The 60,948-nt window shown below is 39.1% G+C and overlaps 1 protein-coding gene across 13 annotated transcripts; it reads left to right on the top strand.

Annotated features, from left to right (window-relative positions):
* The first annotated feature begins 388 nt into the window (after positions 1 to 388).
* Positions 389 to 47,490, top strand: EPSTI1 (epithelial stromal interaction 1). Of its 13 annotated transcripts, XR_014948609.1 has the most exons (15): positions 582 to 740; positions 988 to 1,106; positions 9,148 to 9,287; positions 11,489 to 11,547; positions 13,268 to 13,351; positions 16,999 to 17,072; positions 17,829 to 17,912; positions 22,471 to 22,544; positions 33,097 to 33,190; positions 36,688 to 36,771; positions 39,331 to 39,404; positions 40,524 to 40,629; positions 42,890 to 43,063; positions 45,588 to 45,628; positions 46,882 to 47,490. XR_014948609.1 is itself a non-coding variant. In XM_085554390.1 (14 exons), the coding sequence occupies exons 6-13, from the start codon at positions 17,040 to 17,042 to the stop codon at positions 45,606 to 45,608; spliced, it is 570 nt and encodes a 189-aa protein (XP_085410516.1). In that variant the 5' UTR covers positions 515 to 740; positions 988 to 1,106; positions 9,148 to 9,287; positions 11,489 to 11,547; positions 13,268 to 13,351; positions 16,999 to 17,039; the 3' UTR covers positions 45,609 to 45,628; positions 46,882 to 47,490. The 13 variants fall into 13 exon arrangements, 5 of the variants coding, with proteins under 5 accessions (XP_085410520.1, XP_085410496.1, XP_085410516.1 ...); XR_014948604.1 differs by lacking the exon at positions 9,148 to 9,287 and having other exon boundaries at positions 515 to 740; XM_085554390.1 differs by lacking the exon at positions 42,890 to 43,063 and having other exon boundaries at positions 515 to 740.
* The last annotated feature ends 13,458 nt before the right edge of the window (positions 47,491 to 60,948 follow it).

Here is a 60,948-nt window from a genome sequence, read left to right as displayed (position 1 = left end):
GTAAGTATGTGTAACCTGTAAGACCTTGACTGTTTGGCCAGTCAGAAAACCTGGTCACAGAACCGTTTTTTTTTCAGTGTTCTAATGGGATCTGCATCTATGCATAAGATTGTATATTTATTCTTATTTCATGTTTAGAATTAGGAAGACAGAAGTAGAAACTTCTGACTAAGCAGAACTGAAAGACAGCAATGCAGTTTTGTACGATCATTGCCTTAGGTTTTATCAGTTAGTTTTTAGTTTCACTTTCATCTTCCTACATAAACTCCTGCAAGGTTTAAGTCAACAAAAAACCTAGAGTTGTTCATCCCCTCTCATAGAGAATTTGAAGTGCTAGTGTAAAAAATTTGCTGTGAATATGGCTACCAGTGAGATTTCCCCTTACTTATGATGAATCAGTCTATTCAGAGATTGCACAAAATCTTGTCTGTTTTATTTGCACAAATCAGCTTTCCAGTCAGCCAATGACTCTGCCTCTAGACATACACAGTACTGTGGTTTAGATGATCCAGTCGATGTTCTGCTGGAGGATTATGCACAAAGTCCATCTAGGGGTGGGACTTAAAAGGAATTGAAACTGAAATAAAGGAACTTAGTTCAGAGCTTTTCCCTAGCCTTAGCTGCAGTCCTCCTTTCTGACAAGTATGTCTGGAGTCAGAGGGTGGAGGGAAGGCAGTTCATATGGGATGGCAGGAGGTACAGGACAGCGGCCACTTCCAGCTCCCCATTTAGGACAAAAGGTAATGGTCTTAAATTGCAGAGGAGATTAAAGTTTAAAATTTGAAAAAATTTCTTCTCAGAAAGAGGTATTGGAACAGGTTGACCAGGGAGGTGGTGGAGTCAGCATCTCTGGGAGTGTTCAAGAAACATGTAGATGTGGCACTGAGAGACATGGTTTAGTGGGCATGGAGATGATGGATTGATAGTTAGACTTGGTGATCTTAGTAGTCTTTTCCAACGTTCATGATTCTATGGTTTCGCCCTCAGGGTTACCTCGGGGATAATAGCAATCAAACAGAGGAGGCTGGAAATTCCCAGCAGCTGATGAAGTCTGGAGAAGAGAAAAGGAATCAACCATCAACTTACCAACAACAGCAAGAGCAGCAGTAAGTAGAAAGGAGCTTCACTGATACAGAGGTGTTGTTTGCATTGGGTGCCTGTTCTCCACCTTACTCAAAGTGTACACCCATAAATGTAGAAATTCTTTATAGAGAGACTGTGAAAGGGACTGAGCACATAAGCAACACGTTCTCCTGCTCTTGGAGAAGCCCACCTATGAGCAGTGCTTTCTAAATGGGACCTGAGGTCTTTTAACAGGTTTTGTGATAGTATGGTTTACCCCTGGGGCTGCTTGAATGTGGTGTGTGTTCTGATAGCATTGGCAGTGCACACAACAACAGCATCTGGTTCTGTACTTTCGATATTGCTGTACACAGCATCTGTTTCTTGGAATCTTTTTCTAACCAGAATTTCAAATCACCTCCCTGTTTTCTCTCTACTAATATTTCATCCTGAGAAGTCTCAAAATACTTCCTTTTGGCTGAGGAGATGGATGTAGGCTCTGTTCCAGCACTGATCTGAATGCAATCCAGAACACAGAACAGCTTCTATTCTAACAACTTCATGCTGACAAAAGTAAAACCAAAGCTTCCTATCATTTTAAGTTTTATTGGCATCTATGTACTGTCCGTCTCTTTTCTGTGTGTGTGTGTGTGACAATCTCTTATACCTAGTATAAGCTCTAGCTTACAGTTATAGTACAGAATAGAAATTGTCAGTAGCATGTGTACTTTGTGAACATGTGCTTAGTCGACTAAAGGTAATTATTTACAGTTCTTTTTCCCCAAATAGCTTTTTCTAAGCTGTTAGTAACGCTGCATGTAGTGCTATTATTATACACTGAGTTTGCTTAGCTTGCTTTTTCCCCCAGTCTTTCAGAGTGCAGCTGACAGAAACTGGCCCCGCCTTCTAAAAGCTATTTCAGTTTCCTTTCCTATCTTTCTCTAAGAAGAAGGTGGAACCACTCTTTGCAAGAACTGTCTGCCCGCTGATCATAAGCTTCAATCAGGAGCTTACCATGGTAACCCATGGTGGTCTACTAGGTAGTAATGATACATAGACTGCTAAGAGCTAAGCTGCTGTGAAATCCGTGGATATTTTAACACCTTACTTTCAGCAAAGCAAACCACCATTCCTGAATTAAAGCCTGTATTTATTTTGTGCCACTTCCAAGCATGAAAATTCCTGTCTTGCTTTCCTCCACACTGCTGTATATCCACAGTACAGTGAGAACACCTTAGCTACTAGTCCTATGTTTTCTTTCTTTCCTTATTTCTTCCTTTTTCTCTCCCTCCCTTCCTCTCCTTTCTTTCCTACCTTTCCATCCTTTCCTTTCTTCCTTCCTTCCTGTCCTCCTTTTTGTCTTTCTTTTTCCTGGGGGTGGTGAGTGGAACTTTTCCCGTGGGTGTAACTGTTTTTGCCCAAAATTTGATCTGGGGTTCAACCCTGTGGTAAAAGATAGGTATGTGCTTAATTATTTGGTTAGACTGAGCTCCAAATATATTCATATAGATTGTGACCAAATGATTGACTCCTCTGTAAAACCAAATAAACTCTTGGGGAAGAATAATTAAAAGCCTTGTTTCCTGTTTTGTCTTTATATAATGCTTGCAAAGAGAAAACTGATACATATTTACTACAAGGATTGAACAAATATTTTTCACTGTATGATATGAAGGATTCTATGTGTCTTCATAAGATGAAAGAAAGAATTCATTCTGAAACAGGAGTGTACAAATTAAAGTCTCCAGTAGTTTGAAGGTAATGAGAAAGAGGATGGGAAAAAAAGGTGGGATCAAAGAGCAACCACTCAATACAAGAGGTAAACAAGCACTTAAAAAAGTGAACAACACTAGGGTTTCTTATCTACTCGAGGAAAAGAGCAGCAAAGTGAGTAAAGGGACAAGAAAATAAGACCTACAAGGAGCAGCTGTGGAGACTATTTAGTCCCGAGAAGAAGAGACTGAGGGGAGACCCCATCAATCTCTACAGCTACCTGAAAGGAGGTAGCAGCAAGAAGGCCTTTGGTCTCTGTTTTCAAGTAACAAGTGACAGGACACAAGGTAGTGTCCTCGAGTTGAGACAGAGGAGGTTTAGATTGAAAGTCAGGAAGAATGTTTTCATGGAGAGGGTGGTTAGGCATTGGAATAGGCTGCACAAGGATGTGGTGCAACCCCTAAAACTGTGTGTATTAAAGAGTCATGAATGCGGCAGTAAGGGACATATATAGCTTAGTAGTGGGATTTGGTAGGTCAAACAGATGGTTAGGTTTGATCTTAGAGGTCTTTTTGAACCTACATGATTCTACAATTCTGTGAATGGGATGAAGATGGATTAAATTAGTAGAAGGTATTAGAAATGCTGAAGCTGACAAGGAGAGACCTCTATTCTTGAAACAAAAACTATAACATTCATTTTTATTTTTTTGCTATTGCTAAACTAAGTTACAAACATGCTCTCAAAATAGCCCAAGATTTTAGGCTTTGGGATAGCAAAGAGTTGAACAGAGAAGTTTCAGAGCTCGTGTTGTAGGTTGTCAGAAGAAGAAAAGATGAACCTTGAAGGCTTTCTGATATGTGCGCTGTACAGGAAACATGATGGGCACAAGAAAGATAATTATTTGCCAAGAAGTGGCTCTATTCCAACTGATGTGTTGCTCACTATTTTCTGGAAACAGCCAGGATCTGGTTTTGCTGACAGAAAGGAATCTGAGCCTCTGTTGAAGCTTGTGAATGAGTAGATTAGGTGTGTTGTTTTCCGAGATGTCTTGGGCAGTGCTTTGGAGTGCCTGGAAGTGAGAAAACGCCTTAGTAGTGTTTTAGTGTGGGATTAGGTGATGTTTCATGCCACTTGGACTCGCAAAATACATGTGGGACATGAAATGTTATAGCCTCACCCAGGAGCTGAGATTCAAATTCAACTCATTCAAAAAAAGTGCAAGATGGGCAACTGGTATTAGATGGTAATTCTTCTCTTGCTTTAGAAAAGCCCTTGTATAATAAGCCCTTGTATATGGCTGAAAAGTGATAATAAAGTGGTTCTAATTAAGTTATGAAAAATACTTGTTCAAATGAAAAATTGAAATTAAACTTTGCATATTGTTCCCTCCAGTTCTGTGCAAGATATGGCTTCAGGCTATAGAGAAAAAAACCTACCACGATGACAAGTGCTTGAATCTGCTTGCATTTAAGTTACTTCACTTTGTCTGCTAAGTACCATGAAATTAACTTGCAGAAAGTGATTTCCCAAGTTGTCCCTGTTCATATCTATTCAGAAACAAATGTCTGTACTAAAGAAAAGGTGGAGAAAATTGGACAAATTAGAGGCTGAACAATAGCTGGCATCTGAAAAAAAAATAAATAAAATAAAATTGTGATTGTCCATCTCCCCATTCAGGAGCATCATCCTGTCCTTGGCATCTTTAAACCTGGAAATGATATCAGTTCTGTTAAAATATATTTATTAATAAAAAAATTGAATTCAAAGTAATACAATGTGAAGATATACCATCATACTGCTGCTAATAGCCCCTTATCCACCAATGTGAAAGGAGAACTGTTACTGGAATGCTTGACTTGAATAATTTTGTTCTTTGACTGCAGAAGCCAAATATATCGTGGCTTTCTTTCCTTCTTTTTCTGATCTTCACAGTGAATTTAAAAAAAAATAATAAAATCTGTAATGTAGTTCCTCTGTAGCTCACAGAGTGTCTGTCCTTAGCATTTCTTTTGAAATCTTTCATTTTCTTTTACAATATGGAATTTCTTCTTGTTATAGCTCCAAATTAGCCTACTAAACTGGTGGAGAATCCTTCTCAAAGTTCTCCTTTTGCCCACTGGTGGGAGTTGTAGATGTATAATCTGAATTAGAAACAATTTGTTTAGAATTCATCACTGTATATGCTGCATGGAAAAGAAGTCTCCTATTTCTGTATCTTTCCAGGTAAAGTACTAGTCATTGCAGCCCAGCAAGGCAATTCAGAGATGCCTGACTTTGGTGTCTCAGGTAGCCGGCCTTACCTCCAGCCAAACGTTCAAGGCTGAGACCAAGTAGGAGAATAACTGCGCAGTGAGATTTAGAGATTGCTGTGCACATCATGTGTGTAGGGGTGTGAGGAAGGAAGTTCTTCTAACTTTATATTAGAAGACATTCTAGGCAGAGCTTAATTTGTGTCAGATTTGACGTGCATCTCTTTTCTCTCAGAGAGTGGTCAGGCACTGGAATGGCCTGCCCAGGGAGGTGGTGGAGTCGCCATTCCTGGCAGAGTTCAAGAGGCGTCTGGATAGGGAGCTAGGAGATATGGGTTAGTGGTTTTCTGTAGATATGGTAAAGGGAGAAGAGTTGGACTAGATGATCTTATAGGTCCTTTCCAACCTTGTGATTCTATGATTCTATGAAGAGCTGTGGTAAGAAAACTAATACATGATCAGGGGCAATAAGAGGACAAGTACAGTACTGAAGGGTGAGAGGAAGAGGAAGCATATTATTCTCTGAATATTGTTGAAAAAGAAGTGGCAGAAGTGGGGGTGAACATTCCACTGGCTTAGCTCTTAATCTTCCTGTGGTAGTCTGATCTGCTCAGCTCTCCAGGCACGCTGGCTAACACAAGAAGTGGCACATGGACACCTCTGCTGTGGTTTACTCTTCTCAGTGTTGATGCTGCCAAGCCCAATGTCTGGCTTGTTTTAGTAGGGATACTCAGTGTTTTGGATTTCCAGGTGTTCCAGCTGGTTCTGGCGTGCTTGCCACATTCCTGGCACTGCACTGCATTAAGGCAACTGAACAGATTTGGGATCTGCAGATGGTATAAACAGAATCCAACTTCATGAACCTTTTGGGCTCCAGTGCTTTCTTTCTATTTATGTGGGTTGAAAAAAGACTTTCAAGATTCCCAGGTCCAACCGTCAGCCTGACCTACTGAATCCCATTACTAAGCCACATCCCTTGCTGTCCTGTACACACACCTCTTAAATACATCCAGGGATAGAGCTGCACCACCTCCCTCAGCAGCCTGTTCTCATGTTTGACCATTCTCTCAGAGAAGAAATTCTTCCTGGTGTTCAATCTAAGCCACCTCTGGGGCAATATGATGCTGTTACCTCATGTTCTATAACTTGTTATCTGAGAACAGGGACCAACAGCCTCTTCACTGCCAGCTCCTTTCAGGTAACTGTAGAAAGCGATGAGATCTTACTTCAGCTTCCTCCAGACTAAATATATTTATTTTCCTCAGCTTCTCCTCATAGATCTTGTTTCCTAGTTTTCTCACCCAATTCGTTTTTCAGCCTCACAGTCACAACAGACTATCTCTGTTGTTTTAATCTGCCCACAAGTGTATGCACACAACAAAGCTGTGCTGCAAGCCGAGTCTAGGCTGTGAGCTACCCTTTGGCTGCTGGTTTGATCCATTGCTGTGACAATTTCCTTGCAGCTTTTGAAGGTGGCTGAGATCGTCTTGCAGCACTCATGGATTTACTGCACCAAATGGGTTGATGGGTGAAGCACCTGCCGTTCTTCCCGAGCTGCTGTCATATACCAAGCCCAAAGCAAGCTGCTGAGTCTAAGCTCTATCTTAACTCTTAGAAATTCAGTTCTGAGTTTTGGTTTTACTCTTTGGACCAGTTTTTAATTTCAAGAAGTTCTCAGCTTTTGTGTATTAGAGTTGATATTCACGTGCATGTCTGTAGTTTTAGTGCTTATTTCTGACTCAAGCCTTCTCTTTAATCTTCCCCTGCTGCTTTTTTCCTTCTCACTTATTCCCAGTACAGGTTAACTTCTTCAGGGTATAGCATTTTGCTTTATCCTTAGGCCTTACTATGTCAAAAATGTTGGTGTTTTAATGAAAGCTTTAGCTAAACAGAGGGACCAGATACAGAACTAAGTTATCCTAATTCTCTGAGTTTCCAGACGTCAGCTGAGCTGCAGCAATAAAGTGCATTCCTAGCCTGTAGCAACCACAGGACCAAACTCATGGACACAGATTTTTGTGATAAACATTTTTTGCTAAAGCAGTTTATTTTCAGTCTCTCATGTTAAGAGTGCTAGCATTATTCAGGCAGCATATAATGTTAAGCATCAGTAATTCACTTTTGCTTCTGAGCTGTGAACTGGTAAGATGCTGTTGCTCATAAAAATGGAAAGCCAGAACCCCAAACCAACACATGAGAACTGTACACCTCCTGGGCACCAAGGATGTTGCACAACAAATCTGTTGCTAGGGCTGCTGGTTATTGTTAGCATCTGGCTGCCCATGTACAGCAAATCACAAATACCAACAGTACAGTTTCTGTCTGCTCAATGGGGTTTGGAGTCCTGTAGCCTACTGATTTGGCAGCTTCCACGGTGCTTAGCAGAATATGGCTGTTCCATGAGGTGTAGCACCAGAATAGGCTCTCCAGTAAGGTGGTTGAGTCACCATCCCTGGATGTGTTTAAAAACCATTTGGACGTGGTGCTCAGGGACATGATTTAGCAGGGGGTTGATAGAGTCAGGGTAGTATGTTGGACTTGATCTTTATGGTCATTTCCAACCTGAGCAATTCTATGTTTCCATGATTCTATAGGAGCATCGGTGAGAATAATAGTTTGTGGTGACACTGACTTCACTGTTCCTAATACTCAGATGCAGAGTTCACTGTGGCTTGTATTTGACGAAGAATGTGATTGTCCTTGGGCAGTTTGTTCCTTTTTTTTCCCTCTTAAAGTCAGTAGTTAATATATTATTTAATGCAGTATTTCATCTGTATCTTTCCCATAATAAGTTAAGCATACATATAAAGCACGTGTTGCGGAAAGAGGAAAAGATTTTCTCAGACATGCCCATACAACATGTGTGAGTACATGTCTACATGCCTGTGTATTTTTCCCTTGTGATTCTCTCTTCACTGACTACTGAATATAAAGGATCCTTTTCCTTTCAGTGGTTCATATGCAGATGATTGCGCTGGCTCCCTTGAGTCCTTCCTCTGGGCTGAACTTGCCCATTTTTTCCCCAGGCTTTAGTCATTTGTGTTGCTCTCCCTTACATGCTCCTTGGTTTCTGGCTCTTATTGGATGCAGGCAGTGCATTGCACAGCAGAGCAAAATATTTAGTTTTCAACTTTGTGGTATTCATGTACTGATGTGCCAGCAGTGTAAAACGCGGTGGAACTGGAAAGAGTTTATAACAGCCATTACTTTTGTAACTCTTTAAACTATTTCACACTTCATTTGGAAGGCTCCCCGGTGGTAGCTGGAGTGGGCTTGAGGAAAAACTGAAGAGCACAGCTCTGCAAAAAACGTTATAGTTGATCTGCAGTTCCCGTGCGTTTGTTCAACTTTAGAAACAATCAATTTTATACAAACCTAAAGGAAAGTAGAGCAAACGCTTCTGTGGCCTGCACCCTTGAAAATACTGAAGACTAGTCTTTAAGCAGCATAAATTAAATTTGTTGAGTTACCTGTCAGCTTATGAATTTAAGATGGCAGACGTAGTGTTCTCTGTGTTGATGATAATTCCAACTGTAAACTATCCTGGCCAATTTTCTGTATATGGTTCTCCTGACTGAAAGATCTTTCTGTCTAATTGTATATATTGGTAAAGAGATAATAATCCTTTGGTGACTGTGCATTGTCGTACTAGGTTATATATACAATCTGAGTAATTAGCAAATATGTTCCTCTTTTCTGTGGAGAATGTAAACCAAATAAAACCTCCCCTATTCGCCATGACTTGCATCTTTTTATTTATAAAATAATTATCTCTCAAAGATAAACTTTAGCCGTAGTAAGAACAGTAAGAACCAGCATTTGGAAACCAGATAAGTTAAATTCTCTGATGTCTTTTCTGCTAGTGGATTATGTAGGACTTCATAACTAACATTCTAACTCTTCCTTTCCCTGATCCCAGTACCCAAAGTTAAGCTCTTAATTGTCTATCTTTCCAGAGAAACAAAGGTGAATACTATCAAATTAGATAAGATTACTTATGGTATGTTTTTGGTTTTTTTTAAGTTGGACTTGAACAAAGCATATCTATATATAAACACTAGGTTTTAAATACTAGAAAACGGAAATTTGATATTCTGTTCTTCCTTTCCTTCCCCTGCAGGAGACTTGAGATCTTCATTTTGTTTGAACTTTATTTTTGTTCCAGTAACATGGAAATGAAACTGGCCTTTAAACAAGCACTTTTAACCACAGTGGCTCTTACTTTGCTCTTTGGAAAACAGAGCTGAGCTTTCTCTTTCAGTAAGTGTAGTTCTGTGTTGCTGCTCTCACCTCTATCTCTTTCATAAACTGATTAATCTTTGCTATATTTCATGTGCCATCCTTTTGAACTCCTGGATAATGGCCATGTTCTGTTATCAGAAAAGTGGCCCTCTGGACTTGAAGCCTTCTAGACAAAGAGCAAAAGCAGACAAAGGAAATGAATCATTGCTCAAAGGTTTGATTTGATGTCATGATTCTTAAACATGTGCAGACACACAGAGTTGTTGTCTTTTTAATTGGATTTCTAATGTAGAAAAAAGTCTTTTAAGGTATCAAAGTACATCTGATGACATAAAAACTGATTTGCAACATAAGAGATTTGGATGTCTTAAATGTGCTGATATATTTTTTGGAGGAAAAGCATGTAGTCTTGAAACAACAATTCCAGACATTTTTTTCAGTGGCAAAGTAAGAAAGAATACTGTGAAACGTATGTACATTTTTTTGTGTGTATGAACTGAAGATAAATGTGGTATTAATATTTGAAACAACTAAGAAAAAAACACAAAGCAATAAAAATTCTTGCATCTGATAAACTGTATAACAGTTTGTGTGGGTAATTTGAGGTAAATTCTATAAGCTGCTATTCAGTCAAACAAAGGGAAATCTGAAAAACCATCAAAACATGTTAAGTTATATCATGCACAGGAAGACAGGTTGTCAAAACATCTTTTAAGTAACAGTTGAAATTATACAATGAATGCTGTAGGGGCCCTCTGTATGTCTGCAGCTCAGTGGAGATGCCAGTATTGGTCTTACTGGGCACCAGAGTAAGTTGGAAAGCAGGGAAGGGACCACATTAAGTGGCACCATTAAAGCTCACAGCTCAATCTTCACTAATTTAATCTCATAAATTAATCCACATCATCGTAGACGAAGTCTTCAAAGAAAAACAAGTAATTGGACGTAAATACTTTCCTCCCCAAACTCTGAATTACAGTGATATGACAGTGGACAGCTTTTTGCCCTTTGATCTCTGCATGATTTTCATTCCTCTTTGTAGGCTGTGTTTCAGACTTCCTTCTCTCATTACTTTTCCAGAGCCAGCTGAGCTCTCCTTGCTTCCTAGCTTGTCCTCTAGCCACCCCCCGTGGCCCTTTTCTCTTTTAAAGGGCTCAGTCTTCATCCCTCATTATTCTTTGTTTTCTGCCCTTATTCTTCTGCCTTCCCCATGATAACATGAAATAAAATACCAGTGCAGATAAAACCATGCTGAATACTGTAGAGATGTGAGTGTACTCTGCTATGTGGAGCAACCACTGCTCCATGCAGGCCTGGTGAATCTGCACCCTTGAGGTTTTGCTTTTGCTGAACTGGAGCACTGACAATGTATACTTCTATCCACACAATATACTGTGTAGATAAAAAACATTTCCTCCAAGTGGAACTGACATGCTTTCATCACTCATTTGATCACCTCCAGTCTCTAATACACTCCAAAGCCTATTCTCTTTCTTTGTTGTCACATTAGATTGATAGCTCTTTGAGTCAGTAACTGTGTTTTGAATTCAGCCTAACAAAACAGGTCCTCTGCCCTTGTTCAGTGAGTTACACCTTAGGTATGACAGTAAAATAAATATGCCCAAAGAATTCCTGGTGCCAGACAAACACAAGTGTGACAAGGAAACCGAGGCTTGATCTGGTCAAGTCACATAAGACCATGACAAAGAACAGGACTTTGTGCACACCTTTAACAACTTTTTGACAGACTTACTAAATGCATGAGATGCCCAAGTGCCTTCGAGGTATGGGGTAGGGTAGCCAACACAAATGCTCTTCCCTATAGATTGTAGTCTTCCTCTGAGCTTGAGCAATCTGTGCTGGAAGGCACTGATAGCCATTTTGGGGAAGTAGTCCTCTATTTCTTGGCTTGAGGAAGCCATTTGGTTTGTAATGGCTGAGATTTGAAGTCTGCAGTCTAGAGTGAGACTTTAATAAGAAAAGTAAAATCTATACTAAAAGTTTCTGAAAATTTTATCTTTGGTGTTTGCTGTTAACTCCAAATATATTCTTGAAGAGCTTAATCAAAGTAAACGTTGGTTTTGTTATGATGATGTTTGCTACAAAAGTAGAGCACCAACCTCACTGACAAAGGAAACCCCTTACAGTACAGTTGTATGTTTTGTTGGTTGTTTTATTTTTGTAGACAAGAATCATAAGACTGTTTTCTTTCATTCTAGAGTCAACTTGTATGTCTTGATAACTCCAAATGAAACTAGAAGAAATAAGTTGCAGCAAAGTAAGTTGAGTTTCTCGTACATTGTGTTTCCTTGAATAAGTTTAGCTTTTCTGTACTTTATTGCCCTTGCTACTTTAATCCTCAACTTTTCAATACTTCTTGTGTGTGCAGCTATGAATGTATAGTCAAGACTATGAGCATCTCCCTGTAGGCTTTTCTTAAGATTAAAGTCTAATCTGACTCAACTTCACGCAAAGTAAGGCTTCTTCAGGAAGAGGTTTGTGGTAATAGCAGTGCTGTTGCTACTCAAACTGACTTGTTCAATTCTCATCTGAAATTAGCTCAAAACTACATTAGCAGGATTGGATTTAGCTTTGAAGACTCGATAGGTTATAGGGAGGAAGAATCAAAATACACGTATGAAATATTTTTGCAAGTGTTCTCATGTGGAAGCTAAAGGAACAAGAACCATGCTATCTTGGTTGGTTCTTGAATCCCTGTTTAAAGGTTGTATGTGGATCTCTTAATGAAGGTGAGGAGGATTTGAGATAGCAAGTTATCTGTGGTTATATAAGGTCAATGTTGCTTGGCTTCAAGTCTTACTGCTGAAAGTAAGTAAGCAGGAACACCCCACAACTGTACCACAAAGATGTGTTAAAAAGCTTTCATTGGCCAGACTTGTTATGAAAGAGCCATGAAATAAATTCTGTGTGCAGACCTGACCAAACATTACCGTCCTGCACTCCTTGTTGTTTATCTGTGCAGAATATGACAGCTAGGGAGTGTCAGTCAGTGCTCCTCACATTTTGAGTCCTCAAGGAAATAATGCAGTGAAAGCATTTCTTCTTAAACATTGTGAGTTTGGCTGAAATGATTTGTTGGCAGGCTAGTGTGGAGCAGATCTTCCTTTCACTGCAAAAAAGAAAATGAGTTTCCACTGAACCAAGCCATAATTCTCTGGAAGGAGGAATTAAAGCAGATCAACTTAGAGCTGACTGACTTGAAGAGTGTAGGTACTGTTGCTTTAATAAAGGTCTGCTTTCACTCTGTGCTGCCAATATGAAAGGTCTCAAGCAAGCAGCCTTCTTCTGCCTTAGGGAGCAGCAGAAAATGAGGCCTCATTGAATCCAGTCTCTACCTAAGGGATTTTTTTAGAGGTGAAATGAGAAGCTGGTGTCGGTCTTTGGGCTCTTTAGAGACCTGCCCATGGCCCGGATTTATCCTTTTAGAGCATTTGTTTGCTGTAGCTTGGCATTAGAAAATATAGTTCATGTGGCTAATTGGACTGAACAACTGAGGTCCTACTTTAAAATGCAGATCTTCGTTCCATAGCCTTTTTGGTATTTACTGTTGAAGGAAATTGCCTTTTTCTCTGTCATTTGATTCTGTAGAGCAATTTAATCAACCAGCCATTCCATAGCGTTGACTCCAAAAGCCTCCCAGCACTACCAGCCGTACTGATTACATTCCCACTGACCACACTGGGAGATTGCCACTCATCTTGCTTGTGGACAGTTTGTAATTGAACCGTGCATACTTCCCATTCTTATTTAAGAAACATGACTTCAAGAAACATGAACTGTTCTTACCATTCAGTCTTGAGTTCACAAAAATGTTCGCTTCCCCAGTGTCTGTGTAACCTGTTGAAGGGTTGTCTGCATTCCATAGAACAAGGGTGACTGTCACGGATGAGTTCTAATTGCTCCACACAGCTAATACTACCTGTTTTTCAGGATGGCTTCTAACTTCCATGTATTCGTTTCTTTTTGTACCCTCTCAGTTGCTAAGAAAGAACTAGATGACCTGGAGCGGTGGAAAGAAACGCACAGGCCAGGACCAATTAAGTTGCCTCCACAGAGACTGGGTGAGACGTGTAAATCAGCTATTGTGAATTGCAAAATCAATATTATTTTTTTTCTATAATATATTTACCATATATGTCTTTTAATACATAAGACATCTTTCACTGTTTTTCTCACATGCTACTTATTAATGAGATTCAATGTCAATAAGGGTTGAGTTGAGCCTGCTGTCTACTCTCTGTCCTTTTTGATGGTCATGGCAATGAAGATGTTTCTGAAGCAAAACAGCACAGAATGTCACTCAAATCTGTCAACATTATTGTAGAAAATCTGTACTTACATTTGGGGAAAAAAGAGTTGATGAGCCCGCCTGCTGGGAACACTGTCTGGTTGATGTCTCCTGGGTGATGCACATATGGCATTAGTGTGCAGGTGGACAGCATGTGCTGGAGACCCTCTGGTTATCTATAAAAATACTCTTCCCAGTTTAGGGCCAATACTCATGCTGGTTTTTGAGAAGGCAAAAGTGATCCCTGCAGCTTCAGGCTTTTGCAGTCTGCATGTGCACGAAGCTCTCTGTTACTAATTTCTTTTAAAAACATCTAAAGAGGTAGGTAAGTGAAAAACAGGATAAAAAGCTGCATGAGCTTAGGTCATGCTGAATTGAACTGATGCATTTGGTACAATAACCAACTACTTTTTTTCTTGACAAGTGAGAGGAACCGTAGTAGATCTTTTTGATCGTAACCACTATAAAACATTTAATATAGTCCTTTCTGGCAGTTAGTTTTTTAAAAAAAGAATTGAAATAACCCATCCCCAGTCTTTTACATGCAATAGGACAGCAAGAAGTTTAATAGAAATGCTTTTCAAGTATCAGTGTTCAGACCTATCTTCTTTTAATATCTTTCTTTAATGTCTTTAGCACAGAAAGTGGAAGAGGGCTGATGAAACTTGCTGACAAGACAAAACTTGAAAGCATCATCTGCATAGAACATGGCAAGGAGTTGGGCAGAAAAGAGGGATAATCTTGAAGGCCACCACTAGTAGAAATGAGACAACACTCACTGTGACAGAGTGAATGATTACAGTGATGCCTTTATTAGTTTTGTAAACATAGAGCTCCTCTTCCTTCTCTTGGCTGGCACAGGAGATTTTGGGGACTGCAGTACAGGCCATTGTCTGTCTCAGCTTCTTGGGAATTAAGTGTGTTCTTTGTCATTCTACCCAAGATTAGTTCAGGGTGAATTTCTGCATACAAAAGTTGTTAAAAGGTGGGAGTTGGAGAAACTTAACTGACTCCACAGCACAGCTTTGTTTCTGGGATTAAGATGACATTAGACCCACATTTATTTTACCCTGCAGTGTGAGTCCCATCTGTTGGCAGAGAAGCCTACCTTGCAGGGTGGTGACATGCTGTGTTCCCCATCACGTGGCCAGATGTGGACTATGTGTTAATGCATAAAAGCTGCTTACCACCTATGAGCAGCTCCTAGAAGATACGTTTGTGTCCCAAGGAGACCACAAAGCTCACTGCTGAAGAAAGAGAAGTCTGAATAAAGAAAGTCTATATGTGGTGTCTATTCAGAAAGTGTACAGATTGACTGTGTGACAGGGGACATGGCAGAAAAGCTACAGTGGCTAGGGGGAATATTAACTTCCTATGATTTCACCACATTTGAAAATATTCTGGGGAAAGAAAGCAAAAAGCTTCTGAAAGAATTCAAGGAGGCTAGATGAGCTCTTCGGTCGCTGTCTGGCTGCCACTTAGAAAGACCCTTGGAGACTGAGGCACATGCACTATGTTAAGTGCCTCTGGAAAGAGGTAAAGTGCAAGGATTATTAGGTGTTAGGATTCCCAGAGGAACAAATTTGGAACAGAAGAGATCTCAAAGAAGGAGAAAAAAGTAAATAAGTAGCAACTCTAATTTCACAACTGCAAGAGTTTTAACTCTTTAAGTTAAAAAAAAATTATCTTATTTTCTCAAAGTGATAATACTCATCTAGTTGAAATCTTCAGAGAATTCTTGAAGTTCCTTAATATTCATTCTTTCCATTGATAAATAAGTATTCTGGATTTCAACTCTTTAGTATTAGACTGGCAAACTTTCAGGTGCCATGAAAGAATGAGAGCAATGTATGATGCAAGTGCCACCCTCTTTCATGAGCAGTAAGTGGAGAAACAGATTATGCTTAGCAAATGCAATTGCTCCTTTCCCATCATATTGTACAAAGCCAATCATAACATATTCTGACTTCAGTGAAACATTTGATATATTACAGTCAAGCCAACTTAAAAGAATTAAACATGTCTGAAAGGCTGTAGGCAATGGCTGATAATCATAAGTAAAATACTTATTTAGAGCTGATGCCCGGCAGTACATGCAGAACCACACAATGAATGCAAGTGTGTTTAATGTTGCCAACAACAGGTGAGAAAGAAATACTGAGCATCCAGAAGGTTTCCGAATATGTATAACAGCAATTTTATTTCCTGCACCTGGAGATGAGACACTCTACAGTGCCAACTGCATGCTTGTTGCTACTGTAAGCTTGTTGCTTGTATTCTGCATGGAAATTCTTTATTGAATGTACACTTCTATGGAGTTTGTTGTATACACAGGAATGTTTCCACACTTCGGGGAGTGATGTTCCATTTACTGAACCTCACAAAAGCACACAACTGGAGAACGCTACTTTTACTCTGGGATAAGCCATCCTGAAGGATCTAGTAGGGTTTTCTTAACATTTCAGGACAGATTGGTCTGGCTGATTCTATTGAATTAGTACTTATATGGGGGGAATTCCACAGGAAATCAGTAGGTGAAAATACAGCCCTCGTCCTCAGAATGAGGTGGGGGCTGCTCTTGTTTATTTTCTGTTTGTTTGTTTGTTTCCAGCAGCCCTGGGAATAAATTACTGGCTTTCCTAAGGCAAGAAAATACCTTGGAAAATAATAAAGCAGAATAATTGAAACAAAATCACTCCATCCATCCCTTATGCTCTATCAACTTCTATTTGTTCTTTTATCTTTTTTTTTTTTTTTTTTTTTAATTTATTTTATAATTGAAGATTGAACATCATGACTGGAGGTTTAGATGCTCTCAGAAGAGAGCATGTGCCTTTGGAAAGAGCACCTTCTGTTAACTGGTTATGAATATCAGGTCGGTGGGAAAAGGTTTTATTACTATTTCAGAAAGGGGATTCTCCCTCAAGCCTCAAGATATTGCTAAAAAGATATTCAAAAGATAGCATCCCATTACCGTTATCAGAATCTCCATGCCCCTAAATATAATAAGGAAGAATCTTTTTGGCAATAAAGTTTCTGACTCTATATGCACGCGTGACACTGAGCAAAGGTGGGGTGAGCTAGGTCTGAAAATCAAGAATCATCTGCAAAGCAGAAGATAGATCTTCTGAAAATTGAATAGTTTCTCAGTAAACTGATCATAGGCAGACGGATATATTTGCTAGTAGAGTGGGTGATACAGTGGATGCTCTGCAAATAGCGAGCTTGTGCTTTTGACGGATGGCTACAATGATCAAAAAGGTCTCATGCCTGTTCTCTTTAATGTCAGACAGTGTTTGTAATTATGAAAAATGTTCTGTATATATGTACATTCCATCTGTTATATTGCTCTGTTCTGAAATGATTGACATTTTAACTTTAAATACTTGTGGAAAATGCAATTTGTGCTTTGTTTTTAAGGAGGAGAAGAATCAGAGGCTCAAGCAAGGCAAAAGCAGCAAATGATGTTCACACAATCTAAATACCAACAAAAGGTCAGTAAGAATAAATTTGTTTGTTTACTTTGAGAATTCAGAAAAAAAACCTTTTCATGAGCTGTTTCACATGACTATAAAATAAACTCACAGCTGCTCAACAAAAGAAAGTCCTGAAACCTAGAGAGCTACAGAAAACTAGAAACAAATGATCCGCACCAAAGAAAATGAGAAATCTGTCCCTAAATATGTAGCAAGCCATATCATAGATCGTATCTCAAATGATAACCAGTGCAACTGCAAAGCCACTTGCTTACCCCTCTGTATCTTCCAGCATGCTGCCTACAATTTTGCTTGATTTAAATTAATCAATGCATATCCCTCATTCAGTTCTGTTAGTACATAGTAGATCCTGTTATAAAAGTTATAAATGCTTGTAAGTTACCAGACATCTGTGTATTCCTTGCATGGATGACCATTTATCAGTGCCAGATTTCTTAACTTTCCTTAAACCAATATTTGAAGTAACGATTGCACAGTCTGTCTTATTCAGTGTCTCATTTTAAGAAAAAATTCTGGAGCCCTTTGATCAAACACTTTGGAAACTGTTTGAAAGATTGAAACTCTGATTTAGTATTAAATGTGCACGTTGGTGGCCCTGCCTATGGCAAAGGGGTTGGAGCTTGATGATTCTTGAGGTCCCTTCCAATTCAAGCCATTCTATGATTCTTTGAAACACGAGAGTCAAGTGAAATTACCTTATGTATTCTTTGTATGTACATCCGTGAAATATTTTTTTGTATTTATGTCACATAGTGCAAGAGAGAAGAATATGTGAAAGCAAGAAAAGCAGCTGAAGAAGCTGAAATCCTGAAAAAGAAAGCAGTTCAGAGAGAAAAGGTAGAGATTTGGAACCATATAACAGATGCTCATTGAATGAAATGGTTGTCCTATATAGCATCATACAGGTAGGAAATCCAGAATATTTGGCCTAACATTCTTTTGGGTTTGTGACTTCCTTTGGCCCATCAGCAATTTGGTTGCACTCAACCTGAAGAGTTAGGGAGCACTAGGGTCAGGATACCATTGTGAATATTGATACAGCTTATAAAACTGATTTTGGCATAAGCTCTTGCTGTAAGATTTGGCTGTGACAAGTGGCACAGAGTAATCTTCAATGGTCTGCATACAGGAAGAATCCAAGAAAATTCAGCCTGTCATGGTGGAAAATATATTCAAAGCATGAAAATGTTATTATAGTCTAACTGCATTGTGCTGAGTTGTACTGAAATACTAGTACCTCTCCAGCCGATGTAGCTTGCACATTCAGGTGTGTTACTAAAATGTAAGATCACTTTCCCTGCTAGTATTGGCCATATGTTGGCACTAGTGACTGCTCACTTTCAATTCTTCAATTTTATTTACATTTGTTTGTCTCTGAGTTATTTCCACAACAATTTGTTGTATTGTGCTCTATAAGCCAGCGGAAAAATTCATTCATTACTCCTTGGTGGAAGCCAAGTAGCACTTGGTTGAAAATGTAACATGGAATTTAAATGAAAAAGAAGAAGAGAAACATGGTACTGATGTGTACAATAGTAACAAGGGAAAGGGAGATTTCAAGTTTGCAAAACAATAAAAATGATCTTCTGTGTGGAAGCTGAAGGCTGAGAGTTAATTCCCAAATCATCACTACTAGATTGTGTGCAAGGAGGTATACAAACAAAAATAACCTGAATTGCCTCTGGATGAGGCTCACTCTGTTCCCAGTCTTTTTGTGGTTACTATTAGTCTTTGGTAATAAGCCCATACACAATAACTCCCATGGGCAGTAAGTAGTAACATCTGAAAATCTCATTACCAGTTGCCAGTTCACGTATAGCTCCAGAAGCAATGGCAATAGCAATGGTAGAACAGGGATTCATTATATTTTATTCAGCTATTAAATATATGTTGTTTGCCCATGGGCATTGGAGAAGAAGAGTGTTGCAAGACTGCAATAATTTGTAGTTATACCTAGAAAATAGAAAATATGTTGATGTATCTGTTTTCTTTTCATGCTCTTTAATTTCTTACCTTCACACCCACAGATTATAAAATCTTTATAGATGTTGTAGACAGTAAAACTGTAACTATCAGTTTCTTCTAAAAGAGAGTGCAACATTATGGCAAATGTCTTTGCCAAACAAACTGTTTAATTTGAACAAATAAACTTACACCCACAAAGCAAGCAAACAAAACATAAAGCATGAAATGTCACGATTAATCTTAATTTGTGTATTTGGATTGTCTTCTATAATAGTAATTAAACTGATTAGAGTTCTTTCTTGGAATGTAATAAGATATTAAAAAGTCAACTCTGTATAAGAAGAGCATGCTAGAAAATCATTAGAAGGCATTGATTTGTCGGTCCAGCATCCAGCATCCAGGTGAAAGGCTCCAGAGACCTACATATGACACAAAATGAGTTTTAAGAGCTGGTTCTAAAGGCACTATAGGTTTCCAAAGAAGAGAAAAATTCTGTCATAGCTATAGATTTGTAGGCTACCAGACCTGCAAGGCATCACTGGAGAGCAGGTCCTTCTGCAGCTCCACATTCTTGCTGACCAATCTTTTTGCTCAACAAAAGACAAATTGTCTAACAGTCTGAAAGGACACGCTGGCTAACTGACTTTATTGACGAAGACCCTCATACTTTCACAACTGGAAAACCACTTCACCAACAAATGCTAATGTTGAAGCCCAACAGACTTAGAGTTTTTTGTGTCAGTGCTTAAGTACTTGCTCTGCACAGAAAAGCAACATCTACTCTTCTTTTATCTGTGTGATAAAAAAAATGAGCATCTGCCAAAGCAATATTCAAATATGGAAGGTCTGTGTGACTGTGTACAAGAGTTCCTCTGCCTGTCCCTGGTATTCTTTAACTGACCATGAGTTTTGCTGCTGGAAGAACAACACACTTGGCATAGACTTTGTCTCTCTCCATCTCCCAGACAGAAGGTTGGTCCTCCCCTCATCATTTTATATTCCATAGGATCAGTCTGTGTGAAATCTGCATGTCTCTGTTTTTAGCGGTGAGTGGAATTTGGGATTGCTTGTGCAGGCATCATCAGGCATCGCATCCTGGGACTGGTTTGATTTGTCCACAGGGTAACCCCAGACTGCATAAATTTGGCTTTTCTTTATCTTTAAGCTAGAGTGCTCTCAGAAATAATTTTACAGATATTTTGTAGTGTTAGCAGGGGAGTTCCTGTTTCTGTATTTCTTCCTTCTGCTCAGATGTGTGTCTGATCTCCAGAAAGTGTAGGAATACAGGAGAAGCAGCATTATTTTCTCATTAGCAGCAGGCATCTGCAGTTTTGTTTCACTTTTTAGCCTTTACACGACAGATCTTAACCAGATTGAACCATGACTTCCTTTGAGTCCTTTGGATTAAAGGACTGTCAGAGTTTCCAAGAAAATAAACAAGTGGTTGATGTTTGGTTCCTTGGTTTTTAAACTTTATGTATTTTTTGCTATACATCAAACAGTTTAACTTCAGTGGGCTGCACATTTCTATTTCCTGTCATTCAATCTATGTTCCTATTATCCTGCCTTTGGCATTTCCTCTGTATATTTTAAATGTTGGCAATATATGAAAAGATTAGAAGATTTGAAGTGAAAATGTTCAGTGTAATTTTACCACATGGAACTTCCTTACTTTTGCGCTTACATTACCTAGTAACATTCCTGCCATCTTTAGAACCTATCCTATTTAGAACATACTGTAATTTAATTTTATTCTTTATCAAATCATGTGCTCTTTAATTTGGCTGTATTAATCATCATGAACGGCCTTTTACGGGAATTTGTTAAAACCAGGCACTTTACAGACCTTCTGCTAATGCTTTTCAACATGTTTACCTTCAATATCACAGCTGTTTCATGCTTGGCTTTGTTTTTGAAAGTTGTGCCAAATGCGGAGTGCTTTGGCAACCTCTACTGATAGATTGTCATTAGTTAGAGAATGTTGCAATCTCATTATTTTCCATCATTTGTATGTGTCCTAAACAAGGGTCCCAGGGTAAGTCTCCACATTAGGAAGCAATTGCACCACCATTTTAATATGCTGGAGTTTTCTTCAGGCCACATTTTGATGGGAAGGAAATAGGATATTTCCTTTTCTGTTTTTTTGTTAGTGTAGTGGGAGTTGAGGGTGATCCTGTGATACATGAAGGATTACATTTGTCAAAGTTAATAGCACTGTTCTATTAGAATCTGGAGCAGTGTAGCTCCAATGATTTTTGCATTTGAACTTTAAGAGAGGTTTGCAATACAATGGTGGATCTTGTGTCAAATGTTCTTTCAGAGATAAAGGTATCAGCTTTCATGATTGAGGCAGTGATTATGCAAAGCATGGGAACTACCACTGCTGCCGTGAGGGTATCTCTTACAATAATAGATGCTAGTGAATTTTTGTCTTTTTTTTCTTACCTTGTTAAGTTGAGCATGTAAGTAGGAGTCTTTTGACTGAAAATCATTCATTTCTGACTGGGGGGTTAGGAGCAAAGAAGATGTTCATTCCTTGAACTCTATCAGAATTTACCCAGATTGTAGAGTGATACCTCTTACACCTAATGGTCCACAGGGAACTCTCCTTGCAACTTCTCACCAACCACAAAGTGGGATCTTGTTCTCAAGATGTATCGAAACTGAAATCATAGCTTAGCACTTATGATTTGTTGCTTTTAATACACAGCCTTTTGACTGCTCTCTCACTGGACGCATCTATGCCTTATGTGTCAAAAAAATAACTGGCTTGCCTCGTTTTGACCGGGCTTTCACTTGAGCTACCTATTGCTGCTCTGAGGGGGATTTCAAATTGCCCTTCAATGAGAAAATGTTCAGTTTCATATTGAAGGACTTGATCGTTTGTGAGTTATTCAGATTTTCCAAGGATTGCTGCGTGTCAAGTCTTCTGTTGACCCTTGCACTGCATGTGGTATCTAAGGTGGAATAACACTGGATAAGTAAGCATAAATGTCTCCCAGTCTCATCTACCTAAGCATTTTTTTCAGACTGGCCAGAATGTGATGCTCCTGAAGGCCATATATCTATGATCTTGAACAATTGTGTTTCCAGTGCTTTAGGATTATGGTCATTTTTTGTGTTCTATTTCTTCACACTTCTTGCTATAACCAATATCATTAGAAGAGATGGTACTAAAAACAGCACAAGAACTGAGAAGCTGTGAGGCCCCTGGTGAGGGCACACCTGTCTGCCAGGACCGTGGTGTATTTCTGTTTGATTCTGGTCTTTTGCTCAACTTGGAACTATTTGGGGTTTGGTCATTTGTGTACCCAACCACTGCTGATTTTTTTTTGTAATCGGAGTATTGAAATGCTTGAATTGAAACAGTCAGTGTTTGTTTCTTCCTGACTAGAAATCTCAGATATATTTTCTTTTTTTAATGCTGTAGGCAGAGAGACTTGAAGTTAAAAAAAGGCAACAAGAAATGCAAAGAAGAGAGATGTTCCTTGAAGATCGATTTCAGTAAGTAAAATTTGAACGTTCCTCCTTAAATTCATTCATTTGCTTATTCTTTTAATTTGGGAATTTTGGCTTTTTTGTTTGTTTGTTTGTTTGTTTGTTTTGGAAAGTCTGAGGATTAAGAAAGGTTTGGCTTCTGTTCTTCATTCCTCCTTTTTGACTTGAAATATTCCAAGCCTACTACATGCCTTAATCTGTGAGCTCTGGTTCAGTAAAATTCCCTTAGCTTCTCAAAATACACATTTTCAAATGAAAACTGTAGGTTATAGACTGACTTAGTGTTTTCTTTCTCTAACTGAGTCAATATGTGATATTCAATCCAAGACTAATTATCAAAACAGTATCTACATTACATACGCACCCATGTATTTTAGTGACTAGTAAAGAAATCTAACCCACATGGGAAAAAATGAGAACTATTTAGCATAGTTCTACAGCTTAATGCAGAGATATGTTGTGAGGATCTGTTTCCCAATAATCTCTCCTTAATGTAAGATTTAGATATGGCCTAACTCTTTATAGTTAATTCTATTGGCAGTGAAGTTCCTGCCTTGCTAGTTCACTCTGCCCTACTTATTTTTAACTGATCGAAACCAACTCTATCACATAATTAACACACCATGCTGTTCAGTCACCTTTACCATTTTTATCTTCTATTCCTGAAATTACTCACCTTTGTTTATAACATGATTGATTGCTCTTTCCTCCTCTATGACCTTTGGAGGAACATCTTTTGTCCCATGCTAGAAGCTCCCATTCCTTCATCATCTGCCAAGACTCTAATCTATAGATGTTTTAGAGCTTTCTCACTGATCAAGAAAGCATGACATCTTTATTTTATTTCTTCCTGTTTGTCTTTAGGTAGGGCACTTTCCTAAAATATATTGCCAGTGTTTGTCTACTGGTATTTTACAGTTTTTCCTCTATCCCAGTATGGATTTCCCCCCAGCACACCTTGATTTCTCAGGATCTGTACTCAGCGCTGGTAAGGCCACACCTCGAGTACTGTGTTCAGTTTTGTGCTCCTCACTGCAAAAAAGACATTGAGGCCCTGGAGTGTGTTCAGAGAAGGGCAAGGAAGCTGTGAGGGGTCTGGAGCACAAGTCTTATAGGGAGCGGCTGAAGGAGCTGGGATTGTTCAGTCTGGAGAAGAGGAGGCTCAGGGCAGACCTCATCGCACTCTATAACTACCTGAAAGGAGGTTGTAGTGAGCTGGGGTTTGGCCTCTTGTGTTACTGGTGATAGGACTAGAGGGAATGGCTTCAAGCTGTGCCAGGCGAGGTTCGGGCTGGACGTTAGGAAACACTACTTCTCAGAAAGAGTGGTCAGGCAGTGGAATGGGCTGCTCAGGGTGGTGGTGGAGTCACTGACCCTGGTGGTGTTCAGGGAATGTTTGGATGTTGTGTTGAGGGACATGGCTTAGTGAGAACTGTTTGTGATAGGCAGATGGTTGGACTGGATGATCTTGTAGGTCTTTGATTTCAACCTTAGTAATTCTGTGATTCTATGACTGCTGAAGACCATGCACAGCTTTGTATCTCTGTCTGTTCTTTTATAAACACCTTCATGCTTTTTAAGCATAACCCAACTGCAAACTCATCAGATCTTTCAGTACATGATACTGTTATGATATTCTTATCTATGGGAATTGTGAGGGTTATCTTACCATTTAGCCTGTTTTTTGCCTTAAGCCTTATTTCAACTGTGAATGGAGATGCATCTCTTCCTCTCATCTTTTCCATCTGTAACTTTTTGTTCCTCAGGGTGAAAAGAATTCTGCTGAGATGCTTTTTCTGTTGCAAGTAAGCCTGGTCTTGTAAAAGCAATCTCAAATGATACATCTTCATGTTGGCAATTAGTCTCCGGGTGGTGTTGGGGCTAACACTGACAAGGCACTGGCTGGCAACTTTCTGTCCACTGATGTAGGAGAATTTTCTGAGCCTTCAGCTGAAGTTGTCCCAGGAAACCAAACTGACTGATACTTACGATGTTAAAAAAGAACTGTGCGCTGCCTTGCAGCACAGTTTGTGTCTGACTGTAAAAAGCTTATTTGTATACACTGTTTATTAAACTTATACCAGGAGTGTCGATACAGATATGGATGTAGATACTGAAAGAGGTGAACTGAAAGCCTACCCACACTGAATGCAATTTTGGTTAACCAAAAACCTTTCATATTGAAGAGAATGATATTACTGCCTTCAGTGGTCCAGTGAAATCCTCTGGGGTACAGAGGAAGGAAGATCTTGGGCAATGGATTAATCACCAGATATTGTTGAGGTCATATTGCTAAGATACATTTGTGTTTTGGAATATAGTATCCTGTAGTAACAGGAAGATTCAGCGTGACATCTTGTATCTTGTAAAGTAACTCCATTTATAAACTGCTAGTTATTAGAGACATGTTTGCAGAGAAGTGTTTAAGCAGTTGTGTGCTTTTGCATACTATACAAAATATATAGATTCATTACTTCCATCATTTGAGACCCTATGTCTAGCAGCAAAACAAATAAATATGAGGTTGTGCCCCTTTCCTCACTGTTTCTTCCAGAAATAGTTTGATCTCCTTCCCTGCTTGCTGGGAGAAGAGCAGGGAGGGTCATGTGCTGCATATAAAGCAGTGACCTATGCAAAGTCATGGCCTGTGGAGCCATTTCAAAAGGTAAGCTGCCTTATTAGTCTGTCCTCTGTAAGCATCTGTAGCAGCAACATCACTGTTTCCTGAGGAGATCAATGCCTACCAGTGGTCTCATTAGCTGGGAAACCTTTTAAATTGATCACCACATTCAGCTGTCTTCCTACACAGCGTACAGCCAAATGAGTCCCTATCTGGTATGCAGTGCTACTTCTATTTGATTTGGAAAAGCAGTTAAGGTTCTTGTGTCATTAACATACTCTACCAAGAAAGTATGATACTGGCCAGAAGATCCTTTTTCAGATGAAATTCCTATCACTATTAAAAACAAATGAACACATGCCAAAAAGAAAAACTGCCCACAGCCTTGTCCCCTGCCTGCAAAATACAGGTATTTCCTATCTCCTGAAACCTTTCTTAGCTTGTTTATGTCAAACTGGCCCTTGAAAGTCAGCTGTATGCATTATCACAGTTGCTTGATGAAGTGCTGGTGTCTTGTGAGAATGAGGTACACATGTAGAGTATTATGGAAAAGGCTGCAAGACTCTCACTGTTGAGATCAGCAGCTCCTCTGTCTTAGGTGAATGCAAGCTCTATCTAAAATGGACAAAACTCACAAAGTACGTCCTAAAGTAGCTTTGTATAAAAAGTCTGAGCTACATGCAGGAGCAGACTTTGGTCTGAGGATCTGCTGCATGGCAATATTGTTATGATTGGTGCTTAAAGAAGAGAAGAACTTGAGGGAATTTCTGGTGATGGAATTGCTGTAGTTCTGCCTCTGCACATACCAGATCTAGACAATAAAAAGTACATGCTCGCTTCTTATTTTCTGCTGGAAGCTTATATATGAAATGCATTCCTTTATTCTCAGAAATAGTTTCTTTGAAGCATTTTACGTTGATGGCCTGTAGTAGAAAAGGTATTTCTGTCAGATTGTATTAAGAGATAATAAATGCTTTTGTAGCCCATACTTAGCAATCACCTATCCTTGCAAGAAAAGAACTGAGTGCAAATTTCCAAATGGGAATGAAGAAGAGGTTAGATGGCCCGGGACTTTTCAGGATGTCCCTCTTTACTCAGGGCATAAAAATATTGCTTTTTAAACAAATTGCTTTTTAATGGAATGCCACCTCATGGCTTGCTTTTCTCTGTGTTTTGTGTGAGTGCTCTTTCCAAGCTACGTGAATCTGAGCCTGAACTGCAGGGTATCCCACCACAAGGTTTTAGCAGAACTCTCTGATAAGGTGCTTTTGTTTAATTCAGATTTGATTACCCAGAAACTGTAGTGTTGGGTGTACTCCAATGCATTTCTAATAGCTGTCTACAGATTTACATAAAGAGAGAAGCAGTCTAGCATGTATAGTTTCTCTTTTATAGCACATGGTGGCCTTTGTATGGCTTCATCCTTTTCTTTGTTACATGTTTATGTCCCTATTTTTGTGAAGGTTGTCCTCCTGTAGAAATTTCTGGCACTGTTACACTCTGGTACATGTGTGCACTTGATAGACTCAGCTTAGAATTTGGAGCTGGAAACACAATTTGCCATAGTGTCTCTGAGAGCGTGTTCCAAACAGTGCAGGAGTTTCACCAAACCAAGCTGATATACGCTTGCCTGCCAAAGCAGTTTTCTCAAAAGTCATAAAAGGTAAGAAAATAAAACCTGAATCAAAACAGAATATTTATTTATTTCTCTATTTTTACAGGATAAATACTCGTGTCCTTGCCAGTTTTCAGTCCTCTGTGATGTGTGGTTCAAACAGCAGGCTGGTAACAAATTTTCCCCACAGAAGTGCAAATGTAAACCTGACCAGACTTTTAATATAGGTTGCTAAAGAGAGTGAAAGAGAGCTCACACAAAAAGGTCTGCAGCCTTGAGAATCTTTTGTTTGCTTTTTTTTTCACCACAGTGGTCTTGGTTTTGTTCATTTGCTCCTGATTATTTTAAGCATTGTCAATTATTTAGCTAACAGGCAGAAAACTAGGCTTTTATAGACATCTAAAGGGACTCTCCTGAGTGTAATAATGAAGGCAGTTTATTGAATGCCTGTGAGGTTGCTTTCTAATTGTATACATTAATCTGCCCATGCAAGCTGGCTGAAAATATAGAAGCAGATTGCACATGCAGATGGAGCACACAGAATGGAAGATCTATGCAATAGACTTATACAAAACTGCATTTTCCTTAAAACTGGATTTAGGCTTATTTCTTCAGATAATAAATGGAACTTGATGTCTAAAATAACTTCCGAGAACATTGGATGAGTTGGTGGGAGGAAAGAATAGCTTAGCAGTATTATTTCATTCAGTCAGGAAAACAAAAAAAGCAAGTAGGTTGACAGGAAAAATTAGTTTTGGGTGTGAGTGGGAAGTGATGAAAATAATTCTGCTGAGAAAGTTCCTATTTTTTAAAGAACTATTTTTATATTTTTATATTTTCTTGAAGTCTTATACCTGAAATGAACAAGTGCCACATTTTTTGTCCTTATCCCCTAGAAAGGGAGCTCATGCCCAAGGACTCTGGCTACCAGCCAAAGATATCTCAGTTTTGATCACTGTTATTAGGCTTGTGCATGTCCTGCTTGGCGAACTTGTACATTACTCCCAGTGAATTCAGTGAATACTTCTTGAAACTTGATATGTAGGTTTTGAAGGTGAACTACATAATCAGAGGACAAACTACATAATCAGAGGATGGTCCTTCCCACACAAAAGGGCAATGGGGAAGAGCCATCTATATATATAGGAGTTTCCTATCATAGAATCAACAAGGAAGCTGCAAAGATGAGCTGTAATCTCTCTATCATTGGGTCAACTTTTGGAATTTCTTCCATTTTAACGTTTAATTCTGATAGCATTTTTTAGGCCGTGAGATGGAGAAGCAACAAACACCCTACTTCCAGCCAGACCTGCTTGCAGGTTAAAGCAAATTCTTGACCAGGAGGCACCGACAGTACAAAAGGCAAAGTCTTAGCCAAGGAAGAGCAGGGAACAGACCTCTGAGTTTTCTTCCATTAGATCTGCTAGCTCTCTGGGTGGGCCTGGCCTAACCCAGCCTAATTTTAGGGCTGTAGTTAAGGTGCACCCACTGTGGACTTAATTTCAATGATGGGCACATTTTCTTGCAAATAGACTTCAGCAGTGTTGAGAAACAGACTTAGTTTCTGCAAAAATAGATGAAGTTGTGAAGCTCAACCAGTTAAATATGGTGAGGGGAGAAGTGCAGGTATGCTTCCTGATGTTGCAAAAAGATGTGTCTTGCATGGAATTAAATTTCAGGTTTTGTTTTTGAGATGAGTCCTCCTATTGTTTAAATAATATCATGAATATTGATGGATGAAATGAACGCTATATATGTATTATGTATGGTTCTTAATTTTTGCAGCAGAATTGGAAGAAAATGGTGAAATATCACCTTAACATTACTCACTGACCATGAATTTGGAAGCTGATGTGTCTGTGTCATTTAGCACAAGATGCTATTTTTGTTATTCAGTCAAGTTGTCTCATCTTTGAAACAAATACAATGATTTGCCTGGCTTGAACTTTCTTTTTTCTTTTTTCTTTTTTTTCTTTTCTGTGGCTTTTTTTTTTTTTTTTTGCATGGTTTTCAGCATACTTGTAGACATTCATCAGGGTAGAGTTGTAATGCTGGAGATCCTGTAGCTTAAGTAAACAAAGAGCTCAGGAGCTATCTTGTTTTCAGTAGTAATAAGTGTCCATTATCTTTTAAAAGTTGTCAAGAGGAAAAAATAGATTTATGATGTATACAGCAATATTGTACTGTTTGTTAAAGCACAGGCATTAAAGCTGGTATATTTTTCTATATCATGGCATTTCAGTATCCATCAATCATAGTGAAACAATGAACTGCCTCTGCTTTCGTTGGGAAGCAGTAATGAAATAACAAGAAGCCCTTTTTAACTGATAAGTTTTTAATGTTAGTCTGGAAAACAAGCTTAAAGCCAAGAACTTTATTTGCAGGAAGAAAAAGTTTTTTATTCATCTTCATTATGAAAGGGAGTAACACTCTTCAGTGACAAGCTTAGCAAGCAATGGTGTGCAACTCTTGTGTGGATGAAGACACTGGGGCTGGCATCCGTATCCTCATTCATGACACCAAGGGTGAATGCTTTTCAGAACTTTCATGTCCCCTGCCTGGAGAAGTTCAAGACCAGGCTGGATAGGGCCCTGGAGAGCCAGATGTGGTGGGTGGCAAACCTGCCTACAGCAGGGGGAATGAAATTTGATGGTCGTTATGGTCCCTTCCAACCCAGGCCATTCTGTGATTCTCTTTGCCTTGTATGTATGACGTGAATTAAGACCCAAATAGACAACAGTGAGATCCCTCTTGGAATACTTTATTAAGCTCTGAGGCCCCAACATTAGAAAGACAAAGACCTGTTGGAGTAGGCCCAGGGGAGGGCTACAGAGATAATCAGAGGGCTGGAACACCTCCCTTATGAAGAAATCCTGGGGGAGTTGAAGTTGTTCAGCTTGGAAAAGAGAAAGCTCTGTGGGACATTGCAGTGGCCTTTTAGTACCTAAAAGGGACCTACAAGAAAACTGGAGAGGTATTTTTTATCAGTGACTGTAGTGAGAGTATAAGGAGTGATTTAGATTAGAAATTAGATAGAAATTCTTCACTGTGGAGGTGATGAGGCATTAGAACAGATTGCCCAGAGAAGCTGTGGATGTCCCATCCCTGGAAGCATTCAAGGCCGGATTGAATGAGGCTTGAATGATCTGATCTAGTAGGAGGTTTCCCTGCCCATGGCATTGGATTTGGAACTGGATGGAACTTTAGGGTCCCATCTAACCCAAGGCAATGTGTAATTCTATGAAGAGTTAAGGCCCAAATGACTCAGGAAGTTAAATTCCTTATTCTGCACAGGAGCTTTGTTCTTGAGTACCACAATAAGATCAGTGTAGGTCTTCAGATTCTCCATGGTTGCCTTGCTAAAGTCAACTGTAGAGCTTTCTGCTTCCCTCCTGTCAAGACTAGGGATGCTGTCAGACCATGGGAATTCCTTCTCAGGACAGAGGAACCTAGGCTTACTCACCTAGGCTTACCATCCTCTTGTTTCATCCCAGTGGGAATGTGGACAGCATATGCTTTTAGTCTCCAAAAATATTAAATCCAAGTAGATTCCCCGATGTAGATGTAGCTTGTGAGTTTAGGGTATACTCCTTCAAGTCCCTAAATTACACCATTCTCAGTGCAACACCTAGCAGATTCATGTTTCTGAGTTCTACATTTATTTGTTGCTCTTCAAATCCAAGTTTTTGAGTAATAGCTTGTAACAAACAGATAAAAAACTCAATAAAAGACTCCGCTTGAAGAACAAATGTGAAACATAAAGCATTATAGCTAAGGACCCACTAAAAGCATCTACAATATGGACTGACTTCCATAGTCATGCACTGTCCCCTCCTAACATGCTATTCAAAGTTCCTGGCAAGAGAGTCATTATTTTCCTATGACAGCTCTTAAGAGTTTTTCAACCCCTAATCTTGACAGTGTTTCACTCCACCACAGCTGCATCTCTACTAATATATTTAACACTGTCAATCACTGTCACTTTTGAGGCCAACAGGGTTAAGGCTGCCTGCTGTCATTGCTAGCAAACTTTTTACCTTCCAGAATGGGGCAATTGCATGAGAAGAGTGTAATGAGAGATATTTATGGTTAATATTATTTCCCGGACAGCAACCAGGATTTCTCTGGGAAAGTTCTATTTAGAGGATTTCTCTGGGAAACTGCTATTTTGAACTGGTCAAAACTATGCCAGGAACTGTTACCACAATACAGATGGCTAAGTTCCCATTGCTGAGAGTATTGCCTGATGCTATTAAGCCAGTATGAAAGTAGCCTTTTTTAATGACCATAGTGAAAGTCTTGTTCTCAACTGTGTAACAGAAAACAAGACAACAGAGGAACATGAAATAAGAACACCTCAGTTTAAATAGTACTTCTAAATAGTGCTTTCCCTCCAGCCTTGAATTTAGGGGCAGTAGGAGCTCAGGTTAGCAGCCTATTAGGAGGATATCAACTTCTTATGTTGTCTAAATTTTGTATTCCCTTCTGCCTAATTATTTTTGAAGGATACAATTAGGCTGCTGTATGCAGATTAATTTTTGGTGCTCTTCTTTCCTTAATATTGATTATTTTAGAGGACCACGTTTTACTAGTATTTTTGATTAGCCTCTGAAGTTTTAGCAAGCAGGAGTGAGATGTTGCTCCCCCTATTCAAATGTGAAAACCTCTAGACATTCTGATGTACTGATTTCCTCCTGGAAATAATGCTTTCCTCTCTGGAATATTAATTGAAATGTCATCTCTCTGACTTCCCCCTTCCAAAGCATGGATTACCCTATGCTTTGCATTATTATGACTTTAGGATTAATATTATGAAAAATACATTTCAGACAACGCTTTGACAGCCCAGCAACTCAAGATGCTCTGCTGGGTTTCCACAGAGATGATACACTGTGAATTAACGTATATGACTGACTTTATTAAGTTTGTCTCCAGTCATATTCAGAGACCTGAATCCCTTTCTTTTGATAGCAAAACTTTACAGCTGTGTAACTTCATGTGATGTAGTAGGATATTTTCTGTACACAAAGGCAGTACACACTGTTAAATCTTGAGTAAGATGAGGCTATTAATTCATTTAACTCTGATGTAGAGGCGCTTTGTAGATCAGGGAATCTTGGGTTTCACTTGATTCTTTCTGTATTGTGCTTTGTCTAAGATCTATCATACTTGCCAGGTAGCAAAAGAGAGGAAGTGATCTGTGAACACTGATACTCTAAAATCATGGCTTGTCACAGCTTGAACAAGCACTCTGTACTTAAATAGGTAACACGTTTTTTTATCTGTAGAGTAGAACAGAAGAGTTTGTGGGTTCTTCTGCTTTTTCTGCACTTCTCTTCAATATACCCACTGACCAGCAGTCTGTTTCTGCAGTCATTACCACTGTTTGGCAGACAAGGCTTTTTCTCCAAGGTTAACTAGATGCCTTCACTATTGGTGTCTTCTTCCCCACAGAGTTAGTTGGCTGCCCTGTTAGCAAAGTAAATCCTTGTGTCGAATCCCCCTTCATGCTTTCCAAAGATGAACATGGAAATAAAATCGCCTCTTTCCTCTCACTCTGTTCTTCTGAGTGAGCAAGAACTTCAATAGATACGCCTGGGTCTGCAGGTTAAGAAACTGATTTCAGATCATGTCACCACAACTCCTGCTTTTAGCATTTATGTTGTTCTTTGTGAGTTTGACTGTGCTTGGTTGAAACCATGAGATAGCAGGTGATGCTTTGAAAATATAGTTTATAAAGGATGCAGTAGGAAAAATAAAATTGCCCTTGCCAGAATAAGAAATTATGATGATGTGCAGTATTTTTTAACTAAGGACAAACTTTTTTTTACAGTGCTACAAAATTGCTCAAAGTCTTTCTACTGGATTAATTAATCTGTCGAAAGGGTACATTTTATTAACAATGAAGGAAAATGCCTTAAAATAATATTTTAAATCACTTATCTGTTATTTATGGATCTGGTAGAAGGATTAGCTACTAGAAGCAGTTGCATTCCAATCAAGTTCAGTGCTTTGTGAATCTGTATTTTGGAAACTTTACCATGCTGGGAAAAAAAGCATGACCTCTGTGGACCCCAGATATGCAAATGAAAGTAACTGTTAGCTTAAAAATCCCCCCAGCTGATGTTTTATCCACAATATAGGTTCTGTTTCCTCTGTCCCCTTTTATTCTGTCTGTCCCCATAACCTTTTGTTCCATTTGTGATATTTTTCAGCAGTCACATGGTAAAATGTCTAGGCTAGATTCCGAGGGTGGTATAAAAATGCTATATTTATTTTTATGGAAGCAATAACAATTCTATTTGGATTGGATTTCTTTGTAGCAAAACCAATGAATTATTGAACAGATTGGACTTGGGTTTGCCAAGGAATGATTCCTGTCAGACTGCTAATTGTGGCCCAGAATCAACAGCATGGGTAAGCAAAACCATGGAATGTGCAATATTTTTCTGTCAGCTTTCCAGGTGCTGTCAATAGTGTGATATTAGAATATTCTAATTGAGTTTAATTGCCTATACATAACTCAGTGAATACCAAGGAGTCTTTCTGGGTGAACTGCCTACGTTGTCACTGATATACTGGCAGAATATCCTACATAGTAGGATACTGCCTTTATTACTTGCAGTTTCCCTCCTGATAAATATGAGCCAGATTTATATTCTGTGTTCAGATCAGAATCTTAAATGTGCTGTGTACCCATCAGTCGGTGGCAAGCTTTTATGGAATCCCAACTAGTACATGTCAGCAGATGCTTTGCTGCATTGAAAATCTAGACAGAAGAGAAGCTTATTTCTCACTGCATCCTAAAAGTGATTTTCTAGACTGATTGGGGACTTTGCCCCAGTCTGAATGAGCCTCGTAAGTATCAGTGTAATTAGGGAATAGATAAAGTATTGCTAAAGTTTCATTATTCTAATTGCCTCAAAAAGCCTCTTGCACATCTGATTATTCTCTCCACGTCTAACCAAGAATTCCTATTGATATAAAAACTTACACTGGGGAATATTAACCCTGAAGACAGAAATCTTCCACTCGGGGATGACAATGTAGGCAGAAATTACTGTCATGAACAACAGTCCTGAGTCAGCAGAAAACTGGAAACATTTAATCTGGGTAACCATCTGTTGTACACAACCTTGGACACCAACAGCTGAGTAAGGAAATTAAAAATTTTCCTGTATGTTTCCTCAGAAGCCTTGGAAATGTGCAAGACCCTCCTTACAGAGAAATTGCTCTGAACAGAGTATATGGCAGTCCACTCTTACTGCTTGTATCTCTTCCTGATTTTCATTTGCTTGAAAAGGGAAGGCTTTACTGAATGAAGGTTTCTTTCCCCTTTTATTCCTCAGGTCATTTTGTGTCTCTGATAAGCATGAAGAAATCTTAACATGTGACCAGTTTTATAACTTTAAGATGACAACTTCTTCCCAGCAGTGTTGGATCCACTAGATTTAGTTGTAACAGAGTGCCTTTCAGGCTATATTTTGTAGTCCTGAGTAGACAAGCAATACAGAGAACTATGGGAAGAAAGATGTATTGAAACTACTTCTACTTCCTTCTGAAGCATCCTATGCTCTGAATGGTGAGGAGCTAGCTCTTTGGCAGAGAAAACCAGGCTCAACAGACTTCTGTATTATGTGAGCATGGAACTATGAACATAAGAGATCTCAGGGCCCCAAGACTTTCAGCTTTTTAGAGTGATGTCTACGTGTGGGTGGGTGGATGCCTAAGGTAACACTGAATTCTCTCAGGTATATAGGTTCTACCTTTAACCTTTGCCATTTATTTCACTTATATATATATCTTTCACTTATATATTTCTTTCTCATTGCAGTTTTTGAAAAGTTTCTTAATAATTTATGCCAAATTACAGAATTGAACTTCTGTAATTGTAATTGCTGTACATGGCCAGTATCCAACTATATGGAATACACTATTTTTCTATACCATTCTTTATTTATATTATATTATGCATGTGTGATTCTCAGGAAGATAGGCCTAGTCTTTTCCAATGGGTTGGAACTAGATGGTCTTTCAGTTCCCTTCTAATTCAAGCCATTCTATGATTCTATGTCTTTCTTGCAGCAGTATTTCTGTAGCTCTGTGAATCAATTTACCATTTGTTTATAATACATTTAGTAAGAAGTTTTTCAACCAACTTGGATGAGATGCAATCTATATATAGGCATACGCACAACTTCTGTGCTCTTTGTAAGGAACCTGAAGCACATAACCAATAAACTGATATCTAAATGAACTTAGCATAGTATCAAAAGGCTAAACCACTGGGGAGTCTTATACCCTAATTTTGATGTTACCTTTTATCTTTCCTTTGTCTAAAGTAACTAAGCCATTCTGGAACAATATATTTGAAGCCAGGAAACGTGATAAGACTGGGAAGTGCAGGATAAGAATGTTGAGGGGCAGGGGGATCATACATATACATATGGGGTTTTTTTTATTACTTAAAGTCAATGTACTAAACCAAATCTGAGACAATGTTATGTTGATTGAATTCTTTTTCCCTTGCAGCACTTATTTGTCAGTGATACTGATTCAGTACATCTAGTTCAAATAGCAGTGTCAAATATTACTTGATGCATGTGAACAAATTTACCTTTTTTGGGGTGGCTCTGTCATTGGTGACTTTTTTTGATCCATGTAACTAATCAAGCTCATAATTAATTTTAATCCTGCCTTCAAAGTGTTACCAGTCCTGTAAAGAGTCTTATTGTCTTCCAGGTTGATTAACATACACTCCACACAATTCTCCAAGCCATTAGAGAGTAGTGAATAATATTGGACCCAGAATGAGTCTCCCTGGACACATGTAACAACTCCTCCCAGTTCAAAATTGAGCTATTAATAATTACTTTCTCTATTCAGTCTTTTTAGCAAATTATGTGGCTGTCGTTTTAATGGTGTCATTCTGCACACATATATCAAGTTTTGAGAACACTGTGTAGACCTGCAACAAATTCTTCACTAAAGTCAAACCTGCACATTTCTTGTATTAAATTATATTGCCTCATTATTTAGTGTGCTATGCTCTGTACCTGCTTGAAGACTTCACAGTATAAGTTCCTAAGGATCCTATAAAATCCTAATGGTATGCTGGCCCTTTGAAGAGAACTGTAACTTGTAAAAGACCAGATCTAGTTACTGTAATGGAAACCTACACAGGTGAATATTTTAATTTTGATGTATAGCTCAGATTTTCAGTTCTCTTGCCTGACTCCCAACTAAGAAAGCAGTCTTCATCTCTGAGCTTCTCTTGCCCTACAACCACACACTCCTTTCCAGTATTTATATGGAAACAATCATAGAATCATATAAGGGTAGAAAGGACCTTCAAGGTTATCTAGTCTGACAATCAACCCATCATCACCAGTACACTAAACTATGACCTTCAGTGCAGCCTCTACCATTTTCTTGAAAATCTCCTGCTCCAAAACATTACTATTCTTCCTGAGAATAAATTTTTCCTAATATCCAACCTGAACCTCTACTAGTGTCTCCCTCTGCTATCAGGCCTCCCTTCTGCTTTGTTATTTTAGTAATGCTTCCAGTGCTTTTCTGTCTTCCCACAACACCCCATCTCATTATCTTATATCCTGACTGCATTTATCAGTTACTCAGAATATCTTTATGTATGCCACTGGAACAAGCAATAGAGTGTGCTGTAGCTGCTTAGTTGTAAAGTGCAGGTGAACACTCAGCTAAACTGAATGCCTGAAAGGTTTTACACCACTCCTTGGTTAAACACTAGTCTTCAAACTCATCAGACTTTTTAATAACTGTAATCCTTCAAACAGTTCTGGTTTGTTAATTACTTGTAAAAAGAATTGGTAATGAGGCATGTTGATCCTCCCTCTCCCCACACCAGTATGTCTATATTCTCTACTGAACAATAGGCTAGAAGCCGTATATATAAGCAAGCTCTTCGAGAGGATGAAAACAGAAGATTGGAGGAGATGAAGCAAGAACAACGGAGGAAGGTAATTATACATTAACAGTTTACATATTGTATCATTTTTGCATGCTGTGAAACCAATTAAATGCATTGATTACTTGTAGCCTACGCACAGAGCTTCTCTTTAGGGAAAGTGATGTCAGTGTTTTTAGATCTTGTGAGAGAGATGAACCAAACTGTAAAATTTGGACAGACAGAAGTATCTTCTGGGTTCATGGCTATTTGCATCTGGATGACTTGCTTCTGCTTGTCTCTCCATTTGAACAATTGTGCAAAGCATATTTTGGATTGTGGTGACCAATTTCATAGTCTAAGGAAACCAATTTCCAGCCTTTCAGGTAGAAGTAATCTTACTGAGATATTAATGATCTCAGATTCTGAATAGTCTCTTTGTAGAGAAACAGTCCATGTGCCTCACTGTCCCAAACAAGTATGTGGGAGCACTCAGGTTTGCTATCAAGTCTGTACACTTCTGCATTCCTTTGCTAACCACCTAAATGGAGTTTTCATTTGTCCAATTGTACTATAACTTCACTTCTGCATATTCAGCATGCATTGCCTGAAAGGCATCTCAACCACTGCCATCCCTCTGACATGGTTTTGGGTACTAGATCAATGTAAAGATAATCTACACAAAGCGTACTTATTACACTGTAGTATGTTTTTTACCCAGGTCTAACTGTCCAAATGTGCAGAGGGCAGCATTAATCGCTGGTCATTCAAAAATATATTAGCAAATAATAGAATCATCAAGTGGTCCAGGTTGGAAGGGACCACATCAAGGTTCTGCAATTCTATGATTTTTTGAGTTCTCTTCCAACCCAAACCATTCTATGATTTTATTTGCTATTAAACACCCAACCATGGGCAGGGACACTTCCCAAGAGATCAGGTTCATGGTTCAAGGGAATTGTGTAGAGCTTTAGATGCCATACTGATTTCTGTAGGTGAACAAGAAAATGTGGACTGCTTCTAAGACTGCTCTGTCTTGGTACACAATGGCATGTGCTCCTTGCATTCACCATTGCTATTACATACTGCACAGAGTGATGTGCTATGTATAAACCTGCTGTAAATAATGTGTATTTTAAAGGCTCCAGTAATTGCCCCTCCAATTTATGTTGGCTTATTTCTACTTCAAACTAATATTTATTAAAGTAATTGTGAATTCTGTCCTGTGTGCAAGCTCCTAGTATAGCATAGCTATAAAACGTATAGGTATTGTCAGTTGCATTTTTTTTTAGAACAGGTTTTAGTATGTATTGCTTGATTTAAAAATATTCAGTACACTTTGAACACAGCATCATATACATGAAATATATTTCAGAACATTACTCCAAGAGAGGACTCAGCATATTGGAAAGTCAGATACTGGGTTTTAATTTTCAGGTTGAATAGTTATTTAAAACAGTGAAAATAAAGGTTGGCTTTTTTATTTCTTAATCCTGTTTCTTCTTTTAGGGCTAGACAAATATTGATACACAACACATTCACAGTTATTGATTTTCTTCATACATTTATTGCATAGTTTTTATTTAATGTTCCACTTAAATTGATTTTTATTTATTTATTTATTTATTTTTATTTTTTTTACTCTTGTAGTTCCATTCCATTACTGAAGCTTTTATCTAACCACTTCATTTTGTTTTAATTCTTATTTCTACTGCTACTCAATTGTTATGGAAAATATGAAGGCTAGGTTGGCTCCCATCACTTCCCCCTTACCCTGCAAGCCAGAAGAAATCTGCACATTGAGCAAGAGGCAGACAAACAAGAATATGTGCAATGCACAGTCATGAAAGCCGTGTTTCCTTAGCAAGCACAGCTAAAACTGTATAAGCAAACTCTACTCTTCTGAGAAGTTCCTTTTAGACTGTTTGTATACCTTAATACTATGTAATGTAGGGACTGCAGGCTGCAATGCTAGGGGCTTGCACATGCTTTCACCACACCAGTAGGTACTGTTTGTCCTTTCCTCACTATGGGGAGTCCCAGGGAGCTGGAGGTCTCCTTCATACTCTACTGGCTGCTCCTGCTGGATGACTTCAGCTTTCTTCTTGGAGCTGCTGGAACATTCAAACCAATGGGCTGGGGAGGCTGAAGGGTCTGATCCCTGCTGTCCTTGTGCCATAGGAAGGTTTCCTCACAGTATTTTGGGGGTCAGAGGAGCTGTGGGCATTCTAGCATTTGGGCAGGGTGCTGTGTGCTTCTGCCTTGCTCTGCATGGCCAGATGGAGCTGATGGGCACTGGCTGTGCAGTAGAACTGTGTTTATCTGGAAGAAGAGGGACTTTGCTAGAGGGACAGAGCTTGCATGCAGGCTGGTGTACTCAAATGTTGGACTGGAACTGTCTGAATTCACATACTTAATCCCATGCAATGCTGTACAGAAAAATGAGGTCTGTTCTGAGCTCAGTGCTGCCACATGAACAAATTAAATAGTATTGGGTGAAGTTGCAGAAATGGCACATAGCTCTAGTTGACATTATCTCCATGTGAAATTACTTGGATTTTCAATATTGGCTTGTTAACTAAAAGTAAGTTTGGGGGGTTGGTTTTTTGTTTTTCTCTTTTGTCACCCCCAGGCTCAATTAATGGAATCAAAACAAAAGGAGGAAGAAGAAGCCAGGATAAGAGCACATCAAAATGAACAGAGGAGGTATGAGGCAAAATATTGGAAGATACATTACATTACTTGACTTTCTATCTGGAATGGGACTACAAATTGAAAGCATTCATGCTTAAGAAGACTATTGCAATGAGTATCACTGATGTAGCCTCTGGTTTAACTTTGTCTTCAGATAAACCACTAATATCTGTCATTATAGCTGCTCACAGTAATGTGTTATGACCCAGAATTCACTTTATTTCTCTTATCAGCACAGGGAACAGCATGAGATATAAACTATTAGCAGTTTCAAGACAATTTAAAGACAGCTGGTGAAAAATACTTATAAAATTCTCTGTGCAGTTATTCATTCAGCTGGTCTGCTCTTGTCCTTCTGTCTGGATTGCAGTCTCCAACTGGGAAGAATTAGGAGAACTCTACCTGTTCTCCCAATCCCTTCATCTTCACAAAGAATGTAAAGTCTTTTAAATTTCCTAGTAGCAGCTTCCTGTGACCTACCTTGAAAGAGCACAATCAGATAGTAGTTTTCCAGTTTTATCATACCTGATCACCTCTTCCTGTTGACCTGTATGCAGACCCTGAAAGCAGTACAAGAAAATGCTATAGGTGGTTTCTGAGCTGGACAACTTGGTTATATTAGTAACAAGTTTAAGTGGTTGTTACTATAGGAAACCACTACTTACAGAACCTTGTTTAATGAAGACTGAAAGACTACCTAGGGTGATCAAACCTGGATGAGGAGCTACAAGATATGGTTTAGTGGCTTGCAGTAGCAGGGGCAATGAGAGGATGGTTGGACTAGATGATCTTTTAGGTCCTTTCCAATCTTGTGATTCTATGAATATGATTATTTAAGTTAATCACATGCAGGATGACTTTTTACTGAGAATTCGGGACAATTTCTCATAGCAGTTGAGGTATGCCTTTTAATCATGACAGATTGATCACAAGATAAGAACGCACCTAGTGAAGTGAAAATGAAAGGCATCCTATATCATGATAGGCTGTGGTTATTCAGCACAGGCTTGAAAAGTCTGGGATGATGTGTAACTGAGAATAGGGAAAGCTCCTTAGAGAATGTTCTATTTCACAAGTTTGTGAACTCCTCAGCTACCTTCAACCACTGTTCATTTTTCTTTCTACTTCAAGAGTAAATAATGCTTTTCTGGACCGACTTCAGAAGAAAACCCAACCTAATAGCTTCTGCCAACCTGGATATTCTGGGAGTCTGGGCTTCTGCAGTGATGAGGCCTGGGTAAGTTTTTGAGTACAGAGCACTAAAGCAAGGGATTGTTTGAAAATTGACTGTTTTCCCATATACTGTTATGTGTCTGTGCAGTTAGCCTGCATGACAGTCCTGGTTGGCTGCCAGCTGCAGTAGCTTTCAAGAAGAAATCCTGTCTTAAATGTATTCTGTTCAAATGGGAAGACAAAGTAACAGCTGATCTTGCAGCAGAACTTGGTTGCTTTGCATGGAAGGTAGTACAAGTCCAATGTACTTACTGAAGTTCAGAACAAGAGTAGTGAAATTGTATGGTATTTTCTGAAACATCTTTAAATGAAATCTTTAAATACATTTACAAATGTTTGGAAAGGCTGTAAACATTTTAATATGATATTGAAAATGGAGGTGGTAAATACCATGAAAAGTAGAGCTGTTCATTTCTTCCTGAGTAAACTTATGGCAAGGAAGGAAGACCTGACTATATCCAGTTAAAATAGGTCACTCTGAAAGTAATACCTCCTATTTCATTCCATGGAATCTACAACAGATTCAAATAGCACAATATTACTACTTGATAGAGCAAATTCTCAGCTACAAAACACTATTTTCCAACACAGTCACCGTCATAGCAATGCATTTGCACCATCAATGTAGAAGAGCCCACATACTGTGCATGTAACACTCAGCAACAGTGGAGATGACCCACTGTTTCATAGCTGCTATGATGATGATGTTGCTAGGATAATGCTACCCCTGCAGGTCATCTCTCATCAGCCCAAACAGGTGGAAATGAGAAGGCACAAATCTGGACTATGCGGTGGGTGTGGTAATACAGTCCCGCCACTTTTCTCAATGATCTTTAAAGTGATATGGGGCCTGGCATTACTGTGTTGCAAGAGAAAAGCTGTTTTCTTTGGTCTGACTCTGGAAGTCTGATCATTCATCTTAGCCAGGGTTGTGATGTAGTGGTCAGTTGATGCAGTATTTCCATTATGGAAATTTCTATCAGGGTGAAATTCCATTGCTGAGAAGACAAAAGTGTAGAAATTGAAAATTGCACAGACTGAGTAGCAAAATGATACAAGTCTAGATAAGTTTAGTTAACGTGGCTTTGCAGGGGAATCTGCCTGGCCTGAGATGAATTGCTTGGACTGTTTGGTGTGGATTTGTTTCTTGTCAGATGAATGCTACAAAAACTTGGGTTCAAGAATCTACTAAGTCAAGGCATGACAGAAAAGCAGATAGTCTTGCTCCTAGAGGTTTCCAGATATAAGAACTAGAAAAAGAGCCTCTTAATCACTGCATGCTATGGGCAAGCTTGGTGGAGGGCTCAGAAGCCTCAGACTGAAGCCAGATCTCTGCACAGCAGTTCTCTTGGTCTTGCTGAGAGTGGGGAGGATCTGTCAGCTCAGTCTCCCATTGTGTCTGCTGGTAGCTGCTGGAAGAACCAGTTGACTATGGTCTTGGGTCTTGGCTAGGGTCTTGGGTCTTCCTGGGAAGCTGAGCTGTAGATATCCAAACTCAGTAAAGGAGTATGAATAAGAGAATGCTCTCTATGGCAGGTCTGAGGGATTTTTTCTGAGGATAGCAGTGTTAGACTTCAGGTAAGACAGAAGAAAATAATGCCTAGAAAGGGGCAAATGGTAAAGTCTGCTGGCTGGTGCCTGCTTAACCAAGGGTGGAAATTATTCTTTTTATTTCACTTTGTATATTTTATCACAGTTTGTAAACTGTTTCCTGGTAAAATAAACTCTGTAACAGCCAACAGCCCCAGTATCTGAACTCCAGCATCTCCATCCATCCACTGTCCCTGCTGAAAGCTTCTCTGGATGCAGAAGAAATGAAGTCTCACCTTTAGTCCTTTACCACAGATGCCATTCCCCAAGATGGGTGACAGTACCACTGCACTAATGCACTCAGCCCAGGCATAGTTTTAATATCAGACAGCTCTGAAATGTCTACAGCCAATCTTTTTTAATGTGTATTCAAAGAATTCATCAACATAATTAAAACAAATCCCTAAATGTAGAAGTGATAGAGTTCCTACTCTGGATGTTTACTGAATAGTTCCCAAGGAGCCTGTCTTATTTGGGTAGCACTTAAGTTGTCTGTTTTTCATATATACCTCAATATATGAATTTTTCAGAAGACTGAACAAAGTAGGGAAGGAAAAAAGTACATAAGAAGATGCCATCAAGGAGAAGAATTACAATGAGTATTGGTAACAAGAGCAAGAATCTCTCTTAGACAGGCTGGAGGCTGCAACCTCAGTGTCTTTGATTATATCCAGGCTCTTCTCCCTTCCCTTGGGATTTTAAGCAAAAAGAGCTGAACTCCAAAGGTACCTTACAAGTCGTTGTCTGCAACATGGTGTTTTGCATTACAAAGGAGCTAACTGAAGCAAGTCAGATTATAAACTAAGATGAAAAGAAAAGGAAAGGGTTCCCAAAGTTAAGACCTGCAGGTAAGTTTTGAGCCTGCTCCTTCTTTGTAGTGGCATCGAAGAGGAAATATTTGTTCTTTCCTGCTTCTTTTTCTTCCTGACTGAGCTCTTCAAAGTCACAACAGCTCTATGCTTACAGAAACTGAATGTTGTGCCATTGTTGATGTAACTGCTGTATTTTTCATTATTACTTATATTAGCCTAGTTTCCTACAGAAAAGAATTTTTTTGTGGTCATTCTGTATGCATGTAATTACGTTTCCAACCTGCTGGCCAGTCTCGACTGAGTCTGAAAAGGGTATATAAGTCTCACAGATAATTCAGTTTATTTGCACTTTGTGAGATACAGTGGCTGGGAGTAGCAGTGTTTGAACAGTGGATATCAGGATGGGCTTGGAAAGAGAGAGGAAGGTAACTTTATTGTGTGTGTTTGGTCAGGAGAGAAGAGAGCAGTTGCTGTGTTCGGTTTTACACTAGTTGCTATTTAGTTTTTGTTATTCCTCTGCCTTCCAGACAAATTGTGTTTTATTGGGAATATTTGTATGTTGTTATTTCATGAAGTATCTTCATGAACTTAATATTTTCTCACCTTTTGGTTATAAATATCAAGGTGTTCTCCAGGTGGTTGTGTGCTTTTTTAATGAGAAGATAAATTAATGTTTCCACTTACTTGTGTTGAGCTACTGAATGTTTGGGGAAGTCTCGAGTTTTCCTGTATACTATCAAGAAAATGTTGATGTCTTTCGTGCAGCCACTGACTTTAACATAAGTATAAACCTTTTAGGACAAGAGAGAAAAAGATAATGCTTGTCATTTCAACATCAAAGTTTAATCAGTAAGACTGAGTCCTTACACAGCTGAGACCTATAACTGAGGCAATATCTGTTCACTGTGTTGGCATAACTGAGCAGTTTTACTTACATATGAAATCACTTCTGTTTTCACAAAAGAATAGCTTCAAAACAGTGGCATGTTTTGATATTTACTCCCTTGAGATGCACTGTCTCCCTTGCCGAAGCACTGTGTCATTTGCAAAGGCCAAGTGCTAATGCATGGCAGGCCTGTAGCAGAGCCCTTGTTTATTTTTTTGGAGTAGAAAGTGAGTGATGTCAAGGACTCTTTTTGTCTATTCTGTTAATGGAGATAGTTCACATGGTGAATAGATGAAATTTATATGCCTACTCTTCTTTAATGAAGTACTGGATGTCATGCTGGAACTCTCTAGGCTCTAGTAAACCCAGAATCTATAAGATAACATGACATATTGCACATTCCTGTTCCGTGTCTCTTATAAACCCCGTGTCAGGCATATGAATGAGAAATGCTCTCTCAGATGCTGACTCTACTCATTCTGTTAATACACTGATATTTAGAAGGGGAAATAACTATGCCCTGAACACGTAGGTGTAGGGCAACAGTACATTCTCTTCCTTTCCCCCACAGTGAATGGAAACTCAATGGATGCTGGATAAAAATAACACCACTTGGGTGTAAAACTGCTTTAAATGAACATGGTTTGTGGATTAGCACTTGTTTTATTTGTTCCAACATGCTCCATGGGAACACCACTTTAGAGTGTCAACCAGATTTATGATATTTGCTACCAGCCTGAGTGGGAGCATGTTGTTGTGATGGTTTCACACCAATGGGCAGCTCAGATTTGCCGCCCTACTCTCTCGTTCCCCCTCTGCAAAAGAACAGAAGGAGAAAATATGATGAAAAAAAGACTCAAGGGTTGAGATGAAGAGAATATTTGCCAGTTACAAGAATGGGCAAAACAAACTCAACATATGGAGATTAATGTAATTACTGCCCATTGCCAGCAGACTTGCCATCCCCAATGGTTAAATTTCTTTTAACAAAGAAAGGTTTAGCTAATTTAGCCTGGTTAGTCTATATGCAGTATGTTTTAGAAAGATTATTTGATTTTTCTCCTAAAACTGTTTTTTGTTGTGATAGTTGTTGAGAATAACGAGCTAATCTTTTCTATCAGAATGATGAAGGAAAATAAGAAACTGCTCAGCAGAAGCATTAGCTGAGGGTTCTAAGATGAGTAGGTCCAGGTAGATGAGTTAATGATTTAGCTCTGACAAAGCTGTCAAATAGCATATTCAGATGTGTTCTGTCTGGTTCAACTTTGAGTTCAATCATTCTTTCTTATGAAAATCTCATCCTGAGAAAGAATACTGGGAGTCTAGGGGGGAGCAAAAGAAACCTCTCACTCTTCTGAATTGTGTGAGACTGAGAAAGAATCAAGGCATCTAAGATACTTAGAACACTTTTAGATTGATTCTTTTAAGCTAAACCAAGCTTATCTCCCAAGTCAGTACATCCCACTATTCATAGGTAGTTCAAATCAAAGAAATATTTATTAATGGAACTAGGATCTTCTTATACAAGCGCTTACCTTTTATTTTAAATAGAGTTTTAAAAGACAGCAAAGGATACCAAGTAATCAGGAAAGACCCACCCAACCTGATAACCTTAGTTCCTAACATAAGTGTCTCTTTCTACTGTACTGCACTAATGCATTTTTATTCATCTAGGAGTCAAACTGCTTGGAATAAAGGATTAATATTGCCAGAAGGTAAGAAGAATAGATTTGTTATTTCTCGTCAGTACTAATGCTGGTATTTGGATCCATATTTGCTGTTTCATTGTGATAGCTTTTGTAGTTTAATTCTCAAGTACAATGAGAAGGCATTTTAATAATGGTTTTCCAAATCTTCATGGAACTATGCAATGATGCATCCCAAATCTGAAACTTGTTCTTTCTACTTCTTCCTGCTGTTTCCCGTGCACAAAAATGGAGACTGCTAGTATCGATAAAGACTGTCAGTAAAACACCAATATTGCATCAGAGAAATGAGGCCATCTGCATTAAAATGACCTTTTTGCAAACTTCAGCGCACCTATGTTCTTTGCTGAAAGGGGTTCCATACCCTAATTCCCAGTTCTGATTTAAAGGCTTATGCAGAGCCTTCACTTGTAGTCTTGGGGAATTCCAAGGCAAGGTACTGGCATATGGCATTCAAATTGCCTTCAAGCTTTGTTTGAAAGCTAGATCTTTGAAAAAGGAATTAAAAAATGAAATAAACTTTGGAAAACCATTTGCTTTTAGCCCTTCATCTGTGAATGGACTATTCTTAGTTTCTTATACAATTTCTTTCTCATTTTCTGCTCCAACAGTAATTTTAGTGTTTTTGTGACAGGGCTGTATCCTAAAAATAGTATCTAAATAATGCAATTGGCTTCGCATGAGTCATCTTTGCAGTTTTAGGAGGAGTAAAATTGTTATTAAAAAGTAACTTAAATTCACAATAGAAATTACAATCAATAGATAAATTCAGTTCCCTACAGGGGAAGAAATGACCACCTCTTGCAGCTCACAGTACTGTTAGGTTTTGTATACTGTGGGCAGCTGAAGGAGTTGAACACAGTGAGTTCTTTGTTGTTTTACGCATTATCTACAGTACCAATTATATATTTACATATGAACTGTAAGAGAATTGTGGATGGATGTACTTATTTAACCTTTATTTTAATGTTGTTTTGAAAACACATTTCAGCTTGCTACATTAATATGTTGCTCAAAGAGTTATTAATACGTCTGCAGATAATTAGAATGTTTTGTGAATTTAATTTGCAAAAAGATAGAAATCCCTTCATGAGTGCTTTACAGAATGAAAAACTAAAACCTGCCAGAAAAAATAATAATGGAGGCTTCATTTTCCAGTGGTCTTAATCCTAGGCTAGTATGACTTTGTTGTTTTTTGTTTTTTTTTTTTACTTTTGGTGCAAAAGATAATTTCTAATTCTGTTTTCCTCCTCTTGTTACAGAGTACTAGAGAAATATTCTCTTTTATCTGGCGTTGGCCAAGTGACCTTGTAAAAGCTCCAAGAAAGCCCTCTTTTATCAATGTGATTTCTTTCCTAGCCTGATTGCATCTTCACACCCACTTCATGAGTAATCTGCAGAGACTGGTTTCTAGCTGTCATTATTCACACAGTTTGAGGCAACTGATTATGAAATTCCTAATTAATTTTTAATAAGTGAACGTGTCTTTTTTTTTTCTTCTTCTTCTTAAATTGTTTTGCCTTTTGCAGAATGCAATTATGCTAGCCTTTAGGATCTCACAGAAAGAAGATGTTGGTGGTTGCAAAAGCTGTAGAAATAAATATCTGAGTTTACTTCTTTACTGTGCCCAGCCACAAACTTCCAGTGACTTGAACAGGATAAAATAATACTGCTATCCTTTGGGAGCAAAGTGATGCTGCTTTTTTTCCAGTCTTGCTTTTTGGTGTTTTGGGGGGGTTTGAGGTACTTCTTAATGTATGTTGAACAGTAGAGAGTCAAGAAGAAGCAAGTGTGTGTGTTGTAGATGGGCTATTTTGAAAATGTATTTAGAAAAGTACAAAATTAAAGAAATAAAACTTGAATACTGGAAACTTTTACAGTGTATTCAATCTTTTACACATCAATTTTTCACTTTTCCTATATTGCGTTGATTACACAAGTGGGGAAAAGTACTAGCATGTTATCTCTGGTTTCTTAGTTTTCCTTTCTTTCTATTCTAATGGAATTTTATTTCCATATTCCTGTTTCTGAAAACAGAAACACTTCAATGCTTTCTGAAAGTCAGATTCATGACCTAGATATTTCTAATGAAAAAGAAGGATCCACAGTGTGTTAGGCCATGCAGCCCAAAAGTATCCACTGCATTTACAAGTACAATTTTATGCAAAGTTAGAAGTTTCCTGAGCAATATTTTTTTTAGTACTCAGGCATGCCACAGTGTTTTTCCATAGCCGTTGCAACATGGAAATTTCATGTTGGATCACCCAAAGTTTTCTTCTGAACCTGGGATGTTGCTTTGTTTCCTTTTTCCTTTGGGATTCTCTATAGTTGCTCTTGGTTATCTCTGCCTCATAGAAATACTCTCTCCTCTCATATTGCTAGACTGCTAGCCAGCTGATGTTGATTAAAAGTACAGGAGGTTTTTCTAATGTTCTGTGGTTTAGCCTTTTTTCAAGCACCTGACACTGGAAACTTCCTTATGAAGACTTTGGCATACCTAAAGAATGGTTCTCAATTGCAGATGGTATTTCTCCCTGCTATTGGACTGCTGCTTTGAAAATTAAATTCATATCTCACTCAAAGACTGTTCTCTCTTACAATCCTTTGGCAGCTATTAGGTCTACGTCTAGATGTCTGTAGAGTAGGATATAGGTAGATGCATGTACATATATTTTAAAGCACGTGCCTCTGCTTAAATAAAATTCCACACTTGGAGTACCATTGCCCTAGATCTCATTGAGAACTGCTGAGTGGAAGTCACTGTGGTCACTGAGAAGTTAAAATTCAGTGTTATTATGTTGCTGTGTTTCGATTTCTGAAGAGGAAGAAGAACTTTTTATTAATCTGCTACTTTCACATTCAGGAACAGTAATGGCAAGTCACCTTGGATAACCTTTTCCATTAAGCTTGCCTGCTTTCTTTTGGCTGTCTTCAGAAAAGAAACTGAATCACAAAGTGCTTCCCCTTATCTGGCATTTCAGTCCCTTCTTTGAAATGATCTCTACAAACTGTAACGATAATTTCAGACATTAACTGTTTCAGCTCTTTTTAATGGCAAAATATCTGAATTTTCCCTCTTCCATATTTCTGAACAGAACAGACAGATCTGTATGAAGAGTGAAATGTCTTTGAGAGCCATGGCCTGCAACGGAGATATAAGAAATTACATTTATCCACAAATTGATATTAACAGGATATCTGGAAACTGCAATTCTTATCCTGTTGGAGGGTTTCAGAATCAACACCCTTCCACACATACGTCCTAACAAAAATAAATCTTGGAAGTTAAGGAATTATGTAATATATTTTTAATGGGGCTTTAATGAAGTGAGAGACTCTCAGCTTGTAAAATGGCACCATGTCAGTCAAGAGTTAGGAAGTAATAGATGGATGTGTTTGCATTTAATCTGTTGGAATAAACCTTTGGTAAAGGTTTCAAATGGAAACACTGGATTTTTCTAGTTACAAAGTACACTGACAAAATTAATTACCTGTTATGCAGCACAGTGAAAATAAAAGTTATTAGTTTGTAGCAGATAATAGAAGTTACTTTTTTGATTGTTTTGAAAATTGTTGTTGCCTGAAGATAATCTGCACTTTGTTTGATAAACCAGCCTTCCAACAGGGAATGGTATGATCTTGGAAATTACAGCAAGGTACACTTGCTTTTTCCATGCTGAGACAAATTTACTCAAACAGAATGACTAAACCATTACAATCAGCTGTTCTGAAATTCAATACGAGCTGACAGCAAGATTCCTATGTTTAGATTTTACGGTCTGTCCAAATCAGAAACTACTTTCCTATGAAGAAATGTGATGACTATTTAAGGACCTACAAGACTGATTCTCCATTTATGTTTCTAAAAGTCATTCCAGTGTCCCAACTGGTACAAGTATCTACCTGACTCCTAGTTGAAACTTGCCAAATTTCAAGATTCCATTCCTGGATTTTCTTACATGGCTGCTTAGTGCATCAAAGCATTTCCTGTTATTAGAACTCTTATTTTTTCAGTATGCACTGAAATAGGACAGTTTCATTCAACCTTCAGTCTTTATTCAGCTTTTATTCTCAGATGTCCAGAGAAGGGCAATGAGGCTCGTGAAGGGCTTGGAGAATCAACCCTATGAGGAGAGGCTAAGGAAACTGGGGCTGTTTAGACTGGGGAAAAGGAGGCTGAAGGAAGATCTTATCACCCTCTTCCAGTATCTGAAAGGTGCTTACAGTGAGAGTGGGACAAATCTCTTCTCACTGGTGACAAGTGATAGGACGAGGGGAAATGGCCTCAAGTTGCACCAAGGTAAGTTTAGGTTGGATGTTAGGAAGAACTTCTTAACAGTAAGGCTAGTTAAGTACTGGAATAGGCTCCCCAGGGAGGTGATTGAATCGCCATCCCTGGATGTGTTTAAGAGCTGTTTGGATGTGGTGCTCAGGGATATGATTTAGCAGAGGGTTGTTAGTTAGGGTGCTATGGTTAGGCTGCGGTTGGACTTGTTGATCTTCAAGGTCTTTTCCAACCTGGGTAATTCTGTGATTCTATGATTCTATGATTTGCTGTAAGTATATCTTTTGTTTTGAAACTTAGGCAGAATGTTACTCTGATAGAGAGGGAATGAATCTATAGATTACATCTTATGGTACTCATCAGTGTTCAAATCACATCTCTTCTTGAGTAAATCAAAATCTCCTCTTGGAGAATATCTCAACCATCAGGCCCTTTAGTGCAGTGTTTTCTTGAGAACAGGCTGTCTGGCAGAAATCTCTTTTACTCCTTCTGTTATGTTTTCCTCCTCCTTTCTCTTCAGTCAAGCCGCCTCTCTTGTTAAATCTCTACTTCACCAGATGATTAAATCAGATTCTTCTTTGGCACACTTGACTCTTGTTACCAGTGGACTCTCTCTTCACTACACTTCGTCAAGTCCAACAAATGGACAAAATATGATTGCTGTTTTCTGATTCACTTTATTATTATTATTTAATCTTGTAATCATTCCTTTCCCAAGGGCAGGTGCTTTTTCATGACGCCTCTCTATGTACCCTACTTGCCCCTTCTCTTCCCATCTTGGTATGAGACTGTGTTAGAAAGAGTATTACCAGCAGAGGTGATCACTCCTCTCTACCCAGCAGAAGTTAGACACATCTGGGCTGCTGGAATCTTTGGTACAAGAAGGACAGGAAGTGAGCACAGCAAAGGTCCAAGAAGAAGATGGAGAGACTGGATCATCTTTTATATGAGGAAAGGCTGAGAGCTGGGAATGTTCAGCCAAGAGAAGAGAAGGCTTGGAGGAATTTTAGCCCTGTGTATAAGTATTGGAAAAATAGGAGTAAAGAAGATTAGAGGTAAACTCTCCTCAGTATGCTCAGTGGCAGGATGGGCACAAGTTGATCTACAGAAAATTTTATCCCAACAACCACCAGAAAAAGAAAAAAAACAAACACATTTTCATAATGTTGGGGTGATCAAGTACTGTCACAGTTTGCCTGGAAAGACTGTTGAGTCCCCTCCTTGGAGATATTCAAAACACAGCTGGACAGTTTGTCTTGAGAAACTTGCTTTAGGTAACTGCTCTGAGCAGGGGGATTTGAACCACTTGATCTCCAAATGGGCTCACCTCTCCTATGACTCGGTAAGCTCTGAATTTGTCCATAGCTATTTTCATTTTCTGCATTCCTTTCTTTCCTCATTCCTCATTTTCCACTTGCAACTCATGATCCGAGGAAGAGCTGTGTCATTCTGCAGAGGTAATGAAAAAATGCCCCAATTAATTTTAACTGCTACCAACATTATTTCATTTTTTTTTTTCTATCTATCTTGTTTAAAGCAATTCTGCACTTCTAAAACTTCTTATTAGTTTCTGTCTCTGAAGTGGATTGAATCAGTATCTCACATAATTTCTTTTGGGCTAAATCTTGGAGTCAACCCCTTCAGCCTCCTTTCTTGTCAGGAACATTCAGTCCTGGTCCTCTCCAGCTCTGCACATGGAGGTCCTCCTTTCAATGCTTCCTGGGACACTTCTGGGTAGGTCTGTAAGACCATGGATGCCAGGATCTGAACTGCTCATTTTTCTCTCTCACCCGTGCAGGAGGACTCGTTAAGACCCTCACATTACCTGGTATAAATTATTTTTTCTTCCCTAGTCTTAAATGAGCCATCTCAGCAATCCTTGGCAGGAGCTCTGGAGGTACTGGCAATGTTGGTATGGTGAGAACTTCACTGTAGCTGGCATCGTATAGTAAAGCAAGCATGAAGATGAGAGTAAATTCTCTTGAGCCTATACAGTCTCTCATTAAAAGCTTTCCAAATTTCACATCAATCTAGGGATCTTATCTGAACTCTCTCCAGTCTGTTCTAATTTTAAAAGGTGTTGTTTTTTTTTTCCTTCCCAGTATTAATTCATTTTTTATTTCACTTACAGCCCACATTCCCCATTTCTTGCTGTTTGATCATTGCACCTAGCTCTTTAATTAAAAGAAGGCAAGCCCAGATTCTCCCACAGACTGGTCATCTCTATAGAATCTATCTTTATTTCTCATTAATTTAGTGTCAGCTTCAGCCTTTACCACAAATTTCTCTTGCCTTTGCTCCCAACCCATGAATTCACTAATCTAAATTTGTATAGCAAACTATACCAGAAATGTTCCTTTTTGAAAGATCATTCTCATTTAATATTTTCTTTTAAAATCTCTCTAATAAATTTTTAATTTGCTTACCTACATTCTGAAGTCTGAATAGTCCTTTTTAATGAGAAAATGATATGGCCTTATGTAACTGCTGTACTAAAAAATTCACATCTTGTTGGATTGGTAATCTCACAAAAAACTGAATCTGCTTTCTGTTTAATGTTTTCTCTTTCATTAAGCTGTGTTTTCCAGCATCAGTTATGCTTCTCACCCTTAATTGTTTATGGTGCACATCCTGATGTGGCTTCCTGAAATTTTGTCTTGGGTAAGCACTGAATTGATGGAGCTGTACTTACACTTTCAGCACATTCTCCATTTGAAATATTGAAATATTTGTTTCCTGTCTTCTCTGTTCAATCATTTGGACAGCCACCGTATCTCAGAGGACTTAGTTAGTATCCTGCTTTGAAAATAGCAGTTTAACAATCTCATCAGTCAATACTTCTACAGCCAAATGTTCCAAGTTTTCTACTTTACTACAGGAATAAATATATATATATTTCCTAACTCTAAATGGGAAATAGCCATCTGTCAGTTTCCCATAAATATATAATAATTTCTTTTAGTACCAAAAATGAGGATTTTGCACTTTTGCATCCTCTGTGTTACCACATTTACTGTTGAGATAATCCATGGAGACAGCAGAGTTCCTTTGCTGGTGCTCTTTGTCTTAGGTACTTTGGTCTCTGCATGAAGTAAGGTGTTTCCCTTGAAATGAGCACTGAGCTGCAGTAGCCCTCCGAAAGGACTGTGGCCACTTAACTGGAGACTTCCATGGAAAGGTTTTGAGAGAGAGGCAAGGAGTCCGTGGTGCAACAGTGGATGAGGCCTGAGGGAGGCACAGCCCATAGATACCCTGTAGGAGCAGTCTCAGGCCTCAGTGAAACCAAGACGTACTCCAGTGCCAATGATTTCCAAATGTTCCTGTATTATAGATGTTCCCAGAGGATTTGTTTGCCCAAACTGTGGTACATGGCTGGTGACCACCTGATAAGCTGAATATCTCATGTTTGTACAATTTGATCATAATAGGTAAGTTTCTAGTAGCAACCATTCCTATCTGCAGTACTGAGGGAAAGGTTAGATCTTTGATTGCCAAAGTAAAAACAAAGTTACAATGAGGGAAACAGAAAATGCAGTCTAGGTGTGTCCCTAACACCAAAGCTGTCTTCCGATGGTCACTTCAGAGTAACACCATGGCCCAGCCGCCAAGAGGAAAGCAGTCACTACTGCTCTTCATGAACATCCTCTCTCTTACAGCCCTAAGTTTTCCAATTTACTCTTTTAAATGTTTTCAATGGAGGAAAAAAAAAAAAAAAAAAAAAAAGAAAAAGAAAAAAAAAAGAAAAAAAAACCCCTCCTTTTTCACTTCCTCCAGAAGGAAGGAAAGATTGAAGTCTAACAACTTGATAGGCTGGAGAATTTGGGGGATTACCCTTTATTTTCTGTGACTTTTCAGAAGTTCTGCAGTACCTCGTCATACTGAATCAATTCTGACAAATCTCTTGAACTTCTGTGCTTTCTGTATGTGAAATCAAAACTCAAAGTGCCAATTACTTTACTCTTTAAATCAATGTCTCTGTTGGCTCTCCTTAAGGGGAAAAAAAAAAAAAAAAAGAAAAAAAAAAAAAAAAGAAAGGAGTGTATGAAGCTATGATTCATTCTGCAGTTGTCTCCAGCCAGAAGGCAATGTGAAACCCTGGAATTGAAGTAGGTTAAACTGATATGAAAGAAACTCAGCCATTCAACAGTTGAATAAATAAACAGATTAGAAGTGATTCCTGCTTTACAAGTTGCAGCTCCAGTTGACTTCAAGTAGGACAGCCTACTGGGGCTTCAGAAGATTACTTCTCCAGTGCCTCAAAGCAGCAAAATGGACATCTTTTAAGACTTTGGAGTGGATGTGTGGGCACATAAACAAGCATCAAAACCACGCCACTGTGTTAATGTTTTGCAAAGCTGATTCACAGAGGAAATCTTTTTTTGCTTGCTCAAATTAAATTTTCAGTTTAACATAGGTAACAGGACTTTTTATAGCAATCTCTTAATGTGAAGCGGAACAAACTGAAGAGGCGGGTGGAACGCAAACATGGAATTGGTACAAATTGACCCCATATTAGGTTTGTAGTTTGCATGTGGAGAGGAAAAGAGAAGGTAAATCCTGCAGATCACCAAGTCTTACAAAAGCAGCGTATATTGTCCTTAAGAGCATCTTCACTAAGGGAAGGACTTGGTTTCCTGAACCACAGCTATCTGATGAATGGATCTGTGGAGCCTTCTGGTAGGGGACCTTTAATATCCAAGATGGATCAACCTCTGAGAAGGTCTGTCTTTCTTTGCTCTGTGTAGAGAAAACTCCAATGACCACCATGATGTTTCCAGTCTTTCAGTTGATATGAATCTCAAAGAGAAGAGACTAAGCACCAAGGAAAGTGATTTATTTGCAGCATATTCTCACAGTAGCAACTATAAGGGCAGTCCTGGGGCCTTTTATAAATCTTACTTTCTCAAACAAGCATGGGTTTTTTCCACAAAGTTACAATACCTACACTCCACGCTTCACTCTGCCAGTTATCACAGATCAGCCTCCGAGGCAAATACAAGGATCACAGTTTAAAGTAGAGCTCTCAGCGCTCAATGGTATCACTTAGCATAACATCCTGCAACCAGCTGGAATGAAACATTGGTATTTGTGGCAATGTAAACTTAAGGGTTGTTAAAGGGTCGACTGTGTGGAAGCCCATTGTTTCAGCAAACAACGGCTGTGCATCATTATTCATTAGAGACCTGAGAACACTTTGTTTGAACAGACAAAGCAAAGGGTAAGGGAAAAAGGGATATAGTATATGAACACAATGATCAGTGGGGAAATAAATAAATAAATAAATAAATAAAATTAATTCTCAGATGTGTTTATTTAATTATTTAATTACTCCTGAGTTAATTAGAGCGAATTAGTGAACCAGAGGAAATAAATATGGGAAAGTGAAGGAAATCGTGGAATGGAAGGAGGGTGATTGGTGTGGGGCAAACAACAACAGGGGTAACGCAGAATCCTGTAGCTGAGTTGAAGAGGTTGTGCAGACAGTATGTGAGCAGACAGCCAGCTCTAAAGATTCTCTGGCCCCAGGAAGGTGGCATCTCTCTAGAACTGACCTCCACATGCCTTGAGTTGTAGAAAGAAATTACTCTGTGGACCAAATGCATTAAAAGAAATGTTCAGGTCATTGTGGTTGTGCTGGAGTTGGAGAAGCGCCATCCAGCTGAGTAGTGGGACGGTGCCGAAGTGGCAATTTTGCTTCATTCCTTCCTGTGGCCTGCAGAGATGCCCCTGACACTGATGGGCTCTCATTCACATCTCAGTTACCAGGCATCTTGTCAGGGTCATGCCTGGAGAAAATGACGTGAACAGACTTTATCATCTCACTATCACTGAAAGTGCTTTTTATCCCTGAGCCACTTTTCTTCACTGCAGGCTGCTGTTTGCCAGGCTTCTGTTTGGAGGAGACAACAGTCATAAATATCCACTGCCAGTACTGAGGTTTATGTCATTTGATACACTATTTCATCCTAAAGGCAATGTAGACCACACAGAGCTCTAAGATACCTTGAATCTGTCAGCGTTTTAAATAAGTATATATATGGTCAGATCATCACAAGGGGTAAATCAGCATAGCCTCAGTGGAATTGCATCCTTTAAACTGCACATGAATTACATATCTCAGTGCAAGCAATCTTCAGCACCTGGCTTACATCCAATGTGAAGGAACCACACATGTGTCTCCAGGTGGGATGGGGGGAGTTGGAGCCCTGTGGCTTATTCGGCTGGTAACAGATTTGATCCAGTGCAATCCTTTTGGGAATTACAGGATCGTAGAATGTCTTGGATTGGAAGGGACTCCAAGGAACACCAAGTTCCAACCCCCCTACCACAGGCAGGGCCACTAGCCTCCAGATCTGGCACTAGACCAGGCTGTACCATCCAACCTGGTCTTGGACACCTCTAAGGACTCAATAGGTCCACATCTTTCCTGTCTTGGAGGCCCTTGACATGGACAAAGTACTCCAAATGGAGGATCACAAGGGCAGAGTAGGGAGGGGCTGTCACCTCCCTGTCCCTGCTGGCCAGCCCTCTTCTGATGGAGTCCAGAATATCAATGGCCTTCTGAACTGCAAGTGCACACTGCTGGCTCATGTTCAGTTTTTCATCCACCAGGACCCCCAAATCCTTTTCGACAGGGCTACTCTCAAGGAGTTTTTCTCCAAGTCTGTGTACATATCTGGGGTTACTCCTATCCAAGTGCAAAACCTTGCATTTTGCTGTGTTGAACCTCATGAGGTTCACACAGGACCACCTTTCAGGTTTGTTGAAACCCTTCTGGATGGCATCTCTTCCTTCTAATGTGTGAACCACACCACCCAGCTTGGTGTCACTGGCAAACTTGCTGAGGTGCACTCAAGCCCATCATCAGTGTCACTGATGAAGGTGTTGAAGAGCACTGGTCCCAAAGAAAGACCCTGGGAGGACACCGCTCATCACCAGCCTCCATCTGTACATAGTGCCACTCAGTATAATCTTCTGTCCATAGCCTTCCAGCCAATTCCTTATCCACTGAATAGTCCACCCGTCAGATTTATACCTCTCCAATTTAATGATAAGAATTTGGTGGGGGACCATGTCCAAGGCTTTGCACAAGTCCAGGCAGTCCACCAAACCATCACTGCATCATCAAAGGCCATCATCATCAGATTGGTCAGGCATGATCTGCCCTTGGTAAAGTCATGCTGGCTATCTCGGGTCACCAGCTTAACCTTCATGTGCCTTAACATGACTTTTGGGAGGATCTGTTCCATGATCTTCCCAAGCACAGAGGTGAGGCTCACTGCCCTGTAATTTCCTAGATCCTGTTTCCTCCCTTTCTTGTAAATAGTAGTGGCATTTCCTTTTTTACATCCCTGGGGACTTTGTCCAATAGCCATGACTTTTCAAATATGATGGAGAGTGGCTCAGCAACCACACCAGCCATCTTCTTTAGGACTCTGGGATGCATGTCATCCAGCCACATAGATTTGTATATATTCAGTCTCATGAGGCAAACTCAGAATTGCTCCCTCCTTAGAGCAGGGAGGGGGGATTTACTCTCCCACTTCCTACCCAAAGGCTCAGGGATGAGAGCTTCAGGGACATTAGAAATACAAGAATCCTGGATGCCAGTGAAGACTGAGGCAAAAAACTCACCTAGTACATCAGCTTTCTCCATGTCATAGCCAGTTCTCCTTTCTCATTTACCAAAGGATGTTCTCTCTCTGTGGCCTGCCTCTTCTGTCCAGTGTAGCTATAGAATCCCTTCTTGTTTCTTTTAACATTCCTTGCCAAGTTCAGTTCCATCTGAGCATTGGCTTTACTAATCCCCTCTCCTCACACCTCCTAGACACACCAACTGTGCATCTGGTGTGGGTACCAGAGCCAAAGCTGTTGTTGTGCACACCACTGAAGGAGATAATGGAGATGCCCAGCAGGGTCAGTGATCTGCCAAGCCATTGCCTGATCTCAGTAACAGCTAAAGCCCACAGAGGAAGACAGAACCCACTCAGTGTTTAATTGCAGAAGGACATTAACTGCGGAGCTATGAAGCCAAATATTTGGCTGTTATGTACAACCCTTCCACATGTCAGGGAAAAAGGCCAGCAGCACTGAATGCTAATGGCTCCCAGCAGTGAGGAGTTACTCTTTTCCTCAGATGTTTCCTTGCTAATGACCTATGAAGTGTTTTCCCACCACAATAAGGTGCAGTTCACCTGTCAAAGGTGATGCTCTGTTCCAAGCCTCAGTCAAAGACATCCAGCAAATATTTTATTCAGAGATTTCCCCAAGCTCCCAGCAAATGGTTAATCATTCATTTATCAAAGGTTGCATTCCTCAAGTGTTAAAGGGCTGGTAGAAGTCTGCTATAAACTTTTATAATGAGCTTCTGTACCAAGTATCTGTCAGTCTCACTTTCTCTCTGTTACCTGCCCTCACGTGTGTGAGGATCAGACCCAGCCTGCTGCAGAGTGCCCACGTCTGTCTCTTGGAATAGATCACACTGGTATTTATTAATCCACTTTGTTCAGCTCTGCCACTGAGGTCAGCACTGCAGCATTGGTTGTATGCGCTCAGTTCTTCCACTTCTTATTGAGTGATGATTACATCTGTGCAGCGGGGACTGGTGAGTCATCAAAGGGTATAAATTCCAGGCTCTGTTTAAATGTTAAAAAGGTGGTAAATGTGTGATATATGAACTGCTGAAATCTTCTACAGTTGGGAAAGCAGTACTCTATAAACAGGATTTATTTTCGATATATTAAAATTTTTTGAGTATTCTGCAGATAAATATCACAAGAGGCGGCATTCATATTGTGCTGTAATTAAAGTGAATGTTTCAACAATGCCTGCCCCCAGGCTGATAATAATGGCCCTGGAAACAGGTGAGGAAAATAAAAGTTAATGAAACTGGACCAGAGTTAAGAGATGTCACAAAACTGACTTTATTCCATATGTGCACAAGTTCCATTTAGAAATATTTCACGGTAAGCGTATAACCATTATTACAGTCATAAATTAATCTTTGCTGACGGTGAATGGTTCATTACTGGTTACTGAGGCTTTAACACGAAGAACACAGCTTGCCAAAGCCTTTCAGTTCAGGGACAACAATTGTTTTCAGAGACGACAGTGACAAATTTAATCTAAGAGGCCTCTGCCTTCTGAGGGACAGCTTTTTGGTGGAAGCACTGTGCCCCTCCTGGGCTCTGCTGAAGCAGGGGAGAGGCTATGCCATCAGTGAGTCTGTGGCTCTAGCATTAGGTCTATTGCCAGCTCACTCTGCCATTGGGGTAGCTGGGGAGCATCCCTATGTATGTCAGGAAACTGAGCCAATCAGGGAGCACTGTATGTTTCTTCCTCTGCTCCTTAAAAAAAAAAAAAAAAAAAAAAAAAAAAAAAGAAAAAAAAAAAACAAACCCAAAAACTATTGATTGACTCTTCGGGGTAGATAATTAACATCAGTTCTTAGTTTGATCTGAAGCACACAGACCTGATTGTCTTTGTTCTGGGGCTCTGCAGAAATGCAAGACCAACAGTGTAAGAAAGCTTAACCTCAGCTGACACAAGGAGCAGTTTTGTGTTGAAACTGTGAAAGGGAGGCACCAGATGCATGACACAGGAAACCCGCCTCAAAACACCTTCAACTTGGGATAGAAGCTGCTTGGGAACAGTATAATTAGAAACAAACAGAAAGGAAAAAAAACAAAAAAAAAAGCAAAACAGAAAAGAAAAAGCAACAAATTGGATTATATGATTAGATTGTAAAACATCTAGAATAATAAAATAATCAGATTTTTGTGTTTTATGGTTTGAGTAAAATGCTTAGAAGAAACAAGTGTTCTTCCAACCTAATAATAGCATGAGAAAGAGATCAGGAAGAAGAATACTGAGTTTATCAAGGAAGTCCTAGAAAGAAACAAAGAACATTGTAAGAATGTAAAGGAAAGAAAAAGGAGCCAATGTAAACAACTAAATAGAGATGAAAATAAAGTGCCCTTCAAGCCTTTAATAGCAATAGCTTTGAGCAGGATGGCTCAGAGCTTTTGCATGACTTTTCTGTATCCCTGGGAGATAAAACTTCATTCTGAGGCCCATCTTTGGAGACCTTGTAAATTGCTTGCACTAAAAGAAATTGGTCAAAAAAGCCTATATACTTTCACAAGGCATCTCTTCATCTTGTTTTACTTACCCATAGCACCAACTAGCAGAACTGCAGCTTTTTTTTTTAAGTTCTATGATGCAGGTGAAAACGTGAAAGAAAGCTTTACAAACTCATCTGTGTGTCTTAAAGGATGACAAGAGAAAAAGAAAGGAGAAAGAACATATCTGGCAGAGATAGGAGCAATATTTATAGTGGCAGCAAAGAATTGATACCCAAGTACAATATGGAAACCATACCGCTAAATAGGAAAAAGGCAACAGCGGGGTTTTCCTTTATGAAAGGAACTTCATGTCCTCATCTGCTTTTACCAGTTTGACAGTATGTGGTCCAACTTTATTGCAGAATAAGGAGGAACAACCTACTGTTTTTTAATAAAATATGTTGATGTGCACAAATCTCAGTCCCACGACAAGAATAATCTTCACTCCATTACAGAAATACATGCTTAAGAAGGAAGAGATGGAGCTGATTTGCTATTGCTCAGCAAAGCATTTGTACAGGCAAAAGTGAGAACTGTAAGGCATGAAATAGATAATACACCACCAGGAAAACTAATTTCCTATCCTTACTATGAAACAGAGAAAGGTGAAATAAAAGAATTCACTGTTTTAACATGATTTCAGTAAGGTGAAAGTTGGTGTAAGAAAATTATATTAAGTGCTAGCCCTAGGTATGATATAATGAGCGTGAGGAGCAGAGCTCCTAGCTGATTACTGCTTGTTCCATACATTTTACTCTGATTGTGCACAATACTCATCTCAGTTAAATTCTTTCATGGAAATAAAAACAAAACAAATTGCTTTCCTGACCTGTTACTTGAAGAGCTTTTCATCACTGAGAGCATTTTTGTTTTGTTAATACCAAGATTTATCGCAATTTAAATTCAAACTTAAATTTTCT

This window comes from Coturnix japonica, chromosome 1 (genome assembly GCF_054131305.1).
Source record: "Coturnix japonica strain WE chromosome 1, WE-NBRP24, whole genome shotgun sequence".
In the NCBI taxonomy this organism is placed as follows: Eukaryota; Metazoa; Chordata; class Aves; order Galliformes; family Phasianidae; genus Coturnix; species Coturnix japonica.
Note: the sequence above shows the minus strand (reverse complement) of the source record. Positions and strands in the feature narration are given on the sequence as shown.

What these genes read in the sequence shown, in the direction of transcription:
- EPSTI1 (XM_015851738.2), top strand. Translation starts at nt 645, where the DNA reads ATGTCTGGAGTCAGAGGGTGGAGGGAAGGCAGTTCATATGGGATGGCA. An exon ending in AAGAAATAAGTTGCAGCAAA is followed by an intron (nt 11,548 to 13,267) that starts GTAAGTTGAGTT and finishes GTACCCTCTCAG; the next exon opens with TTGCTAAGAAAGAACTAGAT. An exon ending in TTCCTTGAAGATCGATTTCA is followed by an intron (nt 22,545 to 33,096) that starts GTAAGTAAAATT and finishes ATTTCTTTGTAG; the next exon opens with CAAAACCAATGAATTATTGA.